This window comes from Arachis hypogaea, chromosome 8 (assembly GCF_003086295.3).
Source record: "Arachis hypogaea cultivar Tifrunner chromosome 8, arahy.Tifrunner.gnm2.J5K5, whole genome shotgun sequence".
Classification (NCBI taxonomy): domain Eukaryota; kingdom Viridiplantae; phylum Streptophyta; class Magnoliopsida; order Fabales; family Fabaceae; genus Arachis; species Arachis hypogaea.
The window spans coordinates 7,575,853-7,633,556 of record NC_092043.1 but is presented as its reverse complement, the minus strand read 5'-3'; the positions used below and the strand labels follow the sequence as shown (position 1 = coordinate 7,633,556).

The following is a 57,704-nucleotide window of genomic DNA, read 5'->3' as shown; positions in this document are numbered from 1 at the left end:
ATTAAAGAGTCTCAATTACAAGTCTTACCCCTCTAAAAACTAAAATAATAAACTACGAGAGAAAAATAAATTCTAAAAACTCAACTTGTGAAAATAATCTTCTATGCTCCTGTAGCTCCGCACTAAACATTTGTACCTGTAGTTGAAAGGGGTGAAGATAGGAGGTAAGAACTGGGGAGTTTTTAGTAGGGTCAGGTTTAGAAGTTAAGTTCGTTTCATTATATTCTTAGTCAATAACAACAGTCAACAAAGTATAATCCAACTCAACAATTATAAAACAAAGAATTCAAACAGTGATTTAGCACACCCACGATCACAGAAAACACACTCACAAACAAATATGCGCAAACAAGTATGATGCATGTCTATCCCTAGTGCAGGTAATGAGCTCATCTGTCGGTTTCGACTCGCTCCTGACGTAACTCAACAACCTTTGTTTGAGTTTGGTTTCTCATAACCTTTGTAAGTAACCTCTGTCTTACAGGTGCGACTCTCTTGAGCCGATACATGCAAACATAACCTCTGTAAGCAACCTCTGTCTTACAGATGCGACCATCCCCTGGATTGGCTGATGTATCTCTGGAAAGCAAATCTCGGTGGACTCACCACCATATCTCTACTCGTTTTCAGCAGATAAACAATCATCTCTGCTTCTCTCATTTTCTTTTCATTCTTTCTTTCTTGCTTTTCTATTCTCTACTCTCCTGTGACAGAGGTTCTTTAGATTCTTTTAATCATTTGCTCTTTGCTCTCCTTTGACAGAGATCCCTTTAACTATTATTATTATTATTATTATTATTATTATTATTATTATTATTATTATTATTATTATTATTATGTTTGTTTGTTTTTTATGTAAGTATACATACATATATATAATACAAATTTTTTTATTATTGTGTTTATATTTAATATTATAATTTTGAATCACACAAAATAAAATTATTATATGTTTGTTTTCTTTTTACGTGAGTATATATATTTTTTTAATTAAATTTATATAATACAAAATCTTTTATTATTGTGTTTGTATTTAATATTATAATTTTGTTTCACACAAAATAAGATTGTTATATATTTGTTTGTTTTTACGTGGGTATATATATTTTTTTAACTAAATTTATATAACAAAATCTTTTATCATGTGTTCATATTCAAAAGTCCAATTACTTTTTTTTACACAGGCATAATTAAATTAATTAACAGGTTACTTTTTAAAATTTAGATCATTAAAATAAAATATAATAGATAAAAAATTTAAATTTAATAAACTAATAAAATGTGTAATACTTCATATTTGACAAAAAAATGTTTAAAAAAAGCCACCTTAAATATGATTTATTTTTTAAAGAAAAAATAGTTTTATACCATTCTACGTGAGTCTAAAAATGACATATATATATATATATATATATATATATATATATATATATATATATTAATAAGTATATTTTTTTCCCTTAAAATTTTCGAGTAGTACTTTAGTGAGCATAGAAATTACATGAAACTAATCAACAATATCCAAATATCAATTAACTAGTTTCGATAGAAAGGATCCCAATTAACACTTATATATAAGCAAGCATAGCTTTTGCGATTAATTCAAGTGGATAGCTTTTCAAGCTAGTGGGAACATGGTTAACAAAAAACGATAGCCACTACAAGCTTATCTCACAAAATAATCATGATACATACTTTTATATATAGTCTTTTTTGTGGCCCCTCTCTCAATACAAAGACTTTAACACCAATACAAAAAAAAAAGTGTTTTTGTCCTGAACTTCATAAGATCCACGTACAGAACATGGATATTGGATAACCACTAAAACTAAGCACTAACATCATCTTGTATAATGTTCCGAACAAGAACAATACATGATGGATTGTTAGGTTTGTCATCACTTGAACAAAAATGTGATTTATAAATATGCAAAAGTTTGCCAAAGTCTAAAATTTTCCCATGAACACACACGGTTCGTGGTCCCTAATCATTTGAGTCGTAATCAATTTCATATTTTCATGTGTATCCTACCTTGCTAGCTAGTACCTACTAGTTAATTAGTTTCATATAGTTTCCCTCTCTTTCCTTAATTATTCTTTAAATTCTATGTAAGTCATGCATTAGCTTAGCTTTGACAACAAGCAAAATTAGCCAGTTAATTAAACCAAAATAATGCATATTGCTTTTTTTTTTTTTTTTTTAAGAATGATGCATATTACCTAAGTAAAGTATTCCATGCACGACGAACCCCAAACAAAGCATGTCAAGTACATCATTTTCAGTACATTTTCTTTTTTACTCAACCCACAATTATTTTTGGACTAAACTCACAACCTTCTTTTTAATTAGACACACAACCTACATTGTTCTTTTTTCTCTCTCTCTCTCTCTAAAAAAGAATGCCTTTTTTTAAATAAAAAAAATAAAACACTTATAACAAGGTGGGTCCTCATCATAACACACCTAGTAGCTCTTATAGTTCACGTAAAAAAAAAAAAACAATCACCACAAAAATGCATGAAATTCAAGTTTGTGTTTTTTTAGTAAACTATCAGTTTTATTCATAAAAATTAAAAATACTGACATATCTCTTCATAAAAGATAAAATTTATCATTTCTATCCATATAAGATTGACTTTTGCAAGTAAACTTATCTAAACTCCAAATAATTACATAAAATTTCTAAAATACTCTTGGTGAGTCTCATCCTCCTCAATTCTTCGTCTATAGTTCTTTTCTTATGTCACAACTCCCAATCCCCCTTCTCTTCTCTCACTCATCCACTTTCGAACTCACTCACTCACTATATATCTGTTAGCTCTGAACCACCACCACTATCGCAGCACCATTCCCTTTCCTTCTCTCTTCCTCTCTCTCTCTCTCTCACTTTTCCTATCTCACCTCTTGAACATCAACATAGCCCAACGACTATCCTCTTCAAAATCACAAAAAGGAATAAACATAGATCAAATTAAAGAATACAACATGCATAGATTCAAAATAAAACCCTAATTTCTTAGAACATTACCAAAAATTATCAATTTATCAGATTTCAGATCACCATTTTTATTGCAAATAACACAGAATACTAATTCGATTCCAGCAGCACTGGGAGGAGGAGAAGAGGACAGTGACGCCGAGAAAAGGAGAAGACGAAGACACAGTGTTTGGAAGAGGAAGGAACTCAGCGCTGAAGAAGCTGTAATTACAAAAAATAGAGGGCTTAAAATTGCTACTTCCTGAAGATGGAGCTCGCGGCAACAAAAGGAGGGGACGATTGAAGAAGATGGATGAGAAGGAACACGGCTAGAGAGAGAGAGAGAGAGAGAGAGAGAGAGAGAGAGAGAGAGAGAGAGAGAGAGAGAGAGAGAGAGAGAGAGTCACCAAGGATAGTTTGGAGATTTTATATTATTTAGGGTTTGGATACGATAATTTTGCTTGTAAAAGTCAATTTTTTATGAGTATAAATAATAATTTCTATCTTCTATGAATAGATATGTCAACGTATTTAACGTTCATGGATAAAAATAATAGTTTATCCTTTTTTTAATGATAATATGATCGATTATTTTAAGCGTAAAAAAAATCAACCACTCATTTACAATATATATTAAAATAACCTAAATAACATATATATACATAAAATTATGATAGATGATTTTTTATGTCCATAGAATTTGTTAATCGAAATGCAGCAACCATGTACAATTCCTCCATTGTTTTTTTTTAATAGTACGTCTGCAGTTCTATTAATATACAATTTAATTTTTCATTAAAGAACCAAACACTTTAAACCATATTTATATTTTGTAAGAAAAAGAGTAATTAAGAAATTAGTCTTAGTTACTCATGTTCTCACCAAAGAACAAGTTAAAGATATACTAACAAAACCATTATCTTCTCTTTTTTATAGATTTAAGAGCGAATTTTGATTGACAATTGTCACCATGAGTTTTGGGGGAAGGGGAGGGGGGAGATATAGAGGATAATAAAATCATTTAATTTGAGTATTATTTTACTTAAAAATCTGTTATAACTAACAGATAAATAGAGCTAGTTATAGACTTGTAGTTCTACTTTTAAGTAATATAAAAAAATGTGTATATATAAAGAGCATTATTGTTGTACAAAATCATCACGATCATAATACAATTGTTACATTTCTTCATTTTCTCTGCTTCATCATGCTCTCAGCATTATTCCAAAGCATAACACTCATACATACTATGATGATAAACGAATTATAATTGCAGAAATTTTCAAAGTAACTACTAATATCATGGCACGTATAGAATTATAGATGCCCTGTTTTTCAGACAATAGTGACTGATTGTTGTTTTCGTTACTTTGTCGTATACATGTGTTGCTGAATCATCTTGGATAACGATTTTTAAATCGCTTTCGATTCCTTCTCTTTTTGAAACTTCTACGGATCGGATAGGATTAGAACAGTTAATTAATGTTATTTTATTTAAGAGGCACCTAACACAATCCATTTGCTTAATTGTTCCTAACATCTTTGCATGGGATCTGAGTGATGATTATTATCATTATTGTTTTGAAAATGGAAGCAACGAATCGATAAGGACTTTCAATATAGTGTGAGATTAACTGATTTGATTTTAATTTTTATCTATACAAAGTAAAATGTTCTTTTCTCACCTAACTTGAAATATTTAGAAGAATGTCACTCTTTTAGAGTTGAGATTAGAAGATTTAGCTTGTGCCTTACACATCAGTTAGATGGGCCCTGCATTATATGGCGAAGTGAAAGAATATTCAATCTTTATCTTAATTCTAAACACTACATACCTACTTTAGGATTGGGATTTGGGACAACAATAATTTTGTGTGTTGTTTAGTATGTTTTCGTCAAAAAATTAAAATTTTCACTAATTTAAAAGTTATTTGGCACTATAATTAGTGTTGGATTATTAAATATGATGGTGGTATAATTTAGACTAAAAGTTTGTTTTGTTTTTTTTGTTTTTTGTCTAAATAAAAGAAAAAATTAAAACAAATCTCTAGCACAAATCAAAACTGATAATTTGCTGAAAAATAATATTAGGTTCTCCAAATCACATTATTAGAATTATTTTTTACTTCATATTTTTTTTGTGACTTTTTTACTTCATATTTAGCTATTGGATTTGTCGTTTTATTTATTTTTTAATTATCCAATTAACTTAAATATACTAAAATCTTGACAAAGATTTTTAAATTTTGTGAACTAAATCAACAACTTCAAACGTGTATCTACCACTAAAGTCATGCAAAAGCACAGGATATTCAAATAATCCGTTTCACATACAATGTCTCTTAAACTACAGTCTAAGACAAGCTCTTTTCAAACTGCGAAAAATCATATATATATATATATATATATATATATATATATATATATAATAATAATAATAATAATAATAAAATAGTGCAATTAAATTATCTCACAGTAATTGTGATGAATATTTTCAGATGGTATATCCCACAATAAAATATAAATTTCTGGTAATGATAGTTGCAACAATATATATTAGATCCTTTTAATATTTTTAATTTTTTTATTTATTTTCCATTTTTGTTAAAAAAATTACAAGATCCTCAAATGTTGATTAAATTTCCAATTACAGAATATATTACTAAACCATTTTAGCTGAGTGAAATATACATTATTAGCTTGTCTTTTACCTCTGAGGCTGACTTTATATATTAGTACTCCACTACTTAATTTCTGTAATTATTATTCCATTATAAATGCATAGATAAATTAAATAAATAGGGATTAATAAAGGTACCTATGAATAAAAGGAATCTTGCATTAATTAGTCCATTAGATACAGGGCTATGACGTTATATTGACATGGTAGTGACAACTGAACCGCCAAATTGTCCTGATTTTATGAGCTTTTGTTTGTTTGTTACTCATCTTTCTGTTCTAAGATCTTGTCAATTACACTGTCTTACATTCACTAAAACTAAACTAAACTAAACTAGTACTGTTACATATATACCACTTTAATTTAATTTGCTTATTATCACACACACCAACTGAATGCGATACTGCGATAGCATATAATGTTAATAAAAAAATTTTATATTAGGATTAATCAGTTGTATTATGAAATATAGTAGTTATATATATATATATATAGCTAACACACGCTTCTACTAATAATAATAAGGCCAGGTATGCATATATGTTACTTTTAAACAGAAATCATTATGTATGTTCATCAATTAGAATGAATCATATGCAGCTGGTGCCTTAACTTTGATGTTCTGAAGCCTCATATAGAATAATGTATGTCTACTAATTAATAAAACGTGCATTATTTTAGGGTATTCCAATATGATTTGTCATCAATAAGGAACAATAATAATTAATATAGCAACCTATTTTAAAATTTTGAACTCCATTGGTCAATAAATTGCTATTATATCAAAAATATTACATACACATAAAAAAATTAAACACTAAATTAATTATTATATATTTGTATATATATAGTATAATAATCTCTGATTAAAATGAATTATATAGAATAAATTGACAATTATATGAGTATCAATTTTATTGATAATAATGAATATAAACACATAAATCATGCAAACAAATCATGTGATTTGGAATGTGTGGTAGCACCATGTCTCCTACCGCCATGAAATTCAGCCTCTGATTGCACATTCTTTTGTTTAATTGCCCATTCAATTAGTTGCTAATTAATATTTCGTTCAGGTATGTGCTCAAACTTGTAAGTTATAACTTATAACTAATTTCATATATATCCAAAATCACAACACATGAGACTATTAATTATTATTATGTAGATAAATCAATTTTGTCATTTTACTTCATTAACAAATATCTTTTTTTTTCCCTAAAGCTCTGTAGCTATATATAATAAAATTACTCTATTTTATTTACTTTTCTACATATAAGGAAAAGCAAGAAAAAAATGACAATATGTATCAATTTAGCACAGGCATACCTCCTGGGATTTAACTACGTTATGTCACATTACTAGATGTTTCATAAAGATAAATATGTCGGTCCCAACAAGGCCACCAATATTATACAAATGAGTAATGAATTATGTGAGCCATAAATTTCACAGCCAGCTGCATGCTTCTAATTTGGAAAGGAAATTTATTCTTTAATATGTGTTGAAAATTATCTGATATATTAAAATTTAAATTATACTATTGGTGCTACCTCTCATTATGTCTTGTGACAGAGGAAAAAAAAATGTGTCGAATACTATTTAATAGGATGATCCTCCGGGAGTTACGAAATTAACTATAAAGGATACAACAGAAGTAATTTAATTTTAAACACTTTTAATTTAGCTCAATATATATTATTCTAGAGAAAATTTCACTCCCCTCTCTTGCAAGATGTTAAAATAATACTCTCCTCTCCTCTATTTTATAAATATACATTCTCCTTCTTTCTAACTTTTAAAAAATTTTCTCTTTAATCCATTTTAAATTTTTTATGTTAATTAATATTAACTTTATCTATTTTTAAAAAAATACTCATTTGCAAAAATTTTATTTTTTATCATTAAATTTTGCTTACCAAAATACTCTTTAATAAATTATTCTTTTATTGATTAAATTATATTTTTACTAAAATATTTTTAAAAAAATTAATAATTAATTTTTTTTTCTAATAAGATACCTAGCCTTTACTAATTTTTTAATTATTAAATTTTGATTTTACTAAAATTTTTGTTAATAATTATTTTTATATTTACTATTAATTTTTTTATATCAATATATATTATTTTAACATTAAATAAAAAAATCTTACCACCGTTAATATGTATAACAATTAATATATATTGATATTGAGAAATAATCTTACTAAAATTTTTTATTTAATGTTAAAATAATATATATAGATATCAAAAAATTAATCGTAAAATATAAAAAAAATTGTTAACAAAAATTTTGATAAAATTATAATTTAATAATTAAAAAATTATTGAAAGGTATTTTAGAAAAAAATAATATAATTATTATTTTTTTAAAAAAATTCAATTTAATCAATAAAAGAATACTTTATTAAAGGATATTTTAGTAAGTAAAATTTAATGATAAAAAATAAATTTTTTGTTAATAGGTATTTTTTTAGAAAATAATTTTTTTTCTTTAAAAATAGAAAAAGTTAACATTAGTTAACTTAAAAAGTTTAAAATGGATTAAAGAGGAGGCTTTTTAAAAGTTAGAAGGGAGGGAAATGTACATTTATAAAATAAAGGGAAAGAGAGTGTTATTTTAACATCTCGCAAGGGAGAAGAGTGAAATTTTTTCTTATTTTTATTGTTACTAAAAATAATGTTTTTAGTAATGATACACGAGTTCGAAATTCTCTAAAAGTTAAAAGAGAACAATTACCTCTAAATAGCATGTTCGTTATAAGTTTAATTTTGGAATAAAAGGAAAGAAAAGGAAATTTTTTAGTGTAAAACGAAATTACTTTTATTCTGATATTTAAATTCTTTTTTTTTTTCCTCGGCGATTCAACTTAGGGACATACTTTTCTATGTTTTGCCACTACAAAAATCAAAGGTATAGAGACATCAAAAGATTTGGAGCCCTACCTGGGACAAAGGATCAGTATACTGATCTCTTTCACAAGTTTATGGAATGATGAGTTATTGACAATAATGCATGATCCAATTCACCGTTTTTCTTTTCTCTTTTAGACCAAACTAATAACGATCAAATTATTTTTCTCCTCTCAAATTCATAGATCCATACATCTTGCCTTTTTCTTTCTTTTTTTTTTTTTTGCTAAAGTTATTTGAATATATATTTTGATCTTGTTAAAATGTATTTATTATAAGTTTTAAAGTTGACAACTTGATAAATATAATATACTTTACAATTAGATATTTGGAAAGGAAAGTATACTTTAAATTGAACCCACTAAATTTTCACTCAAAATATATTTATTTAACTTTTTAAATAAACAATATTTTGATGTAGTTTTTTTTTTAACTAAAGATAAAAAGATTCGAACTCGCGACCTCTTAGATGATATGGAAAGATTATGCCGTTTGAGTTATAATTCATTAACTAATGCAAAGTTTGTAAAATGAAAATTTACACACAAAAAAATGATTATTTTTTATATCGATCACATAAATAATCATACATAAAAATGGATATAATTAGAGAATTATGTGAAAATTGTAACAATAGCAGTGCATCAAAATAATTAAACAAAAAAAATGAAAATTAGTTCTATATAATGTCCATGCATTTGTATGGATACAATATTAGGAAGCATGCATTCATCTTATATATATACATATAATTACGGATACGTCTCGAGTAAAAATCAAAATCGTTTTTGATCTTTTTGTTATTAAAATCATTCTTAACGTTATAAAATTATTTTTTTGTCTATAAATAATATTTTTTAGACAATTTTTCCCTTAAACAAAAATTTAAAAATCCTCCCTACCTTCACCACTAACCTCTGCATCATCATCACTATTGCTACGCATCTCTTTCTCCCTTTTCTTATGGCCACCACCACTATCACCATAACCATCACCATTGGCATCATAACCATCACATCTTTCTCTCTATTACCAGTTCATCATCCTAAATTACTACCACCCACTACTTCCAACCCTTTCACTACAACAAAATAGCATTTTGACAACGGTTCTTTTAATGCTTGGTGACAGTTTTAATTGTCACTAAATGATTTTGCGACGGCTAAAAAAAGCGTCACAGATTTGAGCGTCGCCAGTTGGCATAGTGACGGTTTTAGACCACCATTGGTAAGGAGTGTCGCTAAATTGTTTGTGACGGTTTTTAAAGTATAAAACCGTCACTAATTTGTAACACTTGTAAAGGTATTTTTTATACTATATTTCGTGACGTTTTGAAACTGTCGTTAAATTACTAAATCCTATGATAGTTTTTAGGCATATTTAGTGACTATTTAAACCATCACTAAGTTAGTAGTTCTTATGACAATTTTTAGGCATATTTAGTGACTATTTAAACCGTCACAATATTTTTAGTGACAGTTTTTCGATTTAAAACCGTTACTAAGTTATTTATTCCTGTGACAGATTAGTGACCATTTTAAACTGTCATAATCTCTCCAACATCAAAATTTCTATTATCAAAAGTTAAATTCTCCATAAATGACATTGTTTTTCAACAAATCCAAATTCAATCCCGCAAGTTTACAAAAATAACAACAATGTATTTCAAAAGCTGAATTCTACAAGTTTTAATTACATAGCCATAATCCATATGTAAATTTAAAAAATTCCAACTTAATCCAAACTTGTAAACCTAACAATGCATCTTCAGCTCCTCAATCAGGGAACCAGAAATCATTCGTTGTTTACGTGCTTTTACCACCTCCATTCTCTCCTCAACTATCCCCTACAATGTGATACATAAGAGCAAGTAAACTACTCAGGTCAGTCAGTTGAAACTAATGGATCAACCTCAACTGATGGCTTTGCTGCCAAACTCTATGCTATTTCATTACCAAATATTAAATTAGCATAATATAACCATACAACATCATCAAAATATGAAATACATACGTAAATTTCATTGATATCATATCTTGATCTCAAATTTTCTAGTACACCAGGTTTGTGTAGGTATGCAAGCTTTGTCATATCGTCTACTCCACTTGGCAGAACTTCAGTGTCTTTATGATAAATATAGGACACTTTAATAATAACCTGAATTTCAAGGGAAATTAAAGCATGGGCACATTGCAATACAAGAACAATAGTTTCATTAAGCTAAAATCAGAGGATCCTCACCGTCTTTCCTGAAGTGCAAGAGACTTTAACTTCTTCTCCATTAATCTCCAAGACTTCACTATCTATCCATGCTACTTCAGAATCCTCAACCCAAACATGGGACCCAACTATAGGAGTGGTAGCAGCAACCTACAGTGCAGAAAGTGTCCAACTTTTCTTAACTAATCATAGTAGGATTCATTTGCCCCTCTAAATAAATTTATGCATAATTAAGCAACTAAAACAAAAGGCATTCACAGAAGAGTTTATAATTTTTTTCTTTCAAAAAAAAGGAAAGATTCCAAATTCTATTTTCTATGCAACAGAGAAAAACCACAGCCGCCAATATAAAAAACTCCATCTCACACCAAGACTTGGAATTGACTCGAGCAAGACGAGAAAAGACCAAGAAATAGATACCATTTTGAGAATGGGGATGGGATCAAGAACTGAGCTTGCAACTGGAATAGTGAACAGGGCTAATGGTCAAATCTGCAGCTTTCACCTCCTACACCTGAATAAATAAATAAGATAATACATGATCAGAAGTATTCCCTACAAGTTAAATTGTGATATAACACTATACTTACGGAAATATAGTTTACGTACTACTCATCAATGACATATAGTACACTAATAGAAAATGACCTCATATATTCCAATAATCAAGAGGCAAACGACAACTCATTGACAGAACTAAAGAACAAGAACAAAATTACCAAGGGCATACAATACTCTTACCTCACTAGCTTCAAGCCAGACATCAGGCTTCATTGTATCTCCATATCGATAGTATAACTGAAAATCACTAGTAATATTAGGCAGGGTTCAAACCAGGTTCAAAGAAGAACAAGAAATGGAAGTACCTTTGGCTCTGGAATCACTTGAGAACCAAGACTTTTAGAACGCGGTTCGAGCACATCTTCAGTAAATCCCGTTCCTACTCAGAGTAAAAATTTCAAAATATAAGACAATTAATTTTAAGAAACAAAAGAACTCAACAGTTACTTAACAACATCCAATCACTCACCAATCTTACAAATACTCTGAAATTCTTCGTTATTGTAGTCATAGCAAGCAAGAAGAAAAGCACCATAGACTCCTACAAGACATCATTCAGCTTTTATTTCAAACCACTTTGAGCTCAGTCTGTAATATAGCATTATGTAGAAAATCCCTATGGCATACATGATATTGACAAGACAACATTGGAGGTAGCTGTTTTGCAATTAATAATAAAAGTAACAAATACAATACTAGCATCAGCATATCATGAAGAGTATACTTTATGATCACCTGTATGATTCCCACATCCGTGGAATGCAGCTATAGTACCAAATCTAGCGAGTCCCCTATGCTGCATATTAGAGAGAATGAATAAACAGAAATCCAGTAAGATTTAAGAGAATTAATAAGTTAAATATTACACTCTTACTTATCCAGATAATCTTTCTTCAGTTTTAGCCAATTATTTGACCGATTGGAAGGTTCATATATAGAATCTTCATCTAAAGTTTTAATGATTAATCTCTCACAGCTACAATTCAAGGGACAAGCCAAATGACAAAATTAAACATAAGATTGGGTGATGGAAAAACAAAAGTGATGAAATTTCTAAACAATTAAAATTAAATAGAATCAATAGGAGACCTTGACCCAACAGTTTTGTCTAGAAATTTCTGAATTTTCTCAATGTCATTTGATGTTATTGCAGTTGCATACTGAAAAACTCCAATTTCTTCTTCAAAAGAGGCATAAAGATGCTGAAATGAGAAAACAAGCACTTGTCAACATATTGTTCTTTACTTATTGTTTATGCAAAAAGCCTATTAAAAGTGAGGCATAGCAGTTCACAGCATCTACGTGAGATTCACTTTTAAGAAACATCTTTCAACAGACATCAGTTTTAATGAGGCATAGCAGTTCACAGCTGGTCAATGCCAAATCTTTCAACTAAAGTACACCTGCCGAAGTACTAAACTTAATTTTAATCCAACACACCTCTGCATCGCCTGCACGATATTCTGGTTCAAAGCCATCCAGCCAATGAGAATATATTTACAGACCTCAGTTTGACAGTACTTGTGGAATCAAATCCTTATCACTAAGTTACAACCTCTTAGCAATGCATTAGCCTAGCACAAGAACTGCATAGTATTTTTAGTTATATCCGTGTAAAGGTGTGCCAACTGCCAAGACAATACACTAACTAAACCTACACTTTACAATGAATGTACGACTAACAATTTTTACAGCCTGATGAAAAAAAGAAACCAGAAATAAACAAAAAGGAAATATAGAAAGAATCACTTCACTATAGTGGTAGAGCCTATAAGTTAATACATATGAACCACAAAAATGTTGTATCATCATATAGTGCTGAAATGCTAATGCAACCCACAATAGACATTGTCAGCACTCCATCCTCATAAGAATGAGCTTTGTATACTGATTAACTCCTTGCACTTTGTAACACCCAAACCAAAAAACAAACAAGCAAACAGACAAACTCTTTGCATCATATTTCCCAAATCTCAACAACCACAATGAGATTAACTTGGTATTCTAGCCGTCCATACTAAAGTGAACTATAATTTTGAAAAAAATTAAAAAGCACTAGTACCTGAACTTCTGGAACTTCAGATTGCCAAGTGTTACCATCTTCTACTATTGCGACTATGGAACTTCCTTTCCAAAGTAGTCCCTCTACCCTTACTTGGCCTTTGAGTACAGGATTTTTGGGGTCCTCAATATTATACTGCCTTATATCACCATGAAGCCAATTCACAAAGTATGGAAACTGGTCATCGAGAGATATTTGAAAATCAGTTATAAGCCCAGGCATCTCTGGAAGAATCCAGTTTTGCACTTTCAATGGTTCCACTGATATTGCAACCTGAAAAGGTCAGCTTAGTATATAAGTATCATTGTTATTTTTATTTATTAATCAAATGTGCCTCAACTGATGCACAAAATCTAACCAGAAGATAATACTCTATGGAAAACAGTAGCATTTTGAATCTTTTCTTTCTTGACAGTGGAGGAAGGGCTTTGTATCAGGGATTTCGAACATATGAGGGTATAAAGGAATCTCAACTTAATTGGCTCCAGGTAATAACAATGTTTGATTTTTAAATTCTTTTTTAATCCCAAAAAAGAAATTAACAATGTTTGATTTGAATATTGTTATCAGTTGGTCATTAATGATAGAGCAAATTCGTAAATCGTTCCTCCAAAGATAATTAGAACATCAAGTTAGTCCCTCAAAACATTAAACACCAAATTTGTCATGCATAGGGTAAATTAATAATCAATTCAAGTAAGGATCAAGTTGGTATCCCAAGATACGTTGAAGAATTAAACTGATGTCCATTTTAGACATCACGCAATCTACTCAATGATAAAGAATCAAACTCTGTAGAAGACTAACTTGATAGTTGACATAGCCATATATATTTGGCCGACAAATTTGAGTTTTAACTACCATTCAAATGCTTTTAATATGTTGTGAATAGAAAAAGAATTCAACACCTTTAATTTTCTAAATTCAACGCCTAGTATGGCTTATAATTTCTTAGAGCTTAAGATAGTTTACTTATATTTTATTCCAATTCATCAGTGTAGATACATCCTCCTCAGTAGACACATCTAAGATAAGTTCACTAATAAATTTCAAACCTCTTGGTCCAATAAGGGATCCAGCAAGAAGGTAGCTCACAATAACAAAGCAAAGCAGATGAAATCCAATACTCAACGTAACTTATTGCAGAAGACCACTTAAAAAAAACACTTATTATCAATGAAATTGCATAAAAGTCACAAAATGCCACAATGCTTAATAGTAACAGTTACAAAGCGGTTGTCCCAAACAAGAAGATAATTCCATCAATGGCTGCAGAAACTATGAGAACCACTAAATTTGATATTAACTTGCATGAATGAACAACAATCACACCTCATGATAGAAAATAAATAGGAAAACTAGATAAAAGAATTTCAAAAATTTCAAGACCAGATCATAAAAACTGATACTTATATAAAAAAAATAACTTTAGAATAATCCTAATAGAAATAGCAGCTTAAGCAGAAATTAAACTATGAAAATAATCCAAGAGCAAGAATTTAATAGCAAATGATACTTAAAAGTGATGATATTAGAAGAAGAAACTGTGATTAACCTAAGAAAACAAGAAATTACAGCAATAAAAATTACTAAAGATGCAAAAATATCAATATGCTTTTACAATTCAATCAATTCATGCTTCACTTCTACTGCTTCTCAAGATATCCTACAGAGTCAATAACAAAAGGAAAACTATCTTGAATCAATAGTTTTTCTTGTCAAAGTAATCATCTTTCTTTATTATTATTATTATTCTAATTAGTCAACAAATATACATATTAATAAGGAATAAGAAACAGTGCAAACTCGATCAAAGTTGAAGAGGAAAGAAAGAGAAAGTAGTAACAACTTTATGAATGCGCATAAGGAAAAGTAGCACAGCATTCAGAGAAGGAGAATAAGAATTCCACTAAAAAAGAGAGAAAAACTTTTACCTCAGGGAAGTTGTGAATGCCCACATCTTGAAAACTGAAAGCATTAATAGATAAAAAAAACATGGAAGGTAATGTTAGATGCAGTAAGAAACACTTTAGCATAGCTTATTAGTTTACACAAGTATTATTCACGAATTATTTCAAACTAAAACGAGGAAGAAGGAAAATAGAGTAATAATAAATTAGGGATGAACTTATTAAAAGTAAAAAGACAAGGTCACCAAAGATAGAAACAGGTAATATAAGTTATATTCGTTGTATAAATCATGATAACATTGATTTATTATCAAAATAAAACTTTGTAACCAGACAAATACTAAATGCTATGAAGTATCAAAAAAACAGGAAGCCTAATCATGTAAAGTCTAAAAAGTTTAAATGAAAAATAAACTTGGCTTAATTAGCTAATGTCTAAAACCCAAGTTTTAGAGAAATACCTATCCAAATTGTGCCTCCGGAATTTAGATAGTAAAGCTCATTCATAAGGGTTTAGAGAAATACCTGTCCAAATTTTAGGGTACCTGCACAACTCTGAATGCTTCAGAAATTAGAAAGTATAAGATAGTGAATAAAAAATTGAGCACTACCACTTAAGAAGTCTCTTGTCTTCAAGGATTGGTCTTTGTCAGTCTCCAATCCGAGCCTCCCATTATCGGTGCCCTATGTCACCAATTGATAGAAGCTTTAGTAGGTTATTAATAAAGTCTATTAGGCTATTAGCAATTGATAGAATTGTACATCTGCATCCTTATCACTACAAAAATTTCAGCGTCCTTTGTTCTAGTGGAAAGGAAAATGACAAACATCAAACAAAAAAGGAATAAAAAGGTGAATTTTCACATTAGAAATTTACTGATAACACGTTAACACTAACAAGTAGATTGAGAATTAAGATATCTAATCTTATACATTATTGAGTTTTGTGCATTATTGCCAAAGAATTATGAAGAACATGTATGAAATGAAAGTAATTGCATAAGGTTTTGAATTATGCTTGTTAAAAAAGTATGCTTAATCATAGCTAACATGAAATCAACGGGTCAAAAACTATATAATAAAACAGCAACATTGCACAGAATAATATTGACAAAATGCTATAAAATGAGAGGTCTGATACCTCCTTGGAAACCTCGTCAGCTTCCTTAGATGACCTTGCGTAGTTAACAAGCACCTGTAATACAAAGCCCAAATAATAATTGAGCATCAGGATCAAAAGTAAATCACGTTAGCACAAAAGTAAATTAATTGAAAAGTAAACAAGTTTTAACCAAACAACCACATCATCGAACACACACTGCACTGTTATTGCCACAACAGATTTGTCTTCCTTTTAGTTTTGCTTAATTAACATTAAAGAGAAATGTAATTGCCTACTTGAAGAAGCACAAGTAAGAGCATGATTTTTGTTTTAATTTATTTCTAGAGACGTCTAGGAAGCTTCTATTATAACCTACGTTTAACTTAAAATATGTTAATCCAAATATAACTTAAAGTAATGAAGAAAGAATGCTACTCTTACTAACCATTTTTCTAGAAGAGGAGACACCACCTTGTAACTTAGGAATGCCATCAATTTGCTCAACATAGCAAGCATAGTTTTCGGTACCTAAAATGATAATAACAGCAACATCATTGTCCCATAACATCACTCACCTATATATTAGGAAATAGGCATTTACTTCAACCATACTACCATTGCATTGATTTAAGCTTTTACAATTTTACAATAATTATTAAAAGAAGAAATAAGAATCAGAGCATTTAAAGAAATCTAGTTGAAGCATTTCATCGAACATGTTGAGTGCTAGTAAAATTAAAAAGAAATAAGAGATTTCAAAATAAAAACTGCAAATATCAATGAGCATATAATCATTATGATAAATTTCAGCAAAATAGAGCACCAAGAATAAACAATTGCAACAACTTCAGCACAACAAACGCTAATAAGCAAAAACAAAGAAATTGCAGAGGGAAAAAGTAGAAGAACATTCAAATACTTACTATCGATGTTGAGTTTAAAGAGAAGAAAAATTCGCTGGAAGGGAAATTAGGGTTTGCACTCATAAAAGAGGGGAGGGGAAGGGACGGCCAGTGGACAGAAAATAGCGAACAGTGACCGGCGAATGACAGTAATGGCGATCGGCGAACGGTGGGCAAATGGTGAATACGAACTAGTAAAGGCTGTGACGGTACTTTCTCTTCTCTTCGCTTTGCTTTGTTCGCTTCTCATCTTCAAATGACTTTGGAAAAAATAAAACATAAACGAAAGCAGGAGAGAGATTTTTACTGACGGCTAAAAAATTAATTGCATAAGTGTCACAGTATTATTAAATGGAGACACTTAAAATAAGTGTCATAAAATAAGTGTGGCTATATAGTCAATTTGGCGTAGTGTTTTCTTTCCACCTAAATTCTTTTTTTGTGCAACAATTCAACAATTTAACAAAAATTATCAACCGCAATAATTCAGCAATTTAACAGAAATCATCAACTGCAATCATCAACAAAATAAATTTAACAGAAATTTCAAATTAAAAAATAATTCAGCAATCATCAACTGCAATTTTAGATCCAAGATCAGCAACAACAGAAATTAAAAAATTTAGAAAGAAAGAAATGATATTCTTCAAAAATTAAAAAAAAAAAACATAAAAAAAGAAAAGCCAGCGACGGTACAGACAGAACAAATGTACAAAAATGATGGGGGATCAACGAAACCCTTGCCCAGCGATGACGGAGCGGTTGAAACTTTAACGATGGCGGCGCAGCGGAACATAGTGTGACGGGAGAGAAACCAGAGCCCAAGCCCCGCGAAGGCGAAGAAAAAGCCCGCAGATGCATAGAGAATATGAGAGAAACAGTAAAAGGTTGACCTAGCACCGATGGGGAACACCAGCGACAGCGGTGCGACAAGTCCCAGTAGAGAGAGAGATATAAAGAACGACAAGCCTATCGCGACAAGTCTTATCGCCACAACGCAACGGCGGCAGCCATCCCCTTCCCTGCCGTCACCTCCCTCTTCTTCCTTTCCTTTTCTTTCTTCTCCCTTTTTTATTCCTTTTCTTCATTTTGGTTTTTCTATTTTAGGTGGAAAGGGGTGGGGATAATGGAGGTGGGGTAATGGGCGGGGTACTGTGGGTACTAGGTAGTGATGATAGAAAAGGGTTTTTATGTCATTTCAAAAATTTTTATGGACAAAAGGACAATTATATAACATCTTGTAACGTTGAGAATGATTTTAATAATAAAAAAAGGTTGGAAACGATTTTAATTTTCACTCAAGACATTAAGGACAAAAAAAGTACTTAACCCTAAATCATACTAATAGCCATTTTTATTCTAATTATTGTTTAAGGACTCTCATTATGATAAAGCGGATATACTTCCATTTATAATGCACCGTACCGCTATAATGTTAATTGCAGTAGATAAGAGCAAATTGTTAAATGTTCACGTTTATTTTGCAAAAAACAGCACAGATAAATAATAAATATTCAATTTAAAGTCAGAAATTTGTAAGTTTACATGTGAAGGATTATAGTGTTTTGAGAATTATCTGAAATGTTGATTTAGCTTTGAATGTGAGGTCCAGCATCTTTATAAGACAACGTCTAATTTATTGATGACGAAGTACCGTCTGAATTTCTCGTGAGGAGGTAGGCGCAGGGGCGCAGGTACATAGAAGAAAAGGGGGGCAATGCCCTTCCCCCCCCCCCAAATTTTAGTTTTTATTTAAAAATAAAAAAATTAGTCTAGTCCCCCCCTTTCTTTATTTTCCAGTCCCCTCTCTTTTTGTTCTATCTTTTCCAAACGCCCCCTCCCTTTAATTCCTTAAAAAAAACCCAACCCAATAGCCCATTCCCTATCTCCTTTTTTTATTTTCCAACCCCTATCCCTTTTTTTTAAATTCTCAACGTACAATCATTCCCCAATCCCCATCCCCTTTTTTTATTTCCCAGCATACGAGTCTCTCCCTCTTCGGCTCTTCTCCTTCCCGCCTTGTCTTTCCAAAATTTCAGGTAACAACTTTTTCTATTCTTCTTCTTTTTTATCTTTTTAATCTTCTTATCTTTTATAATTTTACCTCTTTGACTTTTATTTTTTTGTTTTTTGCAGATTAAAAAAAAGATAGTAGTTTAACAAGTGATTTTTCACTCCTCTTTCTCAAAAAAAGTTCTATTTTTATTCTTTTTTATATATTTAGTTATTTACTTAATTAGTTAATTTATTATTATTTGTTAATTAAGTTTATGTTATTATATGTTAATTTGTATATTTAACTTTTTTTATTAGTTAACTATTTAATTACAATTTTATATTATTTATACTAGGATGTTAGTATTATTGTTCTGAATTTTAATATTTTATTTTATATTGAAATATAATTTTTATATTTTATAAAGATTTAAACTGTAATTTACACTTTTCGCTAAATATATTTTTAATTATAGGAACTTATTTGGCCATTTGAATTATGAGTAAGTTCAAAACCATTGATACATTTTTTAAAAGAAAAGATCAAGAGAATGAAGATGCTTCTACTATTACTACTCCAATACTTGAGGGGTCATCAAATTTCATTACTTCAAGTTCTTCATTGAATAGCTCAAAGCGTCCACGACTTCTTCCAAATCAACTGGATGTTTTTCGTTTGGAAAGAGATCTTGGAATGCGACCAATGATTTGGAAGTTTCCTCCAAATAAAAGAGATGAAATCCGTCGGGCTTAATGCAATGCATATTGTTTTTACATCAAAGTTACTTCTTCAACAATTAAGAGATGGTGGATGGTGCAATTTTCTTGCAAATGTTAAAGATTTTTGTGAAAAACATGAAATTGAAGTCCCTAATATGAGTGCACAATATGTTTTTGGAAGAGGTCGATCTCGTCAACCAAGTGTGACAGTTGAGCATCATTATCGAATAGATGTATTCTTGGCAACAATTAACTCTCAAATACAAGAGTTAAATAGTAGATTTAATGAGCAAACAATAGAGCTTTTGACTTTGAGTTGTGCTTTGGATCCTAAGGACAATTTCAAATCATTTAATATTGAAGAAATCAGTAAGTTAGCAGAGAAGTTTTATCCCCTTGACTTTCCTTCTAATGAGCTAAATATTTTGAAATCTCAGCTGCAACATTATCAGCATGATATACCAAATCATTTGAAAGCCATTGGTACACTTTCTGAATTGTGCAACAAGTTGCAAGAAACGGGAAAATCAAGAACTTATCACATGGTTGATAGATTAATACGTCTTGTTTTGACTCTACCAGTGTCTACAGCAACAACAGAAAGAGCTTTTTCAGCAATGAAAATTGTTAAGACAAGACTCCGAAGTAAAATGGCTGATGAATTTCTTGCAGACAACTTGGTCATCTATATAGAAAAAGAATTAGCAGCTATTTTCGACACAAATTCAATTATAGATGATTTTGAAAATAGAAAAAAAACGTCGAATAGCTTTTTCATGATACAAAATTATAAGTGGTAATTTTTATATATTATTGTCTTACTTTGATTGAGATTATATATATATTTATTTTTTAATTTTATCATTAGAAATAGTTAGCCTAGCTCCGCCCCTGAGGAGGTGGTACCTGTAAAAGACTCTGATATTTAAATTAGCAAAGATTTTAGGCAGATTTTTCATAAATCATAACATATCTCATACTTGAGGGATGTCAATGTATTTATCTTGAGAGTTTGTTGGAAACTATCTTTTAAAAAAGATAAAAATAATAAAAGAAATTTGCGAAGACAATTATCTGTTTAGACAGATAGAACTAGACTCCTTTACAATCTCTGACCTCTTTAAAGAGGTTGAGCATGTTGTGAAGTCTACCTTTTTTTATGGGCCTTTTATACTTGGTGAGCCTGGCTTTGTTTATTAGATCAGGATATGAACAATTGCTGTTTTTAATTTTTCATTCTTTTAATTTCAAATAATAATAATAATAATAATAATAATAATAATAATAATAATAATAATAATAATAATACATAAAAATTTATTTTGACATTTGTAGAGAGTGAATATTAGAATATATAATATATATTAAAAAGGTGTGAAACAGTACATATAAATATGAATTCCGCTAGGGAGCCAATGGAGTATTTGTACAATGTGTACAATAGGCTATTTATTTGGTCCAATATGAGTTAAAAAGTGAATATTCAGGGTAAAATACTACTAATTTCTCAAACACAATACACCCATACTATCCAGAATAACCATCCGAATACCAAAGATAATAAACATCTGATATTCTATTGAATCGAACATCCATATACCTCAAGTATACACATTATACAGATACTCCATTAACTCTCTATACTTCCTCTATAAATATACATAAAAGAAATATTAAGGGAGTAATATATTTTTTAATATTAGTCAATATTTTTTTATTAATATCTTTTTTTTTTTTTACTATTTGGATTGAGATTTAGAATTTATTAAAAATTAAAATTTAGTATTTCAAATTTAGAGTATTGTTAATTTTCGGCCAAAAAAAATTTGTTAGTGATGTAATATTATTTAATATATAATTATAATATATCTAATTTAGTAATTAATTTTTTGTATGTAAATAATGTATATTTTTTTAATAAAAGATCACGCTTCAACTCTTTTTATATTTACGGTTAACCAATATCCAACAAATTATTATATATACAAGATGAAATTTTAATTTTCAACACTTACTTTCAAATGAATGAATAATCTAATTAACTATTCAATTAACTCAAAATTAGTTTCGATTCTTATAAAACTTTAAACAATTCCATGTATCATACACCTCTAAATTAAAACAGCACCAACTGTTTTATCAATTGGTGGCCCACAGGAAATAAAAATAATCAAAATCAAATTTACTCTCCAACCAATCTAAAATCTAGCAAATTAAAAAAATTAATTATCAAAATCACACGATTTTTAAATTGATTATGATAAAAAAAAATAAGTCCTTGCTTAAAATAAAAAATTAGATTGATTATAAAATTTTAAATTTAAACTCTAAATCTTTCATTATAAAACCTAAAATTCTAATACCCTAAATTCTAAATCTTAAACCTAAACTCTAATTAAAATATAGATTCTTAATTCATAAACTCTAAAATTTAAATCTTAGATTATAAATACAAATTTTTAATTTTAAATCTTAAATTATATTTTAAATATAAAATTATATATTTCACCCTATATATATAGTATGTTGATTGATTTTTTTCTTGATGAAATATCTAAAAGATCAAGAACGAACTACAACTTTGGTAAGGAAGAAAAATTAGTAATAGGAGTTAAGGGTAAGTAAGAGAGAATATTTAGGAATTAGGAAGTGTAGTTAAATAAAACAATAAATAAATGCCTAGGTAATTGATAAAAGTGATATAAAAAAAGTAGTATTAAATTTTAAATATAAAAATATAATAATCTGAATGCTGAAGTAATAGGGCAATTTTTTCTTAATTTTAATTTTTTAAATATTAATTTAAATATATTAATTTTTTAAAAAATAATGTATTAATTTTAAGGTCACTACAAGGGAGGTAGGAATTGGCGGCGGTTTTTTTTATTAGCGGCGATTTTAAACCGCCGCAAAATCAAATGCCGGCGGCTAACCGGACCGCCATGGATATAGACACCGGGATTGTGTTTGGCGGCCGTTTTTACAAACCGCGGGTATAGCTGCCACTAAATCAATATTTTTGTGGCAATTAATTTAGCGGCAGTTTTAAACTGCCGCTATATACAAGTATTAGAATTTAGTCCATTTTTCATCGGCGGTTAAGAACCGCCGCAATGTTATTACGGGTTTTTAATTTATGGCTGTTAAAACGTCTTTTTTTAAAGTTGTTTTTTATTAATTAAAATTTAATACATATAATTGATTAAATCGTATTATTTTTGTCAAAATTAGATCAGATAAATTGATTTGGCCAAAAATTTGGTGAATTACATCTTGAACCAATCTAAATTAATATTTTTTTATAAAAATGACTAAAATACTCTTATTATTATTATTATTATTATTATATATATATTTATTGAGAATCCTAAATCCTAACCCTTTTTTTCTTTCTGTGTCGTCATAGAATTAGGATTTAGGATTTTTAAAATTTTAAAAAATATATATATAATAGTATTATTTTAGTCATTTTCTATAAATAGGGTTATTGTAGTCATTTTCTATAAAAAAAATATTAATTTAGACTGGTTCAAGATTTGATTTATCGATTTTTCGGCCAAATCAATTTATCTGATCTAATTTTGACAAAAAAAAAAACATAATTTAATCAATTATATACATTGAATTTTAATTATTAAAAAACATCTTTAAGAAAAAGACGTTTTAAGTGTCTTTATTTGAGTGGCTCTCTAATTTTAAATAGACAATTTTAAATTACGTTATATGTTTAGTGGTCTATTAATTAGTGAGTTAAAATTCTATCTTTTCTGTGATTTTGAACCATATATCTTTTCTATTATTTAAATCGGCTCATCTTTTTTATTATTTGAAATGTTTTATTTTTAAGAGTTTATTTCAATTTAAATTGTTAATATTTTTTGTTATTTTTAAAAATTATAATATCTCGTTTATACTATAAATGGAATATATTTATAATTATTTCATTTATAATGCAAATGAGATAAATTAATAAATAGGTTATAAATTATATATTTTAATAATTAAAATAATTAAATTATTTATTTAAAAGAATTCCCGAAGTAATAGTATAGCTAGGAAAAGAACTAAAGAAGTACGATAGAGTACAACAATAGAGCGGGATTTACGAATATAATATACGGCATTGCAACAGGGAAGGACCAGACATGATTTACGTTGTCGTCATGCACTAAAAGTATAAAACTACCAAGTACTTTCTACATGCTGCGGTGCCGTGTCCACGACCAAAATTAAAAAGCTCTTCTATCTTTTTCTCTCTCTCTCTCTCATAAATTTTGATTACCAAAACTTTATTAAATTAATAGACGAAAATATAACATATATGTTCTTTTAACTTTTATACATTTTTTTTGTTGTGAGTTTGAATCATACATAATTTTGCATGGAATATTGTTACGGTGGGTAACCAGAGATTAATAGAATGAATGGTGTAGGTTGGCCCAATCGTCCGCGAAGGGTGAACTCCGAGTTGGTTTACACGCTGGAACCTCCTTCCGACTTGTATACGTGGGTGAATGGGGGGTGGTACCTGCAAAGACACTCCGATGCCTAAGTCAGCAAGGGTGTTAGCAGGTCTAGAGAGTATTGAGCTTAGAGATACCTGAGGGGTGTCAGTGTATTTATAGTGGTGAGCCAATAACCACCGTTGGAGTAGTGCCGTATCTTTAGGATGTTAACCGTCCCATTATCTTGGGGAGGTTAAGATATGGCTTTATGAAGCGGTTAGAGAGATTTTAGGGGCGGTTACTCATTTGAATGAGTGTTTATCCGCCAGCTAATCTCATGTCCGACTTTTTTAGAGTAAGTCGTGGTAGATACCGACCTCTTATGTGAAAGTCGGTACTTAGCTAGGCTTAATCCTTCAGATTAGGCCTTTTATTTGGACCTGGGCCTTTGACATTGGACCAGGGTATGAACAAATATTTTATTTTATTTTATGCTACCGAATTTTTAAGTAAAAAAATCAAATCTCTATTTTTTAATTATAATATTATATCATAAAATCATAAAACCACTCTTATTAAAAATCTTAAATAAAATTAATAATTTAATTTTCATATACTGTTAGTATAATAAAAATATTTTTTATATTAATTAAATAAATAATTATTTAAAATAATAAATATAATTATACAATGATATAAAATATTTTAAGCCATGTTTGGCACTGATTTTTCTTTGAGGGGCAAAGTTGAAAGTTGTGAACAGCAGGAGTGGAGAAGGCGTTACGTTGTTTTCGGCCATTTATTATTCCTCATTATTTATTTTACCATTTCTTCCTTTGGACCCCACTCAACCCTGTCGGTGGATAAATTCCCCTCTCTCTCTCTCTTCCATCTTCAACGCTTTCTATAGTTCCTCACTCCTTTTTTTTTTTTCCATGTTTTAACTTTTAACACACTCCTTTAACAACATATTATTAGAGTAATATATAACCATGTTTATATGTTACTTTATATGATACATATTTAAGGGTAGTGGTGTGTATGTAGAAAAGGAGGAAAAGGAGCACTAGTTTTGTTTGTTTGTTTTATGGTGATGATGGATAAGACGCCAACCAGTTTTGACTGAGCCAAGAGCAGCTAGCTAGCTGTATCGGGTTAACTCCAAATAAACACTGAGGGGCCTATGCATTAACAAACTAGCATCAACAATTCAACATGATGTAACCAGCTCTGTGCCGAATAGGCCACTCTAAGATTAAATTTTTATCAATTTACCTATTTTGTTATACTTTTAATAATATAATACATATCTTTTTATAATATTTTTAAGTTTGCTCACACATGTTAGCAAAATTCAATTTTATTTTATAAGGTCTTATTAGATTTTAAGGTGAAGTTCCCTGGAGATTCTATATTTGTTACAATGAATGAAATGTTTTCATTTGAGAATCAGCCAATAAAAAAGCTAATTGCAAAATGTTTTACCATCGAAAAGTTTTGAAAAGCAAAAAATGTTAACGGCCTAATAATTGAATGGTTATATCTAACGAGGCCTACAATACATACAAGTCTTTTTAACTTATAAGTCTTATAAGTTACTATACATACGGGTCTTTTAATGCGTTATTCAACCGTTTCCTGTTTTCAAAGTGCTACACTCACTATGTATTATGAACGACTCTTCTTCTTCTTCTTCTTCATCTTCCTCTTCCTCTTCCTCTTCCTCCTCTTCTTCTTCGAAGCGCTACACTCACCATGTATTATGAACGACTCTTTCTCTTCCTCTTCCTCTTCCTCTTCTTCGTTTTTTTTCGATTTTCATAGTTTCTGAAATCAAGCTTTGAAATCGTTTTGAAGATAATGGAACTTCAAAAATACACCCAAACGATTACAGAAATACACCCAAACGAATACAGAAATACACCAAAAGGATTATAGAAATACACCCAAATAGTTACAGGAATTCACCCAAACGATTATAGAAATACACCCAAAAGATTACATAAATACACCCAAAGTATTACAAAACTACACCAAAAGGATTTAAGAAATACACCCAAAATTCGTTGAAGTACACTTTATACATAATTCAGAACTCTTTCTCTTTCTCCTCATCATCTTCTGCTGCTTCTTCTTCTTCAAAAACGATTTCAGAGCTTGATGTCAAAAAATAATGGAAATCGAGAATAACGAAGAAAGAAAACAGAGAGAAAAGCACGTAAATGAAGAAGAAGAATAGGAAGACGAGGAAGAAGAACGTGTAGCAAGAAAAAGAAGAAGGAGAAAGACAAGGCAAAAAACAAAAGAAAAGGAGAAGAAGAAGAGTAAGAGGAAGAAGAACGTGCAACAAGAAGAAGAAGAAGGAGAAAGAGAAGGAAAGAAACAAAAGAAAAGAAGAAGAAGAAGACAAAGAGGAAGAAGAACGATTTAAAACGCGTTTTGAGTGTTAATTTTAATTGGACTTGTAAGGCTTACAAGCCTTAATCGCTTGTATGCGAAGAATTTTTCATATCTAATATCTCTTCTTATGCGAATTGTTTTTAAGGTTAATAGAGATTGAATTCTAAGTTTTAAGTCATAGAAATTTTAATATTATATTATAAAATTATTTTTATTTTTAAATTTAAGATGATATTAAAAGAGATACATAAATAGTTATATTAATTATAGTAAATGTATATTAAAATTAGTTATTAAAATTAATTATTAGTATAAAATTATATATATATTAATGAATTTAATTTTGATGTATTGTCAATGTAAAATCATTTTATACGTACATTTAATTACATAACATCACATTAACAAAAATAATTACTTTTTACATTAATTGTGTGAATGGTCATTTAAATGAACAGTTGTAATAATTGTATAATTATGTAAAATATTTTATATTGTCAATGTATTAAAATTAAATTTCAGATTAAAATACAAAATATATATTAAAAATGAATTAAATTATATATATTTATATATAAATACATAATAATTAATTTTGATAGTTAATTTTAATGTGTAAATAATATTTTTAATAATTATATATGTAATAAATACCACGTCAATTTTTTAAGCAAAATACCGAATCACAAACTTTATAAAAACTATAAGAAAGTTTAAAAAAAATACTAAAATACCAGTATACTTAAAAAATTTTTTATAATATAATAAGTGCAGGAGGACCCTATATAAGAGTAGTGAACAAACTGTAAGATTAGGTTAAAAGGGCATATAAATAAATGGCTGTTAACGTCAAGCACTGGGTTAGGATCTCTCTGACCATATATATGCATACGCATATGTAATTCTATGTACTTTAGGTAGAAGGCATTTTCTATGATCATATTCATTATCCGTCTACTCATGTCTCTTGTTTAACATTACTCTCTTCATTAAATAATTCTTATATTATCTATACTTGCTCCAACAATACATTACAAAATAAAGTATATAATACTGAGAATAATCTTATTTGCAAGTAAAGTTATTATATGTGTATTGACAATATATATCATCCAATCATACATTATTACGTCAAATCTCGCTTTACTATTTGAATGTTCATGGATAAATAAGAAATTTTATTGAATATAATAAGAGTGTAATGTATCATTTAATTTGTTGATCGACATTCAATTTCGCTGCTTTAGTACTAGTACTAGTTTTCAATATTTCTTGGATTGGATTAAATACATGATGGCCCAGCATTACATATGGTCATTCCCTAATTTGCGGGGTCAATGATAAGGGCGTTGACTACCTTACTGAACATATTGACTACCTTATTGCCTTATTGGTAATTCTTCTCTTTTTCAGGGAGAATTATTTTCCATATCTATTAATTGACAACTGATGATAATGCACGGGGTATTTAAGTTCTCAACTATTAGACAACTTAATAACTATATTTGAATATGCACCGTTTTATTTCTTAATACAATTGAATAGTGTGTAAATCTTAAGGATAGATTGTGTATGATTATCAATTAACGGAAATAATAATTAATTGCAGCTATATGATTGAACAGTTAGATGACTTCATCAAATTAAAACAAGAGTAAATAAACCCTTTTTTTGGCATTGTCTTTTTTTTTTAATTTAGATAATTCGTACTTTAATTATTAAAAAATAACAATTCATCTTTTATTTTATTTTTTATTAAACACGAGTTATTTTGTAAGAATTTTTAATAAAATATGATAAAAAATATTTATATGTGATAATTTTTTTGGTTAAATAAATTCAACAACTTCTAATCTTAGACTGCGTTTGTTTACTTAGACATGTACACTAGTACATAGATACAGTGGTATATATCTATTGTTTGTTTACTGAAACACGAATTTTGAATAGACACAATGATACATAAATAGACATAGAATACATATTTTTAATGTCTCACTTTAAAGTTGAGACACAACTTATGAGACACAATTTTTTTTTTACATTTATCCTTAATTAATTTCAAAAATTTCAATTTTATCCCTACCTCAATCCTATCCTAACTTCTTTCTCTGCTCCATCTTCCTTCTCCGTTAGTCATCTACCTCTCTCCAGATTCTTCTCTTCTGTCATAGATCCCGTCGCCACCGCCATGCCTTCCTCCTCCGACGGTCCTCTCTCTCTCCAATGCCACACTCTTCTTTGTTGCATTCTTAAATTTGTGTCTCCTTCAAGCTCTTTTGTCGTCGCCTTTCTCGGATCTGCGCCGCCTCTACATCGCTACCGCTACTCGTTCAGATCTATCGCCCTCGCCGTCCAGCCCTTGCCACACAGAGTTACAGCACCGTCCAATCCACAGCGAGTCGCAGCACCGTCCAACGCTCTCGACACTGCAAGTTAGTGTCGCCATCCAATGCTTGTGACCCAAAAAATCGCAGCACCTCCTCTGCTCCTTCCCTCACCTCTTTCATTCTTCTGTGATTTTTTTTAATTTTGGTTATGCTTACTGTGATTATTTCCTTAGTCTTCTCTATCTTTTTTTTTATTTTTTTTAGATAAATGGTGATTATTAAAAATTTGTTAGTGAGTTTTTGGTAATTATAGATGATGATGAAGATGATAAATCTAATAGTAGTAGGATGGTGGTAGTAGATAGTGATGGTGGTTGTGGATCGTGGTAGTTGTAAATACAATTGTGTTATTGGTGAGGATAAATTTGTCATTTTAATAAATTTGTATATACAGTGTACTGTTATGTATAATATTATCAAATAAGATAAAAATTATGTGTATATTCATGTCTATATATTGTTGTGTCTTTATATTTCTATCTATTGCTAATTAAAATAGCAAACAAATGGAGCTTTATATGACAACACATCCACACTACATTATCATCCACATAACTAGCATGGCGTACTTCTCCTGTTCGAACCGGGGTTTGAAACCAAACTTCTCCTCAGGAGGATAGATGGGGCGATTCAGGTGAAATCCAAGAATTTCTTTTTAATACTTAGTACATTCACTAAAGTTATGTGACATAATTTGTATAATTAACTATCATAATCGGTCTTACGTAAATAATAACTATTTGATTAAAATTATTTATTTTTTTATAATCATCAAAATAATATCTCAATTAAATGATTATTATTCCTCTATAACATAGTTTTAATGTTTGTATAAAGGATAAAAATTTCAATCAAATAATTATTATTCATATATTATATGTAAATGCTATATTATATAAATTAACATTGTATGTAAGTATTTTTTATCGATGATATTCATAAAAAACTCTTATATTAAAAATAAAGTTAAAAAATAAATTATTATTTTTTAATTATTAAAGTACAATCATCTAAATTAAAAAATTGAAAGAAATAAAAAAAATTTACTCTTAAAATAAAGTAATTAAAATTTTCTTCTCCATATATGATTTTGACAGCTCCCCTTAATTTTTGAGACTGCAGCTTTTGTTATTTGTATCAGAATGTTATCAAGTATTTTTGGTACTACTTTCCCTCCTAATTATATATATATATATATGAATTTAATTAAAAAATTAATTTGTTTAGTTAATATCAAATATATTTTTAATTTTTTAAAAATTTAAATTACAATCTCAAATTTAAAATTTTCAAAAGATAATTATTGAAAGGTATCAAATTCAAATAAAGAAGAGAAGAGAGAAAAAAGTTTCAGAGAGAAAGGAGAAAAAGAGAATGATTCTCAAAATTGATTTTGGTAAAGTGAAGCTAACAACTAGAAGTACAGATTAACATATAACTATTTATAGCTAGGTTAGTATGTTAGCTTTCACAATGTGGACCACACAATCTGAACAAACTAGCTAACAGCTTTACCAAACTAACTAACAGCTTAAGCACTAGAGCTAACAGCTTTGCCAAACTAACTAACAGCTTAAACACTAACTAACTAGTTCTATCATGACCTCTACTCATTGATCTTTCTCTAATACTCTATCATGACCTCTACTGTAAAAACTAGTTAGTTTTGTTGTTATATATGTTTGGACTTGTTCTTCTGGTGCTTCACCACTACTGCTATCTTGTTTTATACTGTCAGAGTGTGCTTCACATCGCTTCTTTTTTTTGCTGAGCCTGATAGTGACACTACTGCTATTGTATGGCTTCAGGTCTTCCACCATCAACTTTGACTGAGACTCCAAAAAGACATCACTTGGTAATAATTTTGTCAACACATCAGCCAGTTGTACAGTCCTAAGGACATGACTCACCTGAACAACTTTCTTAGTGACATAATCTCTCACAAAGTGAAGATCTGTCTCAAAGTGTTTTGATTTTGAATGTAAAATTGGATTTACAGCCAACAGGACAGGATTTAGATTATCACAATATATTGATGGAACTATTGAGAGTTTAGCTCTAAGTTCAACCATGAAATTCTTAATCCAAATTAGCTCAGCAACCAGGTTAGTCACAGCTCTATACTTTGTCTCTGTGCTGGACCTGACAACAACTCCTTGTTTCTTTGAGCTCCATGAAATCAGATTACTACCAAGAAAAACACAAAACCCTCTAGTGGACTTTCTATCATTAGGATCGCCTCCCCAATCTGAATCACTATAGGCTGCAATATTTTGCACACTCGTCTTGTGTAAGTGTAAGCCAAAACTTGATGTACCATTCACATATCTCATCACTCTTTTCACCAGTTTTCAGTGTTCATCCAAAGGGGTTTGCATAAATTGAGACTTTGCCAACAATATATGTTAATTCTAGACGTGTGACCGTAAGATATTGCAAGCTACCCACAACTGAACGGTAGAGTTTTGGATTGTGAAACATTGAACCCCCAAAGGCAGAAAATTTGACAGAAGATGGTAGAGGTGTGTGGCATGGCTTGCAGTGTTCCATATCAGCCTTCTTGAGTAGATCTTTAACATATTTTTCTTGGGACAATAGAAAACCACCAGCACCAGTCTTGGTCACCTAAATTCCAAGAAAGTAATGTAGTTCTCCCATATCTTTTAGGACAAATCTGACATTGAGTTGCTGCATTACAAGAGAAATTTCTTCATCAGAATCACCTGTGATGATTATATCATCCATATACACCAAGACAATTAGGTGTGAGTTATTTTTGAACCTAGTGAAAACCAAAACATCAGACTTCGTTGCACTAAATCCAAGATGGTACAAGGCTGTAGACAGTTTGTGGTACCAGACTCTTGGTGGCTGTTTTAAACCATCGAGAGCCTTGGTGAGTTTGCACACCAAACTGCCATCACTAACCTCATAACCTTTTTGTTGCTTCATGTATACATCTTCAGCCATATCACCGTGTAAAAATGCATTGTTTACGTCAAGCTGTCTAATTTTTCAACCCTTAGATAGGGCTACGGTAAGCACAATTCAAATGGAGGTGGGTTTTATCACCGGACTATATGTTTTAGTAAAGAAAGCCTGGCCGTTGTGAGAATCCTTGGGCTACTAAACGAACTTCGTATTTTTGAAAGCTGCCATATGAGTTGTACTTAATTCAGAAAATCCATCTGCTATCTACTGCCATTCTCCCTTGAGGTAGAATTACTAATTTTCAGGTTTGATTTTGCATTAAAGCCTTGTATTCAGCATCCATTGCTGCCTTCCACTATAGATTAGCTAAGGCATTTTTTACTATCCTTGGTTCAACACTGACTGAGAAAGCTCTTGGCTTAAAAATCTCATTTTTGCTCTTTGTGACCATAGAATGAATGTTGAGAGAGTTTGGGGCTACACTTGGCTGATCATCTGTCAAAGAGAGGACAATCTTTAGGTCTGAAATAGGAACCTGAATAGGTATGTCTGATGGAACTGAAGGTAATGGAAAGGGTGGGGCTGAAATGTTGTTATTAGGAGTATTTGTGATTGGAGTTGGGTGTCTTGGGAGTGTATTATAATGTACAGGTTAGAGGGTGATTCTTGTTAATAGTGGAAACATTGGGACAGAGTGAGGACTATAATCATGAGGGGAGGATGAACCTTGCAGTGTTGAGGGTGAAATGAGCCCATTCTTAAAGGAAAACTGCTCTTTATCAAATATCACATTGCTAGAGATTACCACCTTGTCTTGGGCAGTGAAACATTTGTAGCCTTTATGAATTGTGCTATAACCAAGAGAGATAAATGTTGCTGACCTGAGCTCCAATTTGTCCCTATTATATGGCCTCAAGTGTTGAAAACATAGGTAGTCAAAAACTTTTAGGGATGCATAATCAACCCTTTTATCAAATAATTTTTCAAAGGGTGACTGATCCTTTAAGACTGGAGTTGGCAACCTGTTTATCAAGTGTACTGCTGTCATGAATGTATCTCCTCAAGATTTGATGGGCATTCTAGCTCCTGCTAGCATTGCTAAGACTTTTTCAACCACATGCTGGTGCTTTCTCTCAGCGCTGCCATTTTGCTGATGCTCATATGGACATGAGAATTTGTGTATAACACTTTGTACCTGTAAATCCTTAGCCAAGCTCATATATTCAGTAGCATTGTTAGATTGAAGCATCTTGATTTTACTGTTTAATTGAAATTCAACCATTTGTTGAAAATATTTAGAAACTGATTTGAGTTGCGAAGGTGTCTTAATAAGGTATTGCCATGTGTATTTACTATAAGCGTCAACAAAGTTAACAAAATAAAACTTTCCATTCACCTCAGGCACAAGGGCATGATCCCAAATGTCTGTGTAGACTAGTTGCAATGGAGTAGTGTACAAGGTGTTTGAAGGAGGATAAGAAAGATTGTGAAATTTTTCAAGTTAGACAGCAAAAAGCACAAACACTTTTATTCATAGAAGCTGGAATATTACAAGATTTTAAAATAGAACAAACAACATTACTTTTAGAATGATGGCCTAATCTATTATGCCACAAAACAAATTGATCAACATGAGACACATCTGAGATAAGAGCAGTTGGGTTATTTGATAGAGTAAAATTGAGAAATTTGTACATCCCTCTTTCAACCTTTTTATGTAGGACAATCTTTTTAGTTCCCTGAGATTTCACACAGCAACCATTAGAGTAGAATTAAAAAAAGACATCATTATCACAACAGAATTTGTACACACTTAGCAAATTCTTTGTTATGTCAGGAACATGCAGTAGTCTATGTAGCAAGAATTCTTTGTTACTCAAATTATTTTTAAAATAGGAGTTTCCAACAAGGTTAATGTAAAAACCTAATCCATTTCCTACAATTACTTGATCTGTGCCCTCATAATTTTCTTTTTCAATCAGATTTCCTTGATCAGAAGTCATGTGATGTGTTGCACCCAAATCTGGATACCAATTCTGATCTTGAAGCGTTGCAGGTGTAGCAAGTATATTGCTCAAATTTGCTTGTGGCTCCTGTATGGTCTGCAAACTGCACCCTCCATATTGAGTTAGTGAATTTTCTCCTTTGTCATATCTATACCAACACGTCTTGGCAGTGTGTCCAATTTTGTTATACACCTGGCAGACAGGTCTATTACTGTTGAACACTCTTGAGTCATTGTACTGCTGTTGTTTGTCATTACTCACAATTTTTGATCCTTCGTTGTTAGTGAATCTTGATCCATCAATAATATTTTTAAATCTTGAATTGTTGCTTGTGAACCTTGGATTATTATAGGACTGAGCTTTAAATCTGGAATTATTTTCACCAAATCGCCCATTTTTCATTGATCTGCCACCGCCTCTTCCTCTAGAATCACCTCTAAAATCGCCTCTGAATCCTCCTCTCATATTGTAATTTTGAGAGTAATTTTGAGAATAACCTCGTCCACTTTGTGCCATATTTGCCTGTATGAATGATTTTGGTTTTCTAAACCTTTCCAACATACTTTCATGAGTTAACAGCGAAGCCTCCAATTCTCCAACTGAAATACTCACTGGTCTTATAACTACAGAGGTAATTCCGGTCCATATTCTTCAGTTAATCCATTCAAGATAGCATTAACGCAATCACTTTCATGCATTGGTTCTTCCACTGAAGCTAGGGCATCAATCGTTCCTTTTAAGGCTAACACATAGTCACTAATTGAAGCGCCTATCTTAATACTGTTTAATTTATTTTTCAACTGCATTATCTTTGGTCTAATCTGCGAAGAGAAATGATCTTCTAACCGTTTTCAGACTTCATACGAATAAACGCATCCTACCATTCGAGTAGTGAAAGCCTTCGTCATCGAAGTAAGCAACCACAACTTCAACATTGCATCTTATCTTTTCCATATTGCAAATTCTGGAGTTACTTGTCCTGATCCATCAAACCTCATTGGAATTTCCTCTTCTGTGATATGATGAAGCAAGTCATGACCTTCAATTGTTGATTCTGCTTGATCCTTCCATTGTAAGAAATTATCATCGTCGAACTTCATAGAAATTGGTGAAGAAGTGAAATTTGGAGTAACGGTTGATTGATTCATTATGTTTCTAGCTTGTGGATTGTGCTCTGCCATTAAATTGAATAGAGAGAGCTCTGATACCATGAAAGGTATCAGACTCAAACAAAGAAGAGAAGAGAGAAGAGAATTTTAGAGAGAAAGGAGAAGAAGAGAATGATTCTCAAAACTGATTTTGGTAAAATGAAGCTAACAACTAGAAGTACATATTAACATCTAGCTATTTATAGCCAGGGTAGTGTGCCAGCTGTCACAATGTGGACCACTCAATTTGAACAAACTAACTAACAACTTTGCCAAACTAACTAACAGTTTAAGAATAGGGATGACAACACCACCCGAACCCGTGGGTACCCATCCTGTCCCTACTCGCTCGGGAGAAAGGGTAATTACTTGCCCCACACTGGGGCGGGACGGGTCCGGGTTTAGGTACTACTCGCCCCGGTATATATATAATATATAATTTTAATATATAATATGTGTAATATATACAAAATAATTAGTAAATGAATTAATAATATTGTATCATATTTAAAATTTTACTTTAATTTATGTTATGTATGTGAGGATAGTTATATAAATTTTGAAATTTAATTTTATTTATTAGACTTTAATAATTATAGGGGTGAATAGGGTATCTGCGAAGGCGGGGCGGGTACTTATGGGGATGGGACGGGTCCCTGCGAGAACGAATTAGGGTTCAATCTTTTACTATTTGCGGGTAAAAATAGGACAAATTTTATGCGGATTATTATAAGACATGACGGAGTCAGGTGGAGCAAAACCCCGCCCTTATCCGCCTCGTTGCCACCTTTATTTAAATATTAGAGCTAACAGTTTTGTCAAATTAACTAACAGTTTAAGTTCTAACTAACTAATTCTGTCAATTATAAAGAATAATATTATAATAAGAAATTAATTAATATTAACTATTAAAAATTAATTCTTTAAAAAATTAGACTAACTTAACAACAATAATTTATCAATGCTATATTTCTTTGAAAAATTAGACTAGCTTAGCTCCCACGGTCCCACCCGTTGTTTTCTTTCCGAATTAGACCCCATATAACTTGAAAGAAACGAACGAATAATTATATAGAGAGAAGTTAGAATTTAGTCAAATTAATTTTTATATATATTTTTTAAATATTTAAAGTAAAGATTTTATCACAAGAAATACAATTCTACTTGGCATATGTGTTGATGAGGCCCTGGATATCTCTGGTGCACAAAAAGTACAACAACTTTTATTATTATATAATAATAATATTAAGTGCAAATTAATTAACACTTGATGATAAACTTTTATATAAGGTTGCCACGCAGGTAGGACACCGTCATTGGGCATGAATTTTGGAATTACTTGGGGGATTTGCTATGCTATAAGTGCTGTAATAAAAAATTTCAACCATAGCCAAAAATATTTTATATTCCATTATTTAGTAGTGCTCTCTGCTCTGGTTTCTTCTGCTTGATGAAAATGATATTCATCGTTTTCTCTTTCATATTCCTTAGAATATATTAGTGCCAGTTTTCTTCTTTTAATTTTTGAAAAATACCATGTATAATAAATTTCTTATTTATAATTATATATAATTATAATTTTATACAATATATTACTTATATAATTATCATATTTAAACTTGCTTTTAATTTGAATAAAAAATATTTCTATATGTAGATATAATATTTTTTTCTTCTGATTTTATACAATTTTTTTCTTCTAATAGTAAATTATTATATAGAAAATCATTCGGATAAAGATATCAAAAATATTTTTTTAAAGATATTTTTTAATAATTAAAATTTAACACATATTGATTAAACTGTGTTATTTTTATTAAAATTAGACCAAACAAATTAGTTTAATCGAAAAACTAATAAATTAAATTTTAAATCGGTCTAAATTAATATTTTTTTATAAAAAATGACTAAAATATCTTTATTCTAAAAATTGACTAAAATATTTCTATATATATATATATATTAATTTTAAAAACTCTAAATTCTAATTATATGACAACAGAAAAAAAAAGAGTTAGAATTTAAGATTTTCAAAATTAATATATAATAGAAATATTTTAGTCATTTTCTATAATAAGGGTATTATAGTTATTTTTCTAAAAAATAATATTAATCTAAATCAATTTAAAAATTGATTTACCATTTTTTTAATCAAATTAATTTATCTATTTTAATTTTAAAAAAAAATAATACGATTTAATTGATCATATACATTAAATTTTAATTATTTAAAAATATTTAAAAAAATTTTAAACGGTTTTATCTAAGTAACTTTTTATTATATATTTTGAACTTCTAAAAAAATTACTTTTCTAGAAATTAGGAAATACAATGATTGATAATTTAATACTAAATTATACTATGTTGCAAACCTTAAAATCAATAGACTGCAGTTGTTGTTTTGTTGGTTGCTTTCCTTCTCAAGCGGTTGACTTCAATATTGTCGGGTTACTGGTTAGAGTATTTATTATGTTGCCATGGCTCTAATTTATTTTATTTTATATTTTTCTCAACAAGGCTACTCACTCAAATTTATGCCAAAATTAAATGTATAAGCAAAGACACATCAAAAGTGACAACAAATTATCTATATAGCACGGGCATTTTAACATTTTTATTTTTATTGAGAAAACATAGTTATTGAAAGTGGAATGAACCGAAGGAAGCGAATCTGGTTTAGACAGTTTAATACTTTAATCAGAGCGTGAGAGTATTTTGTAACTAAATTTAAACTTCAAAATTGAAAGCAGGTGCAGCATTGCATGTGATGAGGCACAACCACACGCACCTTATTGTGTTATAACGGGGGTGAAAGAACACGTATTTTCTTTATATATGCACGTACTTCTTATTAATGAGGATGCATGATAAGTAAAGCTTTAAGAAAATTATAATAATCACATATATAATTAGACGGTATAATCAATTTTGTGGATAACTTTAAATAATAGAATTCACTTGCAGAAGTAGTTAGTGGAATAAAGAAAAATAATATTTACACTATTGTTTAAATATATAATTTTATAATGTTTTATATTTGTTTTATTTTTTAATAATTTTTTTTAAAAATAAAAATATACAAGAGAGATATATAAAATAGTATATATTATAACAAGGAAAAGTTTAGAAACGAACGGTTTTATTAAAATTTGACCAACTTAATTTGCAAAAATAAAGTGAATAATTTTATTTCATTGGATGAAATTTCATATCATTAAAATTATTAATAATGACTAATTAATGACTACAAATTATAAAATTTACTGATCCTTAACACTCCTCGTATAACAATTTTCAAAAGTAATAATTATTAATTAGCTTAATTTAGGATGAACATATTCAAACCAACAAATTAAATAGCATAATCTCTTCTTACTCACCTAAATTAGGAATTCAAGTCTCACTCCTCCTATAATGTGCAGATGCATATGTATGTATGTCCGTCGTTTTTCTTGCAAAATGAAGCTACTAATATATTAATTAAGATTGAGAATGGATTAATTAAGACAATAACAATAATAAGAGAGAGAGAGGGGGGAAACAGATCAGAAGAAGACAGAGAACACTTATTAGAAGTGTGGGAAAGGAATAGAAGCTTGAAAGTAGAAAACCCCCCCTTGTTTGATTTCCACTCATATCCAGTGGGCAGCAGTGCTTCAAGTAGCAGCCAGCTAATTCCCGCGACATCGACTTCGCACCAACCAAACACCCTTAGCTTCCCCTCACTCACTCAAACCCACTTAACCACCGTCATTTATATAAACCGCACCGTTTTGCTTATTTCTCATCATCACTATCACAAATAACTTTCACTTTCTCTTTCTCTCTGGCATTATCACAATCACTTTCTATACAATGGAGTACGGGAGGCTTGGTCCTACTGACTTATCTCGTGCCGATGAAACTCCGGTTAATAGGCCGAGATCCTCTACAACTGCCAACACCAAAATTATACTCTTCTCGCTTCTTGCTATTGTTCTCATTGTCGCTTCTGCCATCTCCGCCGTACTTGTTACCGTCGTCCGATCTCGCGCTTCCACCGACGACGGACGATTAAAGGAACCTACTCTCGCGGGCAAACCGACGCAGGCCATCTCACGCACCTGCAGCAGGACAAGGTTCCCGGACCTCTGTGTTAACTCGCTTCTCGATTTTCCGGGATCCACGGCGGCGACGGAGCGGGACTTAGTCCACATTTCCTTCAACATGACGCTGCAGCACTTTACTAAAGCGCTCTACATCTCCGCTGCGATTTCTTCCTCCGGTGTGTACGCCTCCATGGATCCACGCTCCCGTGCCGCATACGACGACTGCCTTGAGCTTCTCGACGAGTCCGTGGACGCCATAGCAAGATCTCTCACTACAGTCTCTCCCTCCGGCGCATCTCCCGGCGGCACTGTACGACCGCTTGGATCGTCCTCGGACGACGTGCTCACGTGGCTAAGCGCCGCGCTTACAAACCAGGAGACGTGTGCCGAGGGGATGGAAGGCGCCTCCGGCGCCGTGAAGAGCCAGATGGCGAACAACCTGAAGGACTTGTCGGAGCTGGTGAGTAACTGTTTGGCGATATTCTCGGCTTCCGGTGCCGGCGACGACTTCTCCGGTGTCCCTATACAGAACCGGCGAAGGTTGATGGCAATGCGAAAGGAAGAGGTGGAGGAGAAGGAGGATTTCCCTAAGTGGCTGAGTAAAAGAGATAGGAGGTTGTTGAGTTTACCGGTTTCGGCCGTACAGGCGGATGTCATCGTCTCAAAGGACGGTAACGGCTCCGTCAAGACCATCGCCGAAGCCATTAAGAAGGTTCCGGAGTACGGTAACCGGCGATTTGTTATTTACATAAAGGCAGGAAGGTAAATTATTCACTGATCTTTTTAATTACTTACTTGTTTTGGTTGGTTTATTTTTATATTTATTTTTCTGTACTATACAATTAGGTGAGCTAAATAAATTTTAAAAAATATTTTAAATTACACTTTATATTAATTAATTGTTATTAATTAATAATTATCTAAATTTTATTTTTTAAAATATAAAATTAATAATTATTAATTATAATAATTTAAAATTGATTGATTAGGAATTGTTTATTTATATATTTTTTTATTTCAAATTGTAATTATTAATAATAATAACCATAATTATTTATTATTATTAAAGATTCTCATCATATATACTTTTTTACTGATGCTTCTCTTTCTTAATTCCAATAACCGCTTATTTGCTAATGGTTTTGGTTCAGTTTATAATAGTAACTTTAATATTAACTGAGTAGAGTAGCATATAAATTTGAGTGACGGTGATCATCGGTTATTAGTTTATACTTTATAATAAGATTGTGATTGTTGAAAAAGACTTTGGAGGATCACGGTCACGGCAGTGATGGCTTCATTGACTTATCGAGGACTAATGATCATGCATGCACTTACTCGCAACTGTAATCATGTGACTCAAATATTGTGTGTGATTGTGATTTTTTTAAAGGCAGGAGCTGAGTACTGGATTAGTATTAAATATTTTAATTAATCCCTCGAAGCATCTATCCCTCATTAATAGATTTTTGGCATGTTAAAGAATAAATAAAAATCCACTAAAACTGATTTTTTTTTTTTGTTTCCCACGGTATCCCCCAACCCGGCAGGTCAAGGACTAATCCGTCGCGGTACTGAGCTCCATTTAAGGGTTTGCCGCTGGCCAATGGGTTGCTGCATGCACAAGGCGAGATTCGAACCCCCGACACTTGCTTAAGCGGACTAGTGAGCTAACCACTAGACCAACCCAACTTGGTTACTAAAACTGATTTATTTAGCTTTGGATGTTAACAACTCCGAATCTAAATGATGTCAATGCTTCAACCGATATATAAATAAGAATAAAGCAAGGTGACGCAACATTATTCTTCTGATGAAACCATCATATAAAATTTATTGGAAATGTTTAGTAGCCAAATAAATTTAGCTAAAATAAACTAAAATTAACTTATCTAGTCTTTATTAATTATTGTAATATTAAATAAGACAAATTTTTGCTGTTTGCTGTTTTTTTTTCTTAACATTATTGAAAATTTATTTACAATTAATTTCAGGTACGAAGAGGACAATTTAAAGGTGGGACGGAAGAAAACAAACGTCATGATCATCGGGGACGGCAAGGGCAAGACGGTCATCACGGGCGGTAGAAACGTTTTGCAGGAAATGACCACATTTCATACTGCATCCTTTGGTAAATTCCCTTTTCATCATTCATCTTTTTGCATATTATGGCGCTTTTTGTCTAATCATTATTGTTTACAATAAATATTGTCTTAGGAAGAATAAGCAAAAAAAAAGTTTTAATTATATGAACGGAAAGGTCCAAATCCATCCATGCATGACACGAGGTAGAAGTAGAACCGTACCTGAAGCACGTGGCCTGCTATTTTAGGCTGTCATGTTTTAAGATTCCCTGCTGTCTAGGACCTTGGTAATTTAGGACTTGATTATCACCCCATACCACTTCCATTTCAGGGCAATACAAAAGAAAATTGTACCATTACAATTAATCCTCTTTAATTAGTCTATGTGAAAGTCAAATTTCATCTTGATGATCACCATCAGTGTGCATTTCTCATGTGTATACAGTATACACGTATAGTAAATTAGTAACCCTCTAGGCCCTAGCTACCTTTCAAAAACGACAATGTGAAAAACTGTTAAAATTCGCAATCAAGTATGGTTAGTTAGTTAGTTAAAGCTGAGGTCATTGTTCATTTGCTAGATAATTAAGTAGATAACTTAGGAGATATTTCTGTTGTATGGGCTTCCATGTGATTAGGTAGGTGCGTGGGTAAACTATATAATAGCTGAGTTTAGAGTAACATGGCTCAACACACTGTGTATTATTTAAATGTTTAGTCAAAGCATGGGACTGCAGCGTTTTTACGCAACACATTTTCTTCTGTCGCACCAAAACATATGATCAATGTACTTAATGATCTATAACTATCATCAAATAACGCAACCATTAATTCAGATGGTAAGTCTAACTTCAACGAATGGCTCCAAATTAAAGTAGCAAAACCAAATTATTGAATATTTATTTGGGTTTTTTTTTTGGGGGGGGGGGGGGTCACACGCACAGAGCTTTGCCAAACTCAAATTTATAAATAGATAAATAACAACCAATAGCATTTTCTGTTACTTGTTGTAGTATACAAGTTAACCAAATTATTTTTCTAATCAGTCACCCAAAAAAAAAATTTATTTTTCTATTCAAAACTAACCTCTAACAACAACAATCATGACTCATGAGTATCGTCATTCCACCAACTTAATTATTAGCTCATTCCTGCAGCTGCGAGTGGCTCTGGATTCATCGCAAGAGACATGACATTCGAGAACTACGCGGGCCCAGCGAAGCACCAAGCGGTGGCTCTCCGCCTCAGTTCAGACCACGCGGTGGTTTACCGGTGCAACGTCATAGGCTACCAAGACACATGCTACGTTCACTCAAACCGTCAATTCTTCAGAGAATGCGACATATACGGTACCGTAGACTTCATATTCGGCAACGCCGCAGTGGTATTCCAGAACTGCAGCCTCTACGCTCGAAAGCCCATGCCCCAACAAAAAAACACAATAACGGCCCAAAACAGAAAAGACCCGAATCAGAACACAGGCATTTCGATCCATAACTGTCGGATCCTAGCCACGTCAGATCTCGAGGCATCAAAGGGTAGCTTCCCAACATATCTGGGCCGTCCATGGAAAATGTACGCTAGGACCGTATACATGATATCATACATCGGTGATCACGTGCATCCACGTGGATGGTTAGAGTGGAACACAAGCAATTTTGCACTGGACACGTGTTACTACGGTGAGTACATGAATTTTGGGCCGGGTGCTGCCATCGGTCAACGGGTTAAATGGGCTGGGTATCGGATCATCACGTCCACCGTGGAAGCAAGCAGATTCACGGTGGGCCAATTCATTTCAGGCTCCTCGTGGTTGCCGTCCACCGGAGTGGCTTTTATTTCTGGCCTATCAACCTGAAAACAAGAACCTCAATCTTTTTTCACAATGCACATGGACAAACCCAATTTGGCATTATAATTTTTATTTGTAATTGTACTAAAGTAGAAAAATAGTGGTATGTTTTTTGTTTCTTTCCCCTTGGGGCATAATGTTTTTATTTGTCTTTCCCATGATGATAATAAGAAATGTAACGTGTAAACATTGTTTAATATAATAATATATATAGATCTTATTTTTGCTCATCTTTAAGTCCAAGTTGTCCACTAGCAAGAAGTAGTAGCATCCTGGTTTCGCTGACAATTGAGAAATGATCATCATTTCAGTTTGTTGATTTTGACTTTTTGAAGGCCACCAGATTATTATTGTTGATGGAGTAAAAAGACTCATGTTTGTCTAACATCGGATACTAGCATTAGTAGTTGTTGTTGTTACGTAAAGACGGAAAATCTGAGAATAATAGTGGTTGAGGTTTAATTTAGAAAAGAAGGGAAGCAAAACTTAGTTCATCCCACCATACTCCAAAATTATTGAAGTTTGAAATAACCGGTTTTTATGTGTTTTGCTAATTAATGAATATTAGACACTGAATAAAGAATAAAATGAAAAACAAAATGGTTGAGAACTACGATATATGGCTACACTATTTAACAATTAATAGATCTGAGTAAAATTTTTATTAAGAATAATACTTTTAATTTCTGAAAAAAAAGAGTAATTTATTTTAAATGCAACTTAAAATCGGCACACACAAAAAAAATGCAACTTAAAATAAATAAATAAATAAAATTTGTGTCACGTCATTCTGTGGGTTGCAACTTAATTAAATGGAAACAAACACATGGGGCTTTGTTTCGGCTGAGCCATCTGTATTTTCGTCGAAATTTCTATGGAACATGCATGGCGAGACATTTATTTATGGGGCAGCAGATAAGACATGTCACATGGTGTGTGTCCAATTGTCCATGGTAGTTACATTATTCAACAAATTAAAATGTTCATGTGAGATTATATTTGTCTTAGGGACATATATTATCAGGAGGTTAACCAATCTCACTTCTCAAATGTCAGCGAGCAATAAGCCATTCATTGATTATGATGGCTCTTTATAATTGTTCTCCTCTTTTTATTTTTAATAATATAATTTAATATCAATGATATACTTTAAATAATTGTTTGACTATGTATTATTTCGTATTCAATTCTAGAGTTTATTGTTACAATATTTATGACATAAAAATAATTTAATCAAAACAATTTCCATGAATAAGAAAGACCATTTAAACATCAGAATAAGAAATAATATGTAACTTTAAAATAAAAATATTAGTATATAGACAATATATTTTCTTAATTTAACCAACTTTTGAAAATAGTCACGAATAATTTTATTTATATTCAGGAAACTAAACTTTTGTTTGGTAAGTAACTAGTTGGTCATTATTAAAAAAATTATCTATTACTATTTATTTATTTATTGTTCTATTGAGTCAATTAATTAAATTTATTTTTAATTTTGATACTAAACTAAATTTAGAAATAAGCAAAATGTTAAAAAAAAATGAGAGTACATACTTCTCATATAACGATTTATTCCTATGGGTTCATCCATGCTCTGCTAGGGTTTTACTGCGCCACCTTCATGATTATACCTTTCTTTGTCTTTTCTTTGTCAAAGTCTTTTCCATTTTCTTCTACTTTCTTCTCTTAATTTCTTTTCTATTTCTAATTTACCCCATTTAGTTCCCTAATTTTCGTTTCTTCTCCTAATTCATTATTACGCTAAATTTCTCTTTTAATTCACTCTGTTTTGTAATTTACTTATTTCATATATCTTTTTTTTATATATTTTTTTTCCATCAAATACCAATTTTTTCTACACCACGAGCCACAAATTAAAGACTCAAAATCCTATATAATTGACAGTGATCAGGAGGATGATTTGATCGTTTTAGCTTATGAAGAGATCTCTGAAGGAATTCAAGCCTGTACGCGAAGCCTGAAAGGATTTTCTCAGATCGAATCTTTTTGGTAGGTACCATGAAAGGAGCTCTCTATGCAATATGGAATAAACCCGAAGGATTCAGAGTAGTCGAAAAACTCAACAATGAGTTTCAATTTTTCTTTGAGAATGACTTTGATGTGACTCAAATTGAGAGGGATTCTCCTTAGTTATTCAAGAGTTTTGTTCTTCACGTTCACAAATGGAAGCAGTCAATAAACATGGAGGATAATCACAATTTTGGGGATTGCCTGAACAATACAAAACGCTTGAGGTGGACCGAAAATTGGGTGGGAGACTTGGTCAAATTGAAGATGTTGCTTTGTTTGAAGTTAGAGGCAAAGATACACGCATAGTGAAGGCTAAAGTGGAATTGAACGATGATAAAAGAGTGAGAGATACACTGAAATTGCTTGATCCTAATCAGAAAATGCTGGAAATTGGAGTACGCTATGAACGTATAGGTGTGTTCTGTACTTATTGTGCAAAATTGGGGCATGAGTATAAGAACTGCCAATTTTTTATTAATGATTCTGCCCAAAACAATATCAAGAAAGATAGAGTTGGTGAATGGCTTAAGGCAGGTCAAGTTTTAACTGAAAAGCGAGCTTCTTTCAATCCTAATCAACCTCGGGATGGTTCTATTCCAGCTCAACCGAAGAAAAATTCTCCACCTGCTTAGCTTTTTTTAGTTTCTCAAAATTGAGTGTGCAATACGATAAAAAAAACAGAATAATGAAAAAAATTGCTGTTAATTCGGGTTTTAGAGCAGAAAATAAGGGTAAATCAGAAAACACTGGTACGACTATTGATACTAATTCTTCTTCTAATGCTTTATTGGAGATATCATATCCTATGAATAATGTCCAACACAATAACAACGTGATGTCCAAGCTTAGAAAGGAGAACAAAAATCCAAACCTGAAACAACTTGCCAGAAAGTCTGTGATAGGTTTCAAACGAAGGAGTGGAGGTAACGTTACTGAAGATATTCCAAAGAAAATTTGTATCAATGATATTGTCTCTGATGCTATGACAGTGGAGGGTGCCAACCTTCAAGTGGTACCCAAAGAAATATGAAACTGCTCTCGTGGAATTATTAGGATTTGGGGAGACCCTTGACAATCCATAATCTTAAAAGGATTTGCAAATCCTACTCCCCCGAGGTTGGTTTTATCTGTGAAACAAAAAATCAAGGACATCTTTTCCTCCACTTGTCATGAGAACCCTGAACTTCTGTTTCCTTATTTTAAACCTAAGGTTACAGCTCACATGAACCGTAGGCTTCAAAAACCAGTGACTATGGAAGAAGTGAAACATGCAACATTTAGCATTCATCCTCAAAGTGCTCTAGGAGATGATGGTATGACAGCAAAATTTTTTCAAAGCTTATGGAATATACTTAGTAGTGATGTATTTCGAGCAGTTAAGAACTTCTTTTCAGGGGCAGAATTTTGAAGGATTTTAACCACACTCAGATCTATCTTATTCTCAAGATTTCTGATGCTAAAGATATGACTCAGGTAAGACCAATAAGCCTATCCTTAGACTTTTACAAGATTATCTCTAAAGTACTTGTACATAGACTTCAGGGTATGATGAATAGACTAATTAGCCCTACACAGAGTGCGTTTATTAAAGGCAGATTAATCTCTCATAATATCCTAAGTGCTCATGAGTGTATGCAATACTTGAAGAACAAAAAAGGGGACTCGAAAATGAAATGGCGCTAAAATTATGTATGAGTAAGGCATATGATAGGGTGGAATGACACTTTCTTTGGTTTATATTGGAGAAGTTTGGTTTTGACTCCCAATGGATCATGTGGATTTGAGAATTAGTGACAACTGTTTTTTATTCTGTCATTGTGGAAGGACAATCCTATGGTTTCTTCAAACCAAATAGAGGTATTCGACAAGGAGATTCTCTATCTCCCTATCTTTTTCTTTTTTGTGCAGAAGGTCTCTCCTTCTTGCTACACAAGGCATAACAAAACAGACCAATTCAGAGTCTTCAAATACATAGGCGATGTCCCAAGGTCAACCACCTCCTCTTTGCTGATGATTCCATCTTGTTCTGTAAGGCTAATCCTGAAGCATGCTCAAACATCCTACATTTATTGAATTCTTATGAAAGCAACAGTGACCAGAGGGTAAATCTTAATAAATTGTTGTATTCTTTAGCCACAACACTCCCTCCACTACTCGTACACTACTGGCTAACTTTATGAATGTTAATCATATTGGGGCTCAAGATAAATACCTTTGTTTGCCTTCTATAGTCTCTAAATCGAAAAGGCTTCTTTTAGTATGATCAAAGAGAAGGTTCGGAAAAGAATACAAGGGTGGAAGCACAATCTTATATCGTCAGGTGGTAGATGATGAGCGAAAATTTTATACGCTTTTTGACATCATTTTCATATTGTTTTCGTTATGTTTTGTTTAAGCTTTATTATATTTTCATAGGTTTTAGTGCTAAATTCACATTTTTTATTTTACTATGAGTTTTTGTATGTTCTGATGATTTCAGGTAATTTCTAGCTGAAAATGAGGAGTTTTGGCAAAGTCCGATTCAGAGGCAAGGAAAGCGTAGCAGATGCTGTCAGATTCTGACCTCCATGCATTCAAACGAGAATTTTTTGAGCTACAAAAGTCCAAATGATTCGCTCTTAATAGCGCTGGGAAGATAACTTTTAGAGCTTTCCAGAAATATATAATGGTCTATACTTTTCTTCGAAGGAGTCTGCCCATATCGGGCATTGAACGCCAAGGAGTTACCCCCTTTCTGGCGTTGAACGCCCCAAAGGAACCTAAGCCAGCGTTGAACGCCACATTCCACTCCATTCCTGGCGTTCAACGCCATCAAGAGGCACAAGGTAGCGCCAATCACCCCCAATGGGCGTTCAACTCCCATTCGTCAAGTTGGACGCCAAGCTCAACCTAAGTACTCAACCAAAGTGGGCCTAAGAGTGGATTTTCGCACCTCTAGTTTAGTCTATCATAATTTTGTACTTCTTTGTTATTTATTAGGTTATTATATATAGAAGAAGATCACCCTTGTTTAAGATCTTCTTCCACCACTTTTGAATTCACATTACTTTCTGTAAGCTATGAGCTACTAAACCTCCTAAGTTAGGGTTAGGAGCACTGCTGATTCTCAAAGATTAATAATATTACTGTTTCTATTTCAATACACGTTTGATTTCATTCTCTTGTGCATTTTCGTTCTTCATCTCATTAACTGAGGATGAACTGTGAAAATCATCCTTGTTCTACATGGGTTCCGTGTGAGTCCTAACCCAGATAGCATTGTGCCACAGCTAGAGAATGCACTGCGAATTCAAAGAGAGTGCCTGGGCGAATTTGGATAAGTGACATAAAATTCCGTTGGCTATGGGTTGCTGAGGTATCTGTGGCGTTAAGGCTAGAGTTTGAGAAGCAACATTCCCTAATCTGGAAGATCCAACCTTGTCTGTGGCGTTTTGAGTAGGATCGCAAAGGGGAGTGGATTGCTTAGGTCTTCACCTTCGGCTATAGTGAGAAGCCATGAGTTAACTTGATGATGGTGTTACATGAGTTGCTCGGATATGGTGGACTGCTATGGTTTAGAAGAGGCTAACTTGATAAGGTTACTACATGAGTTAGTCAATTACGACTGCGATTGAAGTTCGTTATTGAAGTAGACAGTAAGAAAAGTTAATTCGGAAGGAATACGCATGTCCGAAGCCTTAACTGATTATCTATCACTGTTTTCACACCAATCTGGTATTTTGTTCTTTACTATTTCATTTATGCTTTCAAACAAGCAACCATCTTTTCTAGTCGCCTGACTAAGATTTACAAGATAGCCATTACTTGCTCAATCCGACAATGCTTGCTCAATCTGACAATCTCCGTCGGATTCGACCTTCACTCACCTGAGGTATTACTTGGATGACCTAGTGCACTTGCCGGTTCAGTTGTTCGGAGTTCAATTTGGCGTCGTTGCCGGGGATTGTTCGAGTTTGACAAACTACCGGACTATCTTGTTGCTTAGATTAGGTGCTTTTTACGGTTTAGTTACTTTTGTTTGTATCTTTTGTTTTCTTTTTCAAAAACTTTTTCAAAATCTTTTCTTTTCTTTATCTTTTGTTTGAGTCTTGTGTTAATCTTTAAGTTTGGTGTCTTTTTGGTATTTCTTGGTTTTTCTTTCCTCTGGCTTTTCAAAAATTTTCTCTTATTGTTCTTTCTTGGTATTCGAATTGTTCTTGTTGATTTCTTCATTTGATTTTAAAAATTTTACGTTTGGTGTCTTTCAGTTGTTTTTCTTTTAATTTTCGAAAATTAGTGTCATTTGATCTTAAATCTTTAAGTTTGGTGTCTTTTTGTTATTTTTATTTTTCCTTAATAATTAAAAAAATACAAAGATATCTCTTTTATTTTTATTCAAATTTTCGCAATCTTTACTATCTTTTCTTATCTTGATCTAAAAATTTTAAGTTTGGTGTTTTCTTGTTAGTAAAGTTTAAATTTTACTTTCAAATCTTTATTTTATCTAACTTTCAAAAATCCTATCTTATTCTAAAATCAAAATCAAATCTTTTCCGCTTTCAAAATTCAAAATTCAAAATCTTTTTCAAATCTCTATCATATCTTTTACTTTAAATCTTTCCTATCTTATCTTCTTCAAAATTTTAAATGTCAAATTCTTATCTTTTTAAATCTTTACTATCTTTTAAAGTTTGATTTTCAAAAATATTTTTAATCTTATCTTTCTAATTCTTTTTTAAATTTTTATCTTATCTTTCCTTTTGAATTCAAAACTTACTTATCTTATCTTCTTTTTAATTTTAAATTTTAAACTTTTAAATTTCAAATCTTTCTCAAATCTTATCTTTCTTTGTTTGACTCTTTCTTTCAACTTTTAAATTTCAAAATCTTCCTTTCAACTTTTTCTTTTTAATTTCAAAAATCAAATCTTTTATTTTGTTTTCAAATCTTGTTAATTAGTTAGCTACTTGTTTTATCCTTTATCTTCCTTTCTCTTTCTTCTTTTTCAAAACCTCCTAACTACTTTCTCTTTCTTCTTTTTCAAAAATTTCATCTCTCTTTCCCTCTCTATTTTCAAATATATCCCTTTTTCTCTCTCTATTAATTTTTAAAAACTATCCTTATTAAAGGACATCTTCTTTTCTTTTCTTCTTGACCTATCTCTCTAACAAATGATCTCTATACTCTGACATAGATAATCCTTTCTTCTTCTCTTCTTACATTCTTTCTTTTTGTTTATGAGCAGGAACAGGGATAAAAAACCTCTCCTTCATCCTGATCCTAAACCTGGGAGGAATCTAAGAAGACGGTTACATCAAGTTAGAGCACAACACTCCGGAAAAAACTTCACAGATTTTTTCGAACAAGAAGCTGAGAATACAGACATGACAACTATTCCCAATGATAGAGGAGACACGAGGAAGGTCCTATGTGAGTTTACTGCACCCACTTCTGACTTCTATGGACGGAGCATCTCTATACCTGCCATTAGTGCAAATAACTTTGAGCTGAAACCTCAACTGGTCACTCTAGTTCAATAGAACTGCCAGTTTCATGGACTTCTACAGGAAGATCCCAATAGATTCATCTCTGATTTCTTGGAGATCTGTGATACTATTAAGACTAATGGAGTAGATCCAAAGATTACAAGCTTATGCTTTTCCCCTTTGCTGTAAGGGACAGAGCTAGGTTATGCCTGGATTCTCAGCCTAAGGAAAGCCTAGACTCTTGGAGAAGGTGGTCGATGCATTTTTGACCAAGTTCTTTCCACCTCAAAAGTTGAGCAAGCTGAGGATGGAAGTTCAGACCTTCAGACAGAAAGAGGGTGAATTCCTCTATAAAGCATGGAAGAGGTACAAGTAACTGATCAGAAGGTGCCCTCCTAACATGATTTCAGACTGGACCATGCTAGATATCTTCTATAATGGTCTTTCTGAATTGTCCAAGATGGAATTGGATCACTCTTCTGGTGGATCACTCCACTTGAAGAAAACGCCTGATGAGGCGCAGGAACTCATTGACATGGTTGCAAACAACCAATTCATGTACACTTCTGAGAGGAACCCTGTGAACAATGAGGTGTCTCAGAAGAAAAGAGTGCTTGAGGTTGACACTCTGAATGCCATATTGGCTCAAAACAAGATCCTGACCTAACAAGTCAACATGATCTCTCAACATTTGATTGGATTACAAGCTGTAGCTGGCAGCACTCAAGAGGCCTCTTGTGAAGGAGATGCCTATGATCCAGATTAACCCATGATGGATGAAGTTAAGTATTTGGGAAATCCCTTAGGAATTCCCAACAATGACTTTTATGGAAACACCTACAACTTATCCTAGAGGAATCATCCTAACTTTTCATGGAAGGATCAATAGAAGCCACAAGAAGGCTTCAACAATAATCAAGGTAGAAAGAACCAGAATAGATTCAATAACATACCATTTCCACCTTCTCAGCAACAGATGAAGATGTCTAAGTAGAGCCTCTCTGACTTAACTACTATAGTCTCCTATCTCTCTAAGACAACTCACAGTTTCATGACTGGAACAAGATCCTCCATCAGGAATCTGGAGGTACAGATTGGTCAGTTGAGTAAGAGAATCCCCGAGATCCCTACTAACGCTCTTCCAAGTAATACTGAAGTAAACCCAAGAGAAGAGTGAAAAGCCCTCACTGTAGCAGCTGAGGCCGAATCTGAAGAGCAAGTGTTGGCGTTGAATGCCAGCCAGGGAGTAGATGTTGGGCGTTCAATGCCCAAGAATGAGAAAGGTGTGGTGTTGAATGCCATAATGGGAGTAGTTGGGCGTTCAACGCCCACTAAGGACTCCCTTGTTGAAGAACTAAAAGAAACCAGCATGTATGAGGAGAGCATAGAGGTTCCCTTGAATGCCTTGTTGCAGATTATAGAATCTGAAGAATATTCCTCCTCTGATGAGGAAGAGAAAACTAGGGAAGAGCAAATTGCTCGGTACTTAGGAATCCTGATGAAGCTTAATGCCAAGTTATTTGGAACAGAGACATTGGAGGACGAATTTCCAGTGGTCACCAAGGAATTCAATGCCTTGGTTCAGAAGAAACTACCTCAGAAGCTGCCGAATCCTGGACGCTTTCTAATTCCCTGCACCATAGGAACAATTACCTTTGAGAAGGCTTTATGCGACCTAGGGTCCAGCATAAACCTCATGCCTCTCTCTGTAATGGAGAGACTGGAAATTTTTGAGGTGCAAGCTACCAAGATCTCATTGGAGATGGCAGATAAATCACTGAGAAAGGCATATGGTCTAGTAGAGGATGTCTTAGTAACAGTTGAAAACTTTTACATCCCTACAGACTTTATAATCTTAAATACTGGAGAGAACGAGGATGAATCCATCATCCTTGGACGACCTTTCCTAGCTACTGCCAATGCTATAATTGATATGGCAAGGGGAGAGCTCGTTCTGCAGTTGTGGAAAGATCACATCTTGTTCAAGATTCCTAAACCCAACTCCCTCCCTAAGGGAGAGACAACTATGCAACACTTAGTGTTCTAACTCTCTCTCTCAGTGTAGAGCTTTACAGAGCCCCCAAACACCAAATCTAAGTTTGGTGTTGAGAAACCATCATCAAGCACTGAGAATAAAGGCACAAAGAAAAAGGTACCTAAAGGCTGGAGGGATAAGAAAATCCCCATTGAAGGCCTCTCATCTGGCATGGGAGTTGTCTTCACAGACAGCCCAGTGATTCCACACACTGTGAATAAGATCCTGTCTCTAGAACACGTGGAGCTCATCCATGAGAGCACAGAAAAGAAGTTCTCTGTAATGGGTGAACTTCTGAGCCCCTATCTATCCCCGTAAAAGGGTTGACCATCAAGCTAATGATGTTAAAGAAGTGCTTGTTGGGAGGCAACCCAACCATAACTAAAGTATTTCTGTTTTTCTTTATTTCTCTAATCTTAGTTTATTTTCATAAGTTTGTGATCATGTGCAGTAGTTAGAGACAGAGACATTCTGAGATGGAAATAGAGAACACCCTAGAGTAAACCCCTTGTTGGCGTTGAACGCCAGACAAGGAGGCAGGAAGGGCGTTCAACGCCCTATAAGGGCAAGAAAGCTGGTGTTGAATGCCACACAGGGAGATTGTGGGTGTCTAACGCCCAAGAGGGAGCAGCTTACTGGCGTTGAACGCCAGAATGGGACCATTCTGGGCGTTCAATGCCTTACAAGGAGCAGAGACCTGGCGTTGAACGCTAGGAAGGGAGACTCTAAAAGGGCGTTCAACGCCCTACATGGAGCAAGAAGTTGGCGTTGAACGCCAGTCAGGGAGCAGAGGCTGCGCATTTAATGCCCACAAGAGGGAAGAAAATTCGAATTCCCTAACCTCTTAGGATCAGCGGGTCCCACAGAATCTCCACCTACCCTACCTTCTTATCTCTCTTAGTTTCCCTCTTTCCCACATACACTCTTTCCCATACACCCTCAACCAATCACATCCACATCACCTTTTTCTCTTTCCAACACCCTTCATCACTACCATCCATCAATTCCCACCAACCCATTTCAATTTCAAATCCTTCCCACCCATACTCCTTTCATAATCGAAACCCAACCCTAACCCACCCTATAGGGGTGTTCGTGGTGCGGTTTGGTTCGGTTTTTTAGGAAAAAGCCATCCGATCCGATCGTCTAATTAAAGTGCGGTTCGGTTTGGTTCAGTTTTTTTGTCAAGGTCATCCGAACCAAACCAAACCAATTAAAATTGTTTTGGTTTAGTTCGGTTTGTTCGATTTTTTCAATTAAATAAAAAAAATTCTACCATACTATTATGCAAAGAATGCGAGTTAGGAAAACAACATAAAGCATCCATGTTCTGTATATTAAAATTATGCTCAAATAGATACATAACAAACTTCATATACTCAATATGTGGGATACATATCCCCAACTTAGCTTCTACCTAATCATGCATAATCAAGCTATATAGTTTGGACGATTTAGCATTGGATTTTAGCAAGCCAGCAACAAAACCAACGATAAAATAATTCATCAAATCAACAATGCACCCACCAGTAAACAGCAAGTAGCAACAAATCAACCCAAAAAGCAGTTACATAATAAGAACAACAACAACAATAATAATATAAGACTAGTAGAAAACATTCTAATCTAGTTATATATTCTTCTCTAATTCATCTTAAATGAGAAAATTTGAAATAGAAAAAAAGGCAGCAGTAACTATCATATCCAGTGCATCTGCGTTTGTCTCCTACATAGTATGATGTCAAGAGTTTACAAGCAACATAAATCGTTTAATAAAACAAAGTGCAGTGGTCAAAGAAAATAGTAATTTTGATTTTGTTGATTGTGTTAATTAAGTAGACCTGCGAGAGATAAAAGAGAAGAACAAAAGAATAGCCACTGCATTTTATGTGGCAGTGAATAAAATTTCGGTATTATAAACCACAATGGTATGATGAGATCACATTCTCTAGTCATCAAGTAAGAATATTGCAATGACATCGTACAACAGACAATGGAGGAGCTTTACAGCAGATGGTTGCTGTTGTTAACATTGTAAGGGACTTTAAAATGGCAACTGATGTACATAAATAGTTACAAAGATCTAATATGACATGAAATCACAAATAAATAGCAGAAACACAAAAAATAAATTAAAAACAGAACAATACCAACAACTAGCAACAATAGCAACAATAAAGTAATTGAACAGAAGTAATTCAACAATATCCAGTTTCTCATGACATATACTAAATCATTAGATACAATGACGAAGGTAATCTAATACTTCAAAACTGCTTCTATTTTTTCATTATTCAAATTTATCTTATTATACTGATTTCAATCTCTTCCTATCAAGATCCAGAACCTCCAACACTTGATAAATCATACTAAATCACTTCAAAAGTAATTTTTTATTTCATATTATTTTTCCAAAAAAAAAACTAATAATAATAATAAACCAGAAGCAGTGTCAGATAAAGTTTTCAGATATTTTCAGCTACTGTATCATTGAACAAGTATGTCTAGCTGATCGAAGAAATGGAACACATACCCTTCGACATCAAACAATACTAAGCTACTTCAGAGTATGATAAAACCTATTTGACCAAGGTAGGTTTTCAAGATTACACATCTTCCGGCAGTCACATAATTCTTGGACAGAGCATCTCCTAAACAAATACATTAAACAGTGAACCACAGAACCATTTTCCCTAAACAAATACAGTGAACCACAGAACCATTTTCCCTAAACAAATACATTGAACAATCAGAAGCAATTTCCCTAATCAAATAGAGTGAACAGTGAACCACATAACCAACAATCAGAAGCAATTTCCCTAAACAATGAATAACAAATAAACCAATGAAAAGCAATTTCAATAAACAATGAACACTAAATAACACAATGAACAACAATCAAAAGCTGTTGAACAGAATAAAACAATGAATCAATAATTATTAAACAAAAATTAGTCAACGGGCTCCATATCTGACTGGAATCGGTGGCTGAGTGGCTCGGTGCTGTGCTGTGTTGTGGGTGGCCAGAAACGCTGCTGGGAAGAAGGCTTTGGCGTGCTGTGTTGTGTTGTGTTGTGCTGGGTGGCTCGGAGGGAACTGGGAGAAGGCTTTGGCGCTGCTGGGAAGAACACTGCTGGGTCCGTGCTCGCTGTCGCTGGGAAGAGCGTTGCTGGGTCCGTGGTTGCTGGGAAGAAGGCTTCGGCGGCACTGCCAGGTGCTGGAAGGAAGGGCTTCGAGCTCGAGACTCTAGTGGAGAGAGCAAGAGTGCGAGACTGAGGAGAGGAGAGTCTCGAGACACCTAGATCTAGGTTTACGTTTGGGGGTGTGGACTGGGGAGGGGGGTTAGGTCGCGAGTGATTCAGGAGAGGAGAGTCACATTAGGGGGGTTTGGTTTTTTATGGTTTTTAATATATCGGTTCGGTTCGGTTCGGTTGGGGTTTTCATTGTCAGAACCGAAAACCGAACCGAACCGCAATAAAAACAGCAAAATGTATTTTTTTCGGTTTTTTTTATTTTTGATTTTTTCGATTTTCGGTTTTTTCGGTTCGGTTGATCGGTTTAGATCGGTCCGGATCGGTTTTGAACACCCCTACCACCCCTATAAATAACCCATCATACAACCCTTCAAACACACCTCATACACAATAACCCCCACTTGGCCGAATCCCTCTCTCCCTCTATCTCTACTATTCTCTTCTTCTTCCACTCTCATCTTCTCTTTTATTTATATTTACTCGAGGATGAGTAAAGTTCTTAAGTTTGGTGTTGCAAAAGCTTTGCTTTTTGACTTCTACCATCCCTAAGTATGGCACCAAAGTCTGGTAAAACCTCAAGAAAGAGAAAAGGAAATGTTATTGCCTCCGCTTCCGAATCTTGGAAAATGGAGAGATTCATCACCAAGACTCATCAAGACCACTTCTATGAAGTAGTGGCAAAGATAAAAGTGATCCCCAAGGTCCTTTTTAGGCTAAAAAAGAATGAGTACCCGGAGATCCAACAAGAAATCTGGAGAAGAGGTTGGGAAGTTTTGACCAACCCTAACCCGGAAGTTGGAATCTTAATGGTGCAAGAGTTTTATGCTAATGCTTGGATCACAAAAAAATCATGACACTAGTGTGAACCCACACCCCAAAAATTAGCGCACCATGGTCCGAGAGCATCTCTTGGATTTCAGCCTTGAAAGTGTAAGGTTGGTGCTCCAACTGCTAGTAATGCAAGGAGACCTACATCCTTACACTAGAAGAGTCAATTTCGATCAGAGGCTAGACCATGTCCTTTCAGACATTAGTGTGGAAAGAGCTCAGTGGAAGAGGGATGCTCAAGACAAGCCTGCTGATGAGTCCATATTTTTACGATATATTTTGGTTTGATTTGAGTGGATTTCATCACATAAACGCACATTTATTCATCTAAATAGCATGCTTTTGAGATTTCTTCCTAAATTGTGCTTAATTGTGAAAACATGCTTTTTAAGCCTTAAAATAGCTAAAATTAATTCACTTTAATCCCATTTGGTGCCTTGATGTATTTGTTGAATGATTTCAGGTTTTCAAGGCAAGTATGGGATGGAAGAAGTAAAGAGAAAAGCATGAAAAAGGGAGAAATCATGAAGAAAATGAAGTTTGGAAGCTGCTGCAACGGTGCGTACGCACAATGATGCGTGCGTACGCACAACAGTGACTTCGTGCAAGGATGCGTACGCACCAAATGTCATGCGTGCATATGCGTGAGGTCATTAATGCAAATTGCTGGGGGCGAATTCTGGGCCTCCAAAACC

The 57,704-nt window shown here is 32.4% G+C and overlaps 1 protein-coding gene and 1 pseudogene across 1 annotated transcript; one reads left to right on the top strand and one right to left on the bottom strand.

Moving 5' to 3' along the window:
• Window positions 1–10,142: 10,142 nt before the first annotated feature.
• LOC112705910 (DNA ligase 1-like) lies at window positions 10,143–17,694 on the bottom strand (annotated as a pseudogene).
• Window positions 17,695–38,871: 21,177 nt separating this feature from the next.
• LOC112705909 (probable pectinesterase/pectinesterase inhibitor 61) lies at window positions 38,872–43,620 on the top strand. The gene is made up of 3 exons (XM_025756927.2): window positions 38,872–40,216; window positions 41,449–41,585; window positions 42,696–43,620. The coding sequence occupies exons 1-3, from the start codon at window positions 39,222–39,224 to the stop codon at window positions 43,394–43,396; spliced, it is 1,833 nt and encodes a 610-aa protein (XP_025612712.1). The 5' UTR covers window positions 38,872–39,221; the 3' UTR covers window positions 43,397–43,620.
• Window positions 43,621–57,704: the final 14,084 nt, after the last annotated feature.

What these genes read in the sequence shown, in the direction of transcription:
- LOC112705909 (XM_025756927.2), top strand. Translation starts at nt 39,222, where the DNA reads ATGGAGTACGGGAGGCTTGGTCCTACTGACTTATCTCGTGCCGATGAA. An exon ending in ATTTACATAAAGGCAGGAAG is followed by an intron (nt 40,217 to 41,448) that starts GTAAATTATTCA and finishes AATTAATTTCAG; the next exon opens with GTACGAAGAGGACAATTTAA. An exon ending in ATTTCATACTGCATCCTTTG is followed by an intron (nt 41,586 to 42,695) that starts GTAAATTCCCTT and finishes TCATTCCTGCAG; the next exon opens with CTGCGAGTGGCTCTGGATTC.